Genomic DNA, 72,089 nt, shown 5'->3' with positions numbered 1-72,089 from the left:
TAGCTTTGAAACAGGATAATGGCAATGATCTAGTTTATATTTTTAAATATCACTTTGATTATTTTGTAAAGTAGAAGCAACGGGAAGACTGTTGCCGAGAGACGATAGTGCCTTCTACAGGGTGATAGTAATGGAGGTTGTATTAGTTTTCTATTGCTGCTGTTATGAGTTACCATAAACTCAGTGCCTTAAAACTACACTGATTTATTACCTTACAGTTCCTTAGGTCAGAAGTCCCATACAGTCTCATGATGCTAAAATGAAGGTGTTGGCAGGGTTGCATTCCTCTCTGGAGGCTGTAGGGAAGAACTTACTTCCTGTTCATTCGAGTTGTCAGAATTCATTTCCTTGTGGGTACAGAACCTGAAAGGCCTCTGTTTCCTTTCAGGCTCTAAAATGAGGGCTGTGCCAAGCTTCTAGAAGCTGCTACATTCTTTAGCCCATGGCCTCTTTTCTCCATCTTCAAAGCCAGCAACAGTGGTTGAGTCCTTCTCACATCTTACCTTTCTTACTCACCTTTTGCCTTCTGCTTCCACTTTGAAGGGCTCATGTAACTAGATTGGACCACCAGATAATCTAAAATAATCTCCCATCCAAGGTCTGCAACCTTAATTACATATGCACAGTCCCTCTTGCCATGTAAAGTAACAGTCATAGGTTCTAGAGATTAGAGCATGGACATTTTTGGGGAGCCATTATGCTGTCAACTACAGAAGTGGTGACAATAGATGGATTCCAGATGTATTTGAAGGATATTTCCAAAAAGACAATGGATGAAAGATGTGAAAAGGAGAACCAAAACCAGATGGCCTGACTCCAAGTGACATCACTTACTGACATGGGAAACAGTGGGCTTGGGGAGAAACTTAGCACTGATAGGTAGATTTGAGGTGTCTATTCAACATCTAATTGAGAAGCCAAGTAGTAATTTGGATAACAAGTCTGAAGCTTAGGGGGAAAGTCAAGGACAAATATAAAAATGTGGAACTATCAGCTTACACCTGGTTTTTAAAGCCATGAGACCTATGGAGAGATTATAGATAGAGATTGTAGATAGAGAAGAAAATCAAAGACTCAGTCCAAAATGAACCAACATTTAGTCATGACAAGAAGAGAAGAAGCCTAAACAAACAACAAGAAAAAAACATGGGAAGAGAAGTTAGTTAAGTAGGAGGGGGAGAAGGGAGCCTCATGGAAACCAAATGAGAGATTTTAAGGAGGAAGTGAGCAACTCTACAAAATCTCACCAATGGGTCAAGCAAGATGAATGCCACAATATCCATTGGATTTGATAACATGGTGGTTGTTTGTTACCTTGACCACTGTGATCCTAACGGGAGGATAAAAGCTTGTTGGAATTTGGAGGTGAGACAGTGGACTGTAATTTGGGGCAACTCTTTTGAGGAATTTTGCTATAAAGAACAGCAGGTTGAGTTGGGGACAAGAGTGGGATGAAAAATCAAAGAAGTACAATGTTTTGGTGTGGGAGCTGGTCAGCATGTCTGCTGATGGGGGTGACCCAGGAGAGAAGGAAAAATTGATGGTGCAGGGAAGCCACCTGCAGCCACCAGAAGAGAGAGGATCCAGGGCACTCTGGAGGGTGGGGTTTAGACACAGCAGATCCTTTATCACAAGAGAGAAGGCAGAGGGCACGAGTCAGACAGAGAGTCTTGTTGGGCTGGCAATTGAAATAAAACATGATCATCAATTGGGAGTGATTATCATTCAGCAAATACTTGCTTCCTTCCCCCAACATCTCCATGTTGATGTGGGGTTTGGTCTTATGACTTAGTTTGGCCAGTGGAATGTGAGTGAATGTGAGATGAACAGAGAATTGAAATGACCTTGCCCAGCTGGGCCTGGTCTCTTTACTTCTCCCACTGTCATGAGAAGAATGTTTCTCTGACCTCCAGAATAAGAAGGGACACATGGAACAAGCAAACCTGCTGATCCATAGATCGATAGGCACGATCACAAATTCTCACTGTTGTATGCAAGTACAGGGATTTTTGTACTTGCTTGTTACACAGCAAAAACTGACTGATGCAAAAGGATATTGGCAGTTCCAAGGAGAGAGGAGAAACTGTGAAGTAGTTCTCTCTGGATGTAATAGAAAGAATTGAATGGAGGAAGTGACAGGATAGCTGGGCAGTGCTGAGGAACTACGTGAGGTGATGTAAAGAATTCAAAGTGGGACCAGTCAGCACTGCTGGCAATTGTTTCTAGCACATTCGGTTGCTTGCAAGCAGGTATGAAATAGTCAGAAAATTTACTTCAGCCATGGCTGAAGTTGCCAAGCAAATCTGAGAAGGGCAAAGAGCTGAGGGCATTCACAAGGGAGTGATTATAGGTAAGGACAAGGAACTCTAAACTGTGTTAAAAAAAAAAAAGGAGTAATGCTCAGTGAAAAAGGAGGACCTAACCCTAACCAGTGGTCCCGGTGTAGACTACGCATTGTGGGGACACAGGACTTAAGTACGTAAAGATAAGAAGTGAGGAGTTTGAGATGAATATATTTAGAATTAAAATTATGGAGGTCTAAAGAATGACCAAAAGAGCAAGTGCTTGAGGTGAAACAGAGAAAACCTGTGTGTGAGCAGTGAGGAAAGGAAGGAGCTGAGAAGGAGCTGCATGTAGGTTTGTCATGAATGTTGAATCACTGAGAACCTAGAACAGCGCTGAAGACAATGTGAAGTGTTCAGTATCTATATTTTCTCATATGAAGTTGGAGGTAGATATGAGTCCCCTGAGAAAGAATAAATTAATTTTACTCACTTATCATAATCACACCCCTCCCCATCCCACACTCCAATTCTTGCCCCTGGGGTGATGCAATGAAGGCTACATCAGATGTTCCCCTACACATACTGCAGTTGCAAATGGAAATATGCATCTGAGTAGTTTAATAGGATGGTTGTATCGTAGCCCTCCTCCCCTTAAAAAAGAAAATTAAAACGCATCTCCTATTTAAGAAAAAACAGAGTTGGACAAGAAAGTGGTAAAAAAAAAGATTTTATTCAGAACTATTGCAAAAGGGAAAAAGAGGCCTCAGTATAGACCAGGTTCAACTCCGAGTACAGAGTGGGCAATTGGGAATCACAGCCAAGGAGCAGGGTGGGTACAGTGGAGGTGAAATTACTGAGAGGAAACATCAGGGGTAAGGGAGAGTTCTGGGTAAACTAACCTATCAAGACTCTTGCTAGAGGCAGCACAGAGTTATCAGACATCATCTGGGGGATGGTGGAGGATGAGGAACCTGTTCAGATATCAAGGATGGGGCTTCTGGCTAAACTGACTTAGCAAGAGTCTTGCCAAAACTGGCTTCTAGAAGGAAGTACACAGATGAGTCTAGGAGAATGTGCAGGAGCCCAACTGAAATTGGTCAAGGAAAGGATTTTTGTCACTCCCTTGGGAAAAAAATTCCCCTTGGAAAGGATCTTGGGTTCTTACCATTTGGAATGTAAATAAATTACTCCAAGAAGGAGAGGAAGTGAGTGTCTCCAGCTTGAGAACCCAGGGACATGCAAAGGTGCTGAGTCCCATTCCCACCTTGAAATGTAAACACACACCTCCAGGCAGGTAGATCTCTCAGGAAAGCCTCTCGCTGTCTCACCACCCTTCATCTTCCAAGCCTTGTTCTTTTAGCCCAGGTCCCGAGTTTCAATAAAATTTGCTCAGGAAACCCTAACTGTACAGAAACATAAAAATATCTTCTCTACAGTTGCCCAGATAATAAGAATGAACTAAGTGTTCAAACCTTCAATGAGCAAGGAGAAGTGACCAAAAGATGAGCTGAGGATGGTGACAAGTAAGTGTGGTGTGATGGCTGATTCTATGTGTCAACTTTCCTGGGCCACAGGGCACCCAGACATGTCGTTAAACATCATTCTGAGTGTATCTGCAAGGGTGTTTCTTGGTGAGATTAAAAAAAAAAAAGAATGTACATATATGTATATAACTGAATCAATTTGCTGTACAGCAGAAATTAAAACAACATTGTAAATCAACAATACTCCAATAAAAAAATATAGGACAGGAGAAGTAAAGGTATATGTGAGAAAATGAAAAAATTTTTGAATCAGTAGATGGGAGTAAAGAAGGTTGCCCTTCCAGTATGGGTGGCCTTGTCTAATCTGTTGAGGGTCTGAATAGAACAAAAGGCTGAGTAAGAAAGAATCCTTTCTCTCTGCCTTATTGTCTTTAAGCTGGAACAGTCATCTACTCCTACCTTCAGACTCGGATCCAGATGGGACCTTGCACAAATCAGCTCTGCTGGTTCTCAGGCCTTTGAACTTAGACTAGAACTTTACCATCAGCTCTCCTGGGTCTGCAGCTTGTCAACTGCAGATATTGGAGCTTCTCAGCCTCCATAATGGTGTAAGCCAATTCCTTAGAGTAAATATATATACATATTTTAGAATATATATATAGTAAATTTTAGTGTATATATATAGAGAGAGAAATATATACTATATATTTAAAATAAAACATATAATATATACAAAACATTATATTGTATTATAATAATATATCCTATTATAGGAGATATAAATAGATATAGATATAAATATACAAATATATTCTATTGATTCTGTTTCTCTGGAAAATCCAAGACTAATTCATATGGTAATGGCAATTACCTCAAAAGGCCAGAATCTTCGAGGAAAGCAGGGAGAAAATGGTCAGGGAGAAACCACATGAAGCAGAAAGGATGCTACCCAGCTCCCAACCTGTGTCCCATGGGGAATGGGAGAAGAAACAGCCACCACTCAAAAGGACGGCAGTGTCCCCAGGGGAGAGCAGATCTCATTCTGGGAAAGAAGGGAGCTTTCTGAGAAGAGATTGAAGGTTCAGGGGATTTTGAGGATGACAGAATCGATTGCAGAAGATACACTGGAAGGTTTTGAGTGGTAAGGAAGGGATGGGAGACTGAATCCTATTAAGGGATATAAAGAAATTTATGAGGCACAAATAAGGGTTGAAAAAGACCACTTTAAAGGCTTGGCATTCTGATGGAGACTGACCTAAATGAGATGTACATACAGAGTGATGAGATGATTTCTGATGGCCTTTTAGAAGAAAGTGACTAAGCAGCTCTAATTCCATCCTCAGGCAGGGAGGCTGGGGGAGGGAGGTCCCCTTAAATATTTCAATGACACATGAGCCCCAGAGAGGCAGCTCCTCCTGCAGGAATCACTGGCTGTGCCCTTGGAGGGGGCTGTAGGGACTCTGACCAGGCAGACTCTGCTCAGGTCACCAGTGACTAGCTCTTACTACCAAGAAAACAGGAGGTGAAACTCAGGACTTTGGTTACAGACTGGAAGATGATTTGTGGTCAATGTCATGTGAGGAGACCCTGGCCGTACAAACACTCTCCCTGAGAAGATCTTCAGTAACCCATCCCCCATGAATCATGGAAAACCCAGCCCAAGGGCAGGTCCTTTGTAATGTTTCCCACCTTCTCTGCTCTGGGCTCCACCCTGCTCCTCGTTGGAACCTGCTCCTCCCTAGACCACCTCCCTGCTGCCTGAACATCTCTTGGGCTACACTCGAGCCCACTGGTAATGTTCCTTCCTCTTCTAAGGACTTCTCTCCCCTTGGAGACCTCCCTCCCTCACACCGTGAATCAGTACACAATCCACCACATCACTATCTTTGTACAACTTTTCCTGGGCTTCCTTGCTTCACACACCATCTTCTCTACTCATTCATTCAACATTATTAACAGCCTGCCCTCTGAAAACAACTCTTTCTAAATTGCCTAAAGGATGTGTTCTTCTCCGGAAAACATGTATGATGGACTGCTGACCACAGTCCCATCTCTGGGTCATATTTGGGGTCCCAGTCTCGCTATCCTTAGCATTATCTCTTCCTAAATGTGAAAAGTCCTTGAGATGCATTTTTTCCAAATAACTCACTGCTATATGAAAACAACAGCAAAATCTCCCAGACTCCACTCCCTGAAGTCAACTGTCCTCAATCACAAACTTGCTACTTGGTAATGAGGCTAACAGCTCACTTTTCAAAACATTCATTCAAACATTTACACAGTTGATGGTACATTATCTAGTCTCTTACTTCAGCCGTCTGTTCTATGTTTTAATCCTTTAAGTAGGTATCAATTACATCTTTATATCATGGCATGTCACATTCAGACAGACGTTAAGTATTTTTATCTTAGTGATGAAATAAAAGTCAAGGGTACGTTGATGCTAACCGAACACATGACCAACTGTAGCCAACGCACTCTCACCACGATCTTCCATTGGTTATTGAAGCCTAGAGTCATGCATTTTCCAGAGAACAGATCTAAATTTTGCATTTTTCAGGTTTCCCTTGCGCCTGCCCACATTGGCCCTGAAAAGATGCATGAGTTTAGAGCCGGTTACACTCATTCATTTTTAGGTCTAGTTATTCCCATAGACCATGGAGAGGACGACTTGCATATCAGTGACAAGGGACACATGCTCATCTATACCCCTGGGCTTCTTCATTCATTCATTCCCTTATAATTATCACAATCAAAGAGCAGCTGCAAGCTCTGCACAATTTCTCAGTGGTTTGCCAATAAAGCAGAAAGACTTAGTCTTCAAATCTGGGTACCGAAGTTATATTCATCAAATCTAAGCTTTTTCAAGTCCTCCTCTTCTCCTCCTCCTCTATCTTCTCTTGTTTGATTGTGAAGTCAATCGATCAATAGGAAAAGGAAAAGGGAGATGAGGCTCCCTGAGGCAGATGCTTTCTGGTGCCCTGAGTACCACCTCCTCGACCCACTGTCCACTGATGTGAGGAGTTAGGGGAGCCCTCAGACTCATCTTGCACTTTGCAGCCCCCTTCCACTCCCGACTCAGGCAGCCACCTTTAGTCTTTCCCGTTTGTGCTGCAGGGTCTTCTCAGAAGCTTGAGAGAAAAGGAGAAGGAAATTAATGTCCCCATCAGTTGGGATGGAGCAGCTGACAGGTGCTGCAGCCTATTGTCCTTCAGGGGGTTCTTTCGGGGGACTCCCGTACCCTTCCTCAAGGAGCCCTCACTGGGTCAACAGCATCCCCGCTGGCTTTATAGATGAGACTGGTGACATCCATGCCTGCACATTGGCTCACCCCTTCCCTGCTTCCCTCTCTCACTCCCTAACTCCCGCCTCGTGGAATCACCTTATTTGGCCTGTGGTAGGGGAGGAGACTCACACTAAAACTCTCCCCCTACCCCATCAATTTTGCTATGTGTGTCGTCAAGAAACTGGGTGAGGAGGTAACTGAATTTAGGAGCCAATTTTGTTAAGTGACAGTTTTGGATCATCTGAAAATTTCCCCAATTCCTCAGAAAGTCCTGGCCTGTACATTGGCTGCAAAATAGCCAGTCTTTGAAGAAACACAAAGTAGACAGACCCAAGAAGCAAAGATGTCTCTCTCTCTCAGACAATATTAGCTCATGTGAGAACCCAAACACAAGTCTACAGGGAGACCATGGCAAGCAGCAGCCAGCCTTAAAACAAGACTTTAACAAACAAATGACTTGAAAATTGGATGTGCACTGTATCTTATTCTTTGTGTCCTAAGGAACCTTGGAAAATCAATGAATGTTTATTGACTGACTCTTCAACTGAAGATAGCAAAATAAAGGTTCTGAAGCAAATTTGGCAGGATACATCTGTAGTCCCAGAAGAGCTATGTCCCAGAGCAAATCAAGGGTTTATCTTAAAAGTCAGATCATCCAGCAGTGGTAAATCTCTCCTCAGTTATTCATTTGTAATGTTTATATAACTCTCACTCACAGTGTTTGCTGACTCACATGACAGAAAAATGTTTTATTAAAGTTTTCCTCTATTTTTTAAACGAACACGAATCATGTCATAACAACAAGTATTTAAATAACAGTCTTTATGTATTAACATATAAAAATATACTTTGGAAAAATCTCTATATTAAAAAATATTTATAAGCTTTAGGCATGAATTTCTATAATTCTAGAGTGTTTTGGTTTGGGGGGTGTTTGGGTGTTTTTGGTTTTGTTTTTTGTTTTGCTTATTTGTTCATTTGCTCATGTGTTTGTTTCCTGGTACATGAAAGGGATGATCTAAAAAAAAAGAGAAAATAAATGTCAGAATTAGGGTACCACTTTGTTACTGATAAGCTTAAAGTTACAAAATATACACTTTTGAATTATGGGATATCAGTGTTAGGATCTGACATAGATTTTCAAAAACTATTTAAATGAGAGAAGTGCATTTGAATATCTTAAGTTTACAGATGACAGAAAAGTCCATTCAGAAGGGGTAGGCACAGAGAAGTTTATGTAAACAGCCAGAAGAAAAGCAGCTGACTTTTAATACGGGCATTTATAGATAAGTAATGCATGTGTGGAAATGGGTTGTAATATTCTGCTCAGTCTGCCATGCAATATACCACAGAAGGGATGGCTCCAACTACAGAAATTTTTTTCTCCCAGTTCTAGAGGCTGTAAATCCAAGATCAAAGTGCCAGGAAATTTGATTCCTGGTGATGTTTCCTCCTGGCTTGCAGAAGGCTGTCGTCTCACTGTGTGCTTGTATGACCTTTCCTCTGTGGGCGTTTGCTCAGAGAGAGAGAGAGCTCTCTGGTGTCTCCTCCTCTTCTTATAAGGACACCAACCCCTTTGGATTAGGGCCCCACCCTTATGACCTTGTTTAACCCTATTACTTCCCAAAGGCCCCACCACCAAATACTATCATATTAGGGTTAGGGGCTTCAGCCCATGAATTTAATGGGAGACACAATTTAGCCCATGAGAGGGGTCATGCCCTTTGATGCAATAATGTCTCTTTTTAGAATCTATACTAAGGGATGATTCTAAAATCATCATTTATGCACATGGAAAAACATGTGCATAAAGATTTTTACTTGCAGGAAAAAAATACAGCACTAACTTAAAATGTGCAAAAACAGTAAGGAGCATAAGGATGACAAAACCACATGAAGAAAAATATTATGTAGCCATTAAACATGGTAACTACAAAGATTGTACAGCAACAGGGAAAGAATTTATAATATAATGACAGGTGATTTTTTAAAAGTGTGAGGAATTGAGTAAATCTAGTTAGGATAGAACTGGGTTTCAGTTTTTGTTTGTTTTTTTTTATTGTTACTGTTGTAGATTGAATTGCTCACCCCAAAATCCAGATGTTGAAGTCCTAACCCCCAGTAACTCAGAACATGACTGCATTTGGAGATGGACAGTTAAAGAGGTAATAAATGTTAAATGAAGTCAAAAGAGTGAACTCTGATCCAACCTGACTGATGTCCTTATAAGAAGAGGAAGAGACACCAGGGATGCATGTTCACAGAGGAAAAACCATGTGAGGACACAGTGAGAAGATAGCCATCGTCCACAAGCCAAGGAGAGAGGATTCAGGAGAAACCAACCCTGCTGACACATTGATCTCAGACTTCCAGCCTCCAGAACTGTGAGAAAATGACTTCTGTTGTTCCAAACCCCCAAGTCGGTGGCCCTTTGTTATGGCAGCCCAAGCTGACTGATCCAGTTACCTTCATGGAACCAAAGGCTTGACTTCCCTAAGATGCTCTGTGTTCAGGTGGGGGCTGGAGTGCAGAAAGGTTCTCCTCTGTGTTCATGCCCCATCCTCAGCTTTCACCCAGCCCTGTGCAGCTGCCTCTCTGAGTTTCCTGAGCTTCTGGGGGCTCTCACTCCCTCCCCTGCAGCCTGCTGTTGGCTGCTCAGTACTTGTCAGGCTGGCAGGAGGATGTGCCCGGCATCTCTGTCACCCAGCCCAACATCAGCCTCAGATGGTCCTCTGTGCTTGAGACTTGAGGGTGGAGCTTTTTGGGTATCCCTGAGCCTTCTTCCCATGAAGGTCAAGCTGCTCTGTATCTTCAGGGAGTCCTACACAAGAGCACTCCCTACCCACCTAGTAGCGTGTGTAGGATTCCAGGCCCATGGCTTTCTCTGCCCCTCTCCCGGGTAGAGGGTCTGTCTTCTCCCCTTTCCTCAGCAGCAATGGGTATGTACATGCACCTTGGAGGCTACAGATCCCACTGCCTCTTCTTCCAGAAGCTTAAGGCTTTGAGTGAAGGATCAGGCCTTAGGGTGGGGTTTCCTGACCCTCCCCCCAACCTCTTGCCCACTCTACCCTTGCAATGATACCTAGATTGTCTGCAGGCCTGCATCACCAAGGAGGCTCTTTCCAGCCTCACACCCAATCTACCTGGAGAGTCCCAGGTGGAGCTCCATAGGAGAGAGTCTGGGGGTGAGTGTGAGCTCCATGATGTCTGGGGGTCTCTCTGCTGCCATGCTAGTCCACACTAGGCCTGTAACGACTAGTCAAAATTTTGCTGATTTCTTTGAAACACTTTTATGGCAGAGGTGACTTTCTCTCTGTTCTGATGCAGCACTTGTGTCCTGACTATTCTCAGGGGAGAGACTCTGCCCCCTGGGAATTCAGGCTACTTGATTACCCCTCTGATGGGTTCAGGAAAAGCTATGATTTTGTAGCTTATCTGGCTTCTTCTCATGGACGTCTGGGTGATGTTCTTTCCAGCTTTCTCCATCCTAGGCAGGAGTGGAACCCACATCCAATTTTAAGTGGCACCTTTGCTGCACATAAATGCTGAATTCAGCACCGGCAGAAACACATTTTGCAAAAACACAATGTCAAGCCCAGCACAATAATTACCACGAGGCTCTGATATCACTGATAATTCTCCAGCAGTCAAAAATCTTCCAAGGAATGTGTAAATATCCAGTTAAGAAAAACGACAGATGGGAAGAGACAAAATGAATACCTGAACATACCTAAACAGTTTGGTGGATTCCTCTCTTTTCCCTTTGCCAAACCTCCTTCAGAAGCCACATGTGACTCTGTGGGATGGGGGAAACACAGAGATATTTTAAAGCTAAAAGGACAATCATAAGCAGAGAGTCTAAAGACTCTTACACTTTCAAATGCAATGCCATATGAGTAAAGATTATTTTGCATATGAGTAAAAATTATTTTGCAATGTCTACTTTACTTTTCTGAAATTAAGTTCATAGATAATGTAACTTAACTACATACCTAAATTTCAAAATAAAAAACTCCAACATAATGCCCTGTGTATGATATAAAGGAGGTATACACTAATTATTAGAGAAATGCAAATCAAAACTACAATGAGATACCACCTCACACAGGTCAGAAAGGCCATCATTAAGAAGTCTACAAATAACAAATGCTGGAGAGGTTGTGGAGAAAAGGGAACCCTCCTGCACTGCTAGTGGGAATGTCAATTGGTGCAATCACTATGGAAACCAGTATGGAGGTTCCTCAAAAAGCTAAAAATAGAGTTGCCATATGATCCAGCAATCCCACTCCTGGGCATTTATCCAGACAAAACTATAATTCGAAAAGATACATGCACCCCTATGTTCATAGAATAGCAGCACTATTCACAATAGCCAAAATATGGAAACAACCTAAATGTTCATCAACAGATGAATGGATAAAGAATACGTGGTACTAATAAGAACCTGCTGTTTAAAAAAATAAATTAAATAAAATTTTAAAAAAAGAATATGTGGTACATATATACAATGGAATACTACTCAGCCATAAAGAAAAATGAAATGCCATTTGCAGCAGCATGGATGGACCTAGAGATAATCACACTAAGTGAAGTAAGTCAGAAAGGGAAAGACAAATACCATAGGATATCACTTATCTGTGGAATCTAAAATATGACACAAATGGACCTATCTATGAAACAGAAACAGACGAAGAGAACAGACTTGTGGTTGGGGGGGTTGGTAGGGGAAGGGGTAGGATGGACTGGGAGGTTGGGTCAGCAGATGCCAACTAGTGTATATAGGATGGATAAGCAACAAGGTCCTACTGTAGAGCACAGGGGACTACATTCAACATCTTGTGATAAACCATAATGGAAAAGAATATGAAAAAGAATGTATATATATAGATATAACTGAATCACTTTACTGTACAGCAGAAATTAACACAACATTGTAAATCAACTACCTTTAATAAAATAAATTTTTTAAAAAGTAAAGGAGAGGGCTTCCCTGGTGGCGCAGTGGTTGAGACTCCACCTGCCGATTCAGGGGACACGGATTCGTGCCCCGGTTCGGGAAGATCCCACATGCCGCGGAGCGGCTGGGCCCATGAGCCATGGCCGCTGAGCCTGCTCATCCGGAGCCTGTGCTCCGCAACGGGAGAGGCCACAGCAGTGAGAGGCCCGCGTACCGCAAAAAAAAAAAAAAAAAAAAAAAAAAAGTAAAGGAGATATAAAAGGGAAGTCATTTATAAGACAGCAAAAATAACACCCAGTAGGACAACACCAGAAGACATATGAAGTAGTCAAATCCCTGAATCTACAATAAGAATTACCGGGGACGCAGCAGCTATAAATCCAGATGGATCCCAGTACGCTGTAATAGCAGCTCAGATACTCTAAGTCGCAGTGCTATCGGTGATGCAGTTTTCCAAAATGGCAAACAAGTCTTGAGGAAGCTCCTCCCAAAACCAACTTTAACTTTCCCTTGATTTTCAAGGTAGCTTCATTCATAGAAAATTAGATGTACCTTACACACATGATACATATACTTTATGATTTTTTATTGTGAAATATTTATAGTGAAATATAGACTCAAGTAAACAAAGTTATCACTTATGTAGATGTCCGATGGGACATTTGAAATTTTTCAGGCTTCTCCCAAGTATTGTAGGACATCTAGGAACGCGCCCTCAACTGAAAGTCACCAGGACTGTCAATCACTAAGAAGTTCAAGCATTACACCTACACCAGAAGAAGGGCCACACCTTTGACCAAAGATGCCATGACTCAGAGGAGGTCACAGGGCAAGTTGGCTGCAAGCCCAGTCGCTTCTTTGCAGAGTGTTTCCTCTGCATCATGTTTCTGGGGGCTTCTAAGCTCCAAAAAGGGAAAATCTAACTCTGCAACAACCCCCCCCCAAATGTTTTTAAATCGTGATGATTACCTTAACTGTGAGTCTTTGAGCCTCAGCTTGTGTCCCCTTGGCTGGAGACACTGTGGAACCAGGTGAGCCAAGGAGGGGAGAGTGGCCACTAACGTGTGTTTTGGTCAATGGGTCTTGACAGCCTGGAGGTTCTGAAAATAATGTGAACCACAGCCTAAGAGCAAAACCAATTTCCATGTTCCCTTTCTGGTTCTGGAATAAATCGTTCATTCTGCAAACAGTTATAGACCACGCGGAATGCACCTGCCCCAACACAGCGCCAGGGCCATGGGGGAGCAGGTGGATGAGAAGCCCGCCCACCTTCACGGAATTTAATGCGAAAGTAGGCAGTCAGTAATTAATTACACAATTACGTCACTAATGCAATGAAGGAAACGCCTAAAGTGACATATTAGCAGCATGGAAGCATTAACCCAGCAGGGAGGGAGTCAGAGTTCCATTAGGGAAGCAGAAAGTTCCGAGTGATACAGAGTAAGGGATTAATTATCAGAATTCCACCTCCCACATCACAGGAGATGCCGGGGAAGAAAAGGTCCAGAAGCGGAGGGTTAGATGGTCAGAAAAGAGTCACTAACCAGGGCCTGCGAAGGGAAGCTGAGAAGTCCACCGCAAGCGTGGTCCCTGCAATCAGGCCCCAGTAGAAGAGTGGAGTGTGAAGCAACAGTCAGCAGCCACGCAAACTTGAACCCCGGGAGAAACACGGCCGCCTGCCTTTCTCTCAGCTCACCCACCCCCAGTGACGCAGGCACCCTGCAGAAGCTGGCACCCTTCCCCCAGAGCCACACACACCTGCCAGGACCCAGAGAAGCAAAGGAAAAGGTCACGACAGTGCTGGAGGGGCTGCAGATCCAGCAGGCAGCAGGCCAGCCTCCGCAGGTGTGAGCTCCAAGGGCACGGGGGGAGCGGCACACCACCCTTCCACGTGCATTGCCTCTGGCCCTTCACGGGCCTCTTTCTGTGCGGGCAGCTCCCACCCGGAACCACAGCAGGAAGAGTGGCTAACTGACAGAGTACAGAAGCATCCAGAAGGCTTCAGCAAGGAGAATCTGAAGAATCAGCCAGAGTCGGACAAAGTGAAGGGAGGAGGAGGGAGTGATCCAGGCAGGACCACAGACGCCAGGGGAACCTTCCGCGCTTCGGAGACCACAGTGGGATTTGTACAGAGTGGCGTCTGGCCAGGGAGGGTTGGGGATACACCCAGCTGATCCCTGGAGGCCTTGGCAGGATTTTAGATTTCGTCCTAAGAGTGGTGGAGGTGCGGGGGAGATGTTGCCCTGCACAGGCAGAGCAGCAGCCTAGAAGTCCGAAAGGCCTGGGGTCAGAAGGTGTACGTGTTGCTCTGTGACCACAGCTTATGAGCTCACTTTGTTCATTGGAACCACACAGGACTGAGCGAGGATTAAGGGAAATAACCCATGAAACTGTGAGTGTGCGTGAGGCAGGTGGGCACACTTCTGCAAAGGGCCACATAGTGACTGTCTCAGGCTTTGTGGGCCAAATGGTCTCAATGGTTCAACGCTGCCATCAGGCCTGAAAGTAACCACAGAAAACATGTAAATATCGACTGGGTTCCGAAAAAATCTTACTTGCGGACACTGACGTTTGAATTTAACATAATTTTCACGTGTCATGAAATATTATTCTTCTTTCAAGTTTCTTCAACCACTTAAAAATGTAAAAACCGTTCTGAGTTCACGGGCCTTATAAAACTAAGCAACAGCTGAGTTTGACTCATGGGCTAGAGTTTGTTGGCCCCTGTGGTAGACACAAAACTAGTGTCTCTCCCCTTAACTTTGCTCTTTACACACACATGCACACACACTCATATATATACTACCATATACACCCACACATACATACACATCACACAAACACATGCACAAACACACACACATGCATGCATGTACACCACAGATCTGTGAAGAGGCTGCTGCCATGATATAAGCCTTCGTGCTGACTGCATTTCCTTTAATTCAGTCCAATTTGTACATTCTGAGGAAAACAAACAAAACTAGATCAACTGGAATTTTTAAAATTGGTTTTTGATTTAGACAATAATGTGCTATGATTTGAACGACCACAGACTTTATTAGCCATGAAATTGAAGCAGTTATTACCAAGAGTTCCCAAATTAAGTTACTCTGTGAAACATCCCACATTCTTAAGGTTTCTGTAGAGAGATGTCATCAATACATTCTGTACTACATTTTCCCCATAGACTTTACTGGAATTTTATAAAATTTCTGCTTTGTCAACACAGTATGATTATGAGGCCAAGCATGAACCTCTCATTCTGAAGCCATTGGTTGAGCAATGATTCTCACAAATCTTCCCACCAGCCCGCAGGGTTCTGAATCTCAATGTAGTTTTAGAAATAACGTCTCACTCAACAAAAGAAGGAAGACAGTTGTGGGGTTGTTTCGGCTCAAGACCCAGCCTGCTACCGCAAACTGCATTTTCCAGGCTGAGAAACCAGGGCACCTGCTTCATAAATGTTGGAGTCTCATCCGAGGCCGTGGCCTGTGGCATGATTTACAGGCTGTGCAGGGTGAGAATTAAATATTTACCATCTGCAGGGGAACGCAGCTCCCTCCAAATGCTGCAGGGATGAGGGAGGACTGCACACACTCAGAGCAGGGCAGCCTCGGGCCTAAGAACTGGGCCATGTCAGGTGAAGACAGGGCAGGGCGTGTATGTGTGCATGTGTGTCTGTGTGTGAACATCTCCACGAGGGTAAGCACCAGAAGGGACTTCAGGGGTCCACAATTCAATCCCTTTGTTCTACTGATGTGTCACCAAAGACATGACCTACTCAAGTTCAACGCAGCCAAGTTCCTTTCCCCCCATGTGTGTCCTCTTTTGGTAAATGGATTCATCCCAAGGAGAGGAAAAAGCAGAACCCTACAAGGCAAAACATCTTTCCCCGTGATGTCACGAGCACAAGGCATGTCTCCATGCCTTGATTTGTTTCCTAAATGTTGCCAAACCCTCCTGGCTGGGTGTCTTCTCCCTGCCTCTCCCATCCATTGGCCGCCCTTGCCCTTCTCCATCCCATGTGGATGCCGTCCGTGGGCTCCCTGGACCCCTGGCTCTGGATGGGCTTGGTGAGCAGAAGAGTGGGGAGGTGGCCTCTTTGTCACCTGACTCCCTCCCTGCCAGCTTTCCAGAGCTTGGCTGTGTCCCTCTACCTGTGGCCCAGCAACCGTCAGAGACCCTCTCCATACGGGGCTGGCCACCCCTCCTAGCCTGTCAGCTCTATGGATGGTGACAGCTTCTCAGACATACACATCCTTCACAGGCCTGCTGAACCGCCATCTATCCCATCCTACGTGCCCTTGAACCCTCCCTCCTGTCTTGCCGCTCACCTAGTCCTCTCGTCTCTGAACTCCATGTTCTCAACTGTTCCACAGAGAGGATTTTCCTCCCTCTTTGCACAGGACACGTGTTCTTCCCCAAGGGCATCATACTCACTTAAATGGCAGGCCCAGATGCTGACACAGCATCTCCTGTATCCTCGGCAGCCTCCATTCACCTTGAGGTCATCACCGCCTAGGAACTAGCAACGCAGCTTTAATGCCCCTAATTGTTTTCCAAGAACAGGGCCACATAGAGCAAAGGAAGTGCTTTTATTGGACCTCTCCAATTATCTTCAATGTGTTTACATTACGACTTGAGTCCTACTCGTAAGTAAATGATGAAAGATCCTTGACTCCATAGGGCAGGCTTGGAATCTGACAGCATAACCAGGGTCAAAGACCCTTGGAAGCATGGGCAGGTGTGGTCTCCCTGGGTAGCATTTTATGACTCAAGGCTTTGAGGAACATTTGTTTAAATATATCTGGGCCTTCATCAGCCATTTATTAGCAGAGAGCCGTATCTATCTTTCGGAGAAACACCCTTGGCCATGATATTTTGACTCCTTTCACCCCTTCCCCTTGAGCCTGCTTCAGCTCTCTGCACTGCAGGAGTGAGAGATAAATCTACCACATCAGCAAAATCCCATTATCAGTTGAGAGCTGCCCTGGGGTTTGCAGGATTCCTAAATAGAAACTGGAAAGTACACAGACATAACACTGGGAGAAAACATGGATTGCGTGTTTGTGTAAAAAAGCCCACCCTTGACACATCTAGGTCATTTCCAAGTAGCTAGCTCTAGGTCAGCACTGTCCAGAAAAAACTTTCTGCAACAATGAAGGCTGTAATCTGCGTGTCCAATACAGTAGCCACTAGCCAGATGTGGTATTGGGCACTTGACATGCGGCTAGTAGGATTGAGGAAATAAATCTTATATTTTACTTAATTTCAAATAATTTAAATGCAAATAGCCACATATGTCTATGGTATTGGACAGAGAAACTCTAGATAGTTTTGTTTATAAAATATCCATACCTCTTGCAAAATAAAAACTAGCCAGGGGTCCCTTTGAGAAAACTTACTCATAGAACAAGCTACTATAAGAAAGAACCTGTTTACTTGTGACACAGGAAACCTTCCCGAGCCTGATAAATGAAAAAAATATTATAGACTGATTCACCAAGCACATAGCAAATTGAAGAAATTTCTGTGAAGATCATTCGGCATTGTTCTCCAGAGTCTAAAACTTGAAATTCAACTATATTCTACATGCAACCCCCCACCGACTTCTAAAATAACCACAAGAATATGATTCTTATAGCAGGCAGATGGCAAATATTCATTATACTTCAATATACTGTGTTTCCCAGTATTGACTTGTTTGAGGTCAATATTTACTCAGTGCCTCCAGAATGCTAGGTTCTGTAAAGGTTACAAAAAGTGTAAATGACATGACATTTGTTTTGTCTCGGGATCCGTGTTCTGTGGCAATTTGGAGAGAGTAAACTATGAAGAAAAGAATATGGAATTCACTCACTGAACAGCTCTGCTTAACAGGAGACCAGAAGGTCTCCTGAACCTTCTGGGCTTTATCCTTGACTTGTACCCATTCAAGGATGGTGGCAGGAGACAGGATCACATTGACAGGGAGTAAAGAAGTTATTATAATAAACAAGAGTCTCACTTTTAAGCAGTTGAATTGTCAATTTTTCTCATAAAAAGGACTCTTTGGAAAGTATCAACTGAAAAAAAATGCACAACATGAGAGTTGTGAGTTAAGTTTTATTTGGGGTAAAATGAGGACTATAGCCCGGGAGACAGCATCTCAGAGAGCTCTGAGAAACTGTTCCAAAGAGGTAGGGGGGAAGGTCAGTTTATATGTGGCTTTGGTGAAGGGGGAGTCCATGCCATCAAGTACATATTTTTTGCAGAAGGTTCTGCTAGTCTCGTGAAGGTTACTTCTAGTCACGAGGAGCAGACGTCACCATGAAGGATTTTAGCGCTTTTCTAGATATGCGGAGATACAAGAATTAGGCTCATAAAAATCATCTCCTGAAAATAACTATCTGAAGGCCTGTTCTGCCAGTTTTTTCTAGAGCACAGAGTGCCTCATTCCTGAACTCCTTTCAGAAGATGTTGAAGGTCAGCAGCTGCAGTGGCTCATAAATTAATCCTTGTAAATCTAGATGGCAAGTGCCGATTTGTAGGTGACAAAAGTGACACAGCTATATTCATGGTGTTTCGAAATTTTGCATTTTAGTTCTACTCTAAAGAAAATAGTGACCAATTCCCTCACATTAGGGACACAGTCTTAGAAGAGGTGATCTTTTTCTTAGGATCCTGTAAGTAGCGGGCATATACAAAATATTTGACAACCTATAAAACAGGAACACCACCCAATCAGAGTGGGTAGTGTATGGGCACCACCCAATCAGAGTGGGTAGTGTAGGGGCACCGACCAATCAGAACAGTACAGAACAGCACACAGCCCCACGTTGTACCAGCAAACACCCCTTGAGTTAGTTGTCAATTCATAGGAGGGGGTCCAGGGTAGAGACCAAATGTGATTTATGATGAAGAAATACTTTAAAAATCATGATAGTATGCAGGTACACCTTGTTTTATTACTCTTTGCTTTACTGTGCTATGTAGATATTGCATTATTTACAAATTGAAGGTTTGTGACAACCCAGCGCAAGTCTATCGGCGCCATTTTTCCAAAAGCATTTGCTCACTTCACGTCTCTGAGTCCATTTTGGTAATTCTTGCAATATTTCAAACTTTTTCATTATTATTATACTCGTTATGGTTGTGGATGAAAAACGCTGCCTGCCATATCAGCAAACAAAGGGTGATGCAGCCGTCAAGACCTCAGCCACTGCAGCCCCCCCAGGCGGTGCCCCGGAGGGGACTCAGGATGGGAAAGAAGAGGATGCTGGCCCCAGAGAGCTGAGGTGCACATCGAAGGAATGATTGCAATGAGCCCAGGCTCTTGCATCTTCCCATGCATAGAAAAGCACTAAATTCCTCAGCTTGAGGTGTCTGGTTTTCTTTAATTAACAGTAACTTTTTGATGTTCCAACTACCTGCTCTTTGCTGCAAAACTGCTATATATCCTGGCTCCCCCCCTGCCCTCTTTGGAGTGGTCCCTCAGAGTCCACTGAGAGGCTGCCTTCCAGGCTTGAAGTCCTCAGAAAATCTGCCAGGTAAAACATAATTCTCAACTTTTAGGCTGTGCAGCTTTTTTCAATCGACATGGTGACCTGTGATCAGTGATCTTTGATGCGGCTCTTGCAAAAGGATTGCAACTCACTGAACTCTCAGATGACGGGGAGCATTTTTTAGCAAGAAAATATTTTTTAATTAAGGTCTGTGCGTTGTCTTTTAGACGTAGTGCTAGGGCACATTTAATAGACTACTGTATAGTGTAAATGTCACTTTCACATGCACTGGGAAACCAAAACATTCCTGTTACTTGCTTTATTACTGTGTTCTGGAACCGAACCTGCAACATCTCCAAGGTCTGCCTGTATAACTTCTCTACCACTGGATTAGCACGCAGCGGTGTGGAGTGATAAGAAACATCATCACGATGAATGTGTGTCTTTTACCAGGTAACTTCAAGGAATTCACCACAATCTTAACACTTTTAAAATTTGAATTCCATAAAGACACAGACCTACTAGAGAATGGACTTGAGGACATGGGGAGGGGGAAGGGTAAGCTGGGATGAAGTGAGAGAATGGCATGGACATATATACACTACCAAATGTAAAATAGATAGCTAGTGGGAAGCAGCCGCATAGCACAGGGAGATCAGCTCGGTGCTTTGTGACCACCTAGAGGGGTGGGATAGGGAGGGTGGGAGGGAGATGCAAGAGGGAGGAGATATGAGGATATATGTATAACTGATTCACTTTGTTACAAAGCAGAAACTAACACACCATTGTAAAGCAATTATACTCCAATAAAAATGTTAAAAAAAAAATTTGAATTCCACTTCAGCAATAGCATGGTTGGGCCTTGGGGCCCAGAGCAGTTGCTAATTACTGACCATCATAGCAATCTGTTCCAACCAGTGCAGAGCACAGCCAAATACTAGCCTCTACGTTAAATATGAAGTGATGGGGTGGACAGCGAAATACACTGAAAATCTCTACATGAAAAAAGAAAAAAAAAATTTATAGAGGTCTCTGTTTTGTTTCTTGGAAAATTCTTGGTTCCTAAGCTCTATGATTCTTTAAACTACCCCCTGAATAGTAAAGAGTTAAGAAAAGCAATACAAGTTTTTTGGTGTTTTCCTTTTTATTTATGAAAGAACATATTTCCCATTTCCAGTTTTTTCATGGCTGGAGTATGTCCCCCACAAAACATAATCCACATCTAACTCATCCGAGGACAAGAGAACAAGACTGATGAGGGAGCAGATAAAAATGAATGTCTTCATGTCAATATTCAATAATGAGATATTTCTCAAGGTGCACATTAGCTTTAGAATTTAAAATGACTTATAACCTATAAGTCCTGATTTTCTGGGCAATTTTTATTTTTTGCCACGCCATGCGGCTTGCAGGATCTTAGTTCCCCGACCAGGGATCGAACCCGGGCTATGGCAGTGAAAGCGCCAAGTCCTAACCACTGGACCACCAGGGAGCCCCCCATTCTGGGCAATTTTCGATGTCTGATTGATCCTAATTTTTATCCTCTTTTTTTCACAGATAATATGCAATAATACCCACATAGTAAACATACATAAATATCACTTCATAGGATTTCAGATAATAAAAACTTCTTAAATGTCATGGTGGGATGTAGACTTATCTACCATTTGTTGGGTCAGCAAGCAGGAGTGTTGAGTGATGAGAAGCACGATCATGATGAATTTGCAGCTTTTACTTAGTAACTATGGAATTCACTGAAATCTCAAAACATTTTAAAAGTCAAATTCCACTTTAGAAGCTGGGAAAATGGATTCCTTCCGTCCCTATAAAATATCCATTCCGATGATGCCAGCATCGCTTCTTCTAGGTCATGTTGGCAAAGCTGGAGCCCAGCCATAGGATGATGGAGAGCAATGGCAACACCATTGTGAGCAATGATGACATCATCATGAGCAGGGATGACATCATCATGAGCACTGACGATATCGTCGCGATGTAGGTCATCAGCCAAGTGCCGTGTGGAGCCAAAGGGATGCTGTACTATACCAAAGTCACATTCCTGACCTTCTTAGGACTGGCCACGTTAAAGGAAACCTGTGGGCGACTTGCTGGGCCCAGCTGGTGCTGGTCAGATCCCTGGAGACAGAGAGAAAAGGGTAGATTGAGTTGGTTGAGATCATCATAACGGCACACTTGAGAAGGAAGCTCAACTCGTCAGCTAAGATAAAACGAGGGTGCAGAGAGGAGCACAAATGTTAACACAGGTCCTTCCTCTATGATTTTCAATAACACACACTGCAGATGTTTCCCAAGTACAGGGCCTGAAGAGCGATCCAATTCAAAGAATCCAGTGTTTATATGAAGGCAAATTACAGCAAAGATTCACTGTTTTGTTTTTCAATATTCCTATGGAAATTCTCACCATTGTGTGAAAATGTAAAATATTTCTAACCTTCTTTAAATAGCACACTTTCTTTCTAAAGGAAAGGAGCAAAACTGAAGAACTGACTCCGTGTCAATCACCCACCTGTCTCCTCGGACAGTGTTCCTGGCTCTTACATTCTGAAATGTACTACCAAGCAGACCACTCACTCCTCTGAGGGGCCAATGCCTGTGGAAGAGTGTTGCCCTATTAAAATACATGCAGTGGACTTCCCTGGTGGCACAGTGCCAGTGCAAGGGGACACAGGTTCGAGCCCTGGTCCGGGAAGATCCCACATGCCCCAGAGCAACTAAGCCCGTGTGCCACAACTATTGAATCCCGTGCACCTAGAGCCTGTGCTCCACAACAAGAGAAGCCACCGCAGTGAGAAGCCCACACACCACAACAAAGAGTAGCCCCTGCTCACCTCAACTAGAGAAAGCCCTTGTGTGCAGCAACAAAGACCCAATGCAGCCAAAACGAAATTAATTAATTAATTAAAAGTCATCAGTCCTTTACATAAAAAATAAATAAATAATTAAAATAAAATATAATACATGCAGCGTATTTTCCTGCCACCCTGAGAATGCTGACTCAGACTCCAGGGCACCCGAGCTGCATTTAACATCTTAAATAATGTAACTGGGCACCATAAATAATTTACATCACAATGGAACGTCAGCAAGTCTGGGGGGTGGAATCACGCTGACTCGTGGTTTTAATTCATTGACCCCCCATCACACAAGGATGCAGCCCCACAGGTCTGATGGGGTTACATCGCACCATAAAGGCGGTGCTTCTGCTGTGATGATGCCTGGAATTTTTGCTGTCGTTTGCCTTTTGTCCCCATGACATGGTTGTACCAACCATTGTTGTTTTCTAAGTTTATCAAGAGTTTATTTCTGTTGACCTCCATGGGGAAAAGATTAGCAGGGGAGACATCATCCAGGTTTCAAGTTATTCATAACCTCACCCCCCAAAACTGAAAGAGTCAGGAGGAAAGACACAGAATTGCCTGAAATAACCAGAAAAATGGACTGACAGCGAGTCAAGGAGAGGAAAGGGTGGATCGTTTGATTGAAATATTCATCATGATGCAAAATATTTGCAAACCCTATGACTTCCTATCAAAATAAAAGGTGCTTCCCTTTCTCATTAACTGTAATTTTCAGAAAGAATTTCTGATTTTATTTATCAGTTTTGTGCCAGTGTGTTTCGTGGGCAGTTACACCTGCGTTATCTGTACTTCACCAACAGAAATTCTTGTCTGGAAAATAATGTCGGTGTTATATAATCCTAACTGGAGATGCAGCCCGGATAGACATAATCAGTGTAGAAAAGCGCCATGTTTTGGTTTATGTCAGTTTGTAAAATCAGTCTCTTTTTTTACCTTCTGAGCCTTCTTAAAATTTAGTGCATGCTCTGGGGTCTCTACAGCCCCAAACCCTCTTTCTATCCTTCATATATATTGAATGCGATGTGCCTTAGACCCACCTAAAACATGGGAGATTTAAAAAGCGTTCCTCAGCTATGGTGCCACGTGGTTATGGAATATTCTGGTGCTGAGACGCTTCCATTTGATCTTCATCACAGCCCCACCACAAGCATCTCAGATCCTCCATGCTCTGTGGCAAGGGCCATGCAGTGGGTTTGTGAACACGAATGATTCCAAATGCACAGATGTAAGCAAACCCCCAAAACTCAGAATGACTTTCCCTTAGAAACAATGCAATACGTGTCTGTTTTCACGCTGAGCCACAAAACAATTTCCTTAAAGCAGATTGCCTGGGGAACAAGGTAAAAATGCCCTTTCTTCGGTCGTATCTTCCAGAGATTCTGATCCAGAAATTCTGGAACAGACTCAGGAGTGTGCACTTTAACAAGCCCTCCCCCCGCCCCCACAGGGCTTCTCTGTACTGAGGACCACGGCTCGATGAGCAGGTACCCAGATAAGTGTGTCTCCAGGTGCTGGCTGCACCCCCACGCTCAGTGAGCATTCTTTGGTACCCAGGATACAGGAAACACTTCCCGCATTTCTGCCCATTGGTTATAGGAATGAGGATTCTCCATCTCAGCCTCTGGTAAAGAGCCCCAAGTTCACGGGGCACCCTGGCAAGGCAGCGGGCTGAGAGGTAGGGATGAGCATGGGAGGTGCTCCAGGCGGCTAGCGGGGGCGTCTTCCCACGGTTTACAAGCCAGCAACTCCCAATGGACCTGGCCTACATCAGCCATGGCCCCCTGTGGCCTCTGACCACAGTGGCTGGCCTTCTATGGAGCCAACCTCCAGCCCACAGTCTGTCCCCGATGACACTGTCCCTGATGACACTGTCCCTGAGCTGAGCCCTCACCACTTCTGACGTTTTCAAGGACGGTCAGCACTGAAAGCGTCGGGAGACAACTGGAGATCTGAGAAAAGAGGTTCGCCACGACATCCATGCTGCCCTTCCCCACAGCAGAGTGGGCCTCTGGCGTTCCAGACCTTAACGGGAAGGATGTTGGAGGAGCGAGAGTCGTGGGGGGCTGGTGTCGTGGCGACGGGGTTTCACCCCTTCCTAAAGCATTAAGAATCCAGGCTCCTGTTCTAGTAACTGTTGAGCATAGGATGTAATTTAAATCGTACTTGGCAATGCATGATGAAGACGCAGCGTGTACAGGCTCTCTGCAGCCTGCAGATGTAGACACAGGTGGTGGAACTCTGGGTGGGAGTGACCCCGAAAACCGCCCTCTCCTCAGCAACTGTGCGCAGCTCTGAGCAGACACGGCCACAGACTCCAGGGCCTTCTCTCCTTGTAAGGGAGTCCACATGATGTCAGCAAGAGTACAGGCACCATCAACCCCGGGGAGGGGTCCAGTACAGCCTCTGCCCAGTGTGGTTACCATGAATGCCTTGGGACTCTGAGCAAATCATAAGTACTGGATGGGGTGAAATGACAAAGTAGGCAAGTCCATCTTTGGCAAAGCCGCACTCTTCCCTCCTGCAAGCCCCACTGCCATCTTACTATAAGGCAGCCAATAACACTTCAATCTAGCCACGTGTCAGAGCCCCCTCAGCTGGCTCTAAAAGGCAGAGATGCCCAGGCTGCCTCCCCAGCTCTACTGAGACAGGAAGTCTGCAGGTGGGGGCCAAGAGCTTGGACATCCCAAAGGCCACAGCGTGAGTCCCCTAAGCACCCCAGGCCCTTCGGGTTTCCCCTTTCTTGGATCATGTTTGAACGAGAGAGCCTTGAAGAAAACCCAAAGTGACCAAGATTCCAAAGGAGCCAAATGGCCGTTTGACCTGGAATCATGTATCTTTCTTCAGGGATTCAAAACAAAATGTTGCATCCTCGTCTATGTTTGTCAAATAATATTTTTTGTCATGATTTCACTGTGGTGATCAGTCCGTAGGCATACGGGCTCCTGGTGTCGCCCTGTTGGTGACAGCACAATGCTGGGCTTTGAGAACCTGCTCCACTGGAAGGAATTACTGTGTAAGGAATGCCCAGAATGAATGCTGTGCCAGACTGTGTGTAGCCAATGGCCGTCCACTACGTATGACCTCCTGCGATGCAGAGGGCAAATAAGACACCAGCCGAGCAGAAGAGGAGACAGCGTGGAGAGAACACGCACACGCGGACTTGTGAGTTGTTGTACTTGCCAAAGCCAAGATGGCGCTGCTCTGAGTGAGACCTGTTGACCCAGAGCCGGAGCCTTAGCTGCCGTCATGCACACCCTGTCTCCGCCCACAGGACTTGCATCTGACCCAACCAGCTCCACAGTGATGGAGCCTGGGCTGCGCTTTTGCTGCAGGTTGACTCACAGCTTGAGTTCTCTCGGTTTAACTGACAGGTTTTTCGGGACCTGAGCCTAGCGCAGATTTTCTGCAAAACTGTGTCATCTGTAGTCAACCACCCTGAGCTCTAACAAGCCAGCTTCTCAGGCAGGAGTCTCGCTGGGCACCTGCTCTGGGCCCCTGAGGCCCACGTGGGTGGCCACACCCCACAGCAGCAAGGACGGCAAAGTGGACAAAATGAGTCACACGGAGACAAGTGGAGAGGAAGGCAGGATGAAAGGACAAAGGACGGGGCTCTGAAGAGCTCTCCTGTCCTGGGCCCTCCAGGGAGCAAAGCTCATTGCACATGGAGAAAGTTTATGAGGAAAGAAAGCACAGATTGCACTGTCCTTGCTCTGTGGCCTAAGGGGTTCTGAGGAAAGTCCGCATGAGCCTGCGCAGCAGGGGGCGTGGCCACACAGACCAGGCTGGGCTGCAGGCCCGGCCTTGGCAAGTTCTAAAGGAACCTCTGGCTAAGGGTCGCCTGGACCTGCTTCTACAAGCTATGGCTTGACCACCTGGTGGCTCTTCAGTGGCCAGATGATGACATGCAGGACTACGTCCTCTTTGGAATAAGGACACAGAAGAGACCTACTGAAGGCCCAGCCCTTTCCTCTACTGACCATCTTGTTCCCTCCCTCCTTTTTTTTTTAATTGAAGTACAGTTGATTTACAGTGTCATGTTAGTTTCAGGTGTATAGCAAAGCGATTCAGTTACATATATTGGGTTGGCCAAAAAGTTCGTTCGGGCTCTTCCATAAGATGTTGCAGAAAACCCAAATGAACTTTTTGGCCAGCCCCAATGTATATATATTCAGATTCTTTTCCCTCATAGGTTATTACAAAATATTGAGTAGAGTTCCCTGTGCTATACAGTAGGACCTTGTTGTTTATCTATTTTATATATAGTAGTGTGTACCTGTTAATCCAAAACTCCTAATTTGTCTCTCCTCCCCCTTTCCCCTTTGGGAACCGTAATTTTGTTTTCTGTGTCTGTGGGTCTATTTCTGTTTTGTAAATAAGTTCTTTTGTATCATTTTTTTAAATTCAACACAGAAGTGATATTATATGATATTTGTCTGCTCCCTCCTCCTTTAACTGCCTCACGGGAAGCATAGCTCACAGTACATCTCACGTTAAGGTTCTTCAAATGGGCATCCAGGACACAGTGCCTGGGCCCACACCGGCAAGGCACCCTTTGCTTAATGACCAAAGACAGGCCTCTTCATAAATGTGCTTGTCCAAGTTCCCTCGCTTAGAAAAATCCAGCTATTTAAAAACTCTTTGTCAGTTTCTAGCTCAGGCAAAAACAGTTCATCTTCCTTTCATCCTCTTTGTTTCTTAAGGACCCTGGTGCTCTGGCCAAGATGCCCTGCTTCCCTAGTAGCCTTACAAACACTTCAAGAAACACAGATATGTGTGTTACCAGCCCCCAGGGCCCAGCAGCTCAATGGCCACTGTGCTTTTTCCACCAATAGATTATTTAACCGGTTACATGTCTAAGTAGCAGAAACTTCTTAAATTTCTCTCCCTGTATATTTTCAAAACAACACTTCAAGCTTAAGAGCACCCATTCAGAGCTCCAAACGTCATCCTCCATTCCTGTATCCAAATGCATCCAGACTTCCCCTTTCTCCTCATTTATATCAAGGGGAATCAACTGACATGACCCTCTTCTGTATCTCCTCCCCACCTGCCCCATCCTCCACTGCAGACCTGAGCACTGTGGCTTGTCAGGTGGAAAGACACAGAACAGAAAAAGGTAACCACAGAAAGGCCACGGAAGTAAAGATTGGCTTAAGTGTCTTCTTGGAGTGACCATGCTTGGCGCTGGGGAAGAGAGAGCCACTTCATCAGACCGCATTCCCCACTCAGGTCCAGTCGGGGGGTCTTGACAGGAAACACCCTTCACAGCCCAGCGATTACTCCCTTTCGCCCACCATCTCTTAGTCAAGCCACCAGCCCTTCGAAGGGGAAACGGTTGCATCTCTACAGTCAAGAGATATATGTGCCCAAGAGAGCAGCCTTGATGGGAAGAATTTTATGTCTCTATTTTCCTGCCACCCAGCCTGAGGAAGTAGCTTGAACTCGTACCAGGGGCTCACAATTTGTCACGTAGGCCCATCCGCTTTTGTGAAGACCCCTCATACGTCTTCCTGCCTGGCTACCTTGGTTGCCGCTAATAGCATCATTTCATTCCACCCGATACATGGCTGAGCGTCAATCAAAGCTCCCCTTCCCCCCAAAGGCCTGGGAGGCACACGTCACTGGCAAGCTGTATGTATGGAGCTGAATCCCGACCGCAGAAAGAAATATTACAGCCTGGAGCCGCCTGGAAACTCAAGTGAACATCTACGCCAGGAAGGAAAGATGGGGCTTCGAAGGCACACGCTCGGCAGTAGCTCCTCAGGCCAGTGGCAACTCCAAGGCAGAACAAAGCCAAGGCCACCTGATCCAGCAAACTGCCGGAAGCCCAATCTGTGAGTCTGGCTTTCCCAAAAGCTAAATGGGGAAAACACCCACTGGGGACATTACGGCAGAATCGCATCCCAGTACTTCTCCTTTGAAGATGCACAGGCCAGAAAATGGTCCTGGTTATATGCACATTTGTTTAATATGATTTTTGGATATAAAGAATCATATTTTCTGCATATGAACTCTAATTCATTCATGAGTGACACCAATGCTAACTCAGTGTTGGAAAGTGAACGTACGGTGTCCTCACGGTTCCTAATGGGTGGTTTTCTTTATGTTTAATGTCCCTTGGAAGGAGGTGTCCATCGAAAGTTGCCTAGCAACCAGGAACACCTGCGATCGTGCCTCTGCCTGGAGCCCCAGACTCACACATCCGTCTGCACGCCCCATACCTCTGTGTGGACGTCTAACTGACATATCAAGATTACCAGCCCCCAACTGAACTTCTGGTCTTTCCCAAAAAAACCCACTACAAAGAGATACTACGTGTCCCAGCCCCATTCCTCCATGCTGGCCCGTTGACTTGGAGGTGAGCAAAGGCCACGTTTGTCCATCATGAATGTAATGTAATCACCTACCATAGGGGAAGGGTTTTTAAGTAGCAAAAAAAAAGTCCAAAAGGGAGAAGAATGTCTGAATCACCTGATACGGTTGCCTACTGACACGTTGTTCTGGAACACTGGATTCAGAGGACTTTGCAGGGAGAGAAGCAGTCTCTGCAACAGCAAAATGATTTTAGAGTCACAAGTGACCAAAACCACACTACCTATTCTACCAATTCCAATCCATAAAGAAATACCTTTGCTTTTAAGTAGTACCCCTGGCATCAATAATCTGTAACCACACACGGTTTTTTTTTTTAAGTTTACTTGAGGTTACATATTTTTAGAACTTTATCTTTCTAATGAAATTAAAAACATAGCAAAAGGACTCAAAATCGATTCCTTTCTTGACAGGTTAGTCTCATCCAGAGACAAGATGAATCCATTGCTTTAATGGCTCGTCGAGGGAAATAAACACAGGGGAAAAAAAGGAGCCAGAGAGGTTCAGTTTGGGCCATGATTTTGGTCAAGCTACTTAATTAATCATATAAAATATTAATGAATAAATATTCTATCACAGGAAATTCTGCAAGAGGCTTTGATCAGATTATCAAAGGAAACTGTCTATGCTTTGTGGAATTCTTTTAAATCTGAAGCATACAATTTGGAATGTACCTAGGAGACAGCCACGGAAAAATGGAAATTATGGGGTTGCCAAGAATAGAGTCCCAATCTCAGTGAACAAAAGTTTTCTAGCCTCTCGGTAAGAATCAATTAACCAAAACTCTATCTCTGGAATTTGTTTTGCCGGCAACTTGTGAGGGCCGGTCTCCCTCCCCAACCGCTGAGGGGTAATTTGTACCATCTCTCTTTCTCTCAACTACTTTCAAAAGGATCTTGGTTCAGATGCTACCCTTGTCCCTCACTAGTGACAGTGGTTTCAGAGACACCCCCCCCCCCACCTTATGACTGTCAGATTGAAGAGGAAAAGATTTCTTGCTGAATTTCAGACTTAATTGAAGTTTGGGGGCAGTTACCCTCGATGTATTCAAATGCCTCTTCACACACTTTAAGGTAGAAGCATTTTTTTAAAAAGAGAGAAAACACTGAGAAAAACATTATTTTTAAAAAATTCTTAAGATTTCCACCTCGATTTCTTTTAAACTTTAGACAAATAGGTGGGTTTTGACTGTTATCTTCTCCTAGAATATTTCTAGTTCTGGAATGTCGCTTTCTTCTAAAAATTACTCCCCAAATAATGACCGCCAACCACTAAGGCAGCCGCCTTCAGAAGCCGGTGTTTGATGGGTCAGCCTCTCTCCGGACACTTTCTCTTCCAGATCTTTCCGCTGCACCCACCTGGCCACTGACTTGTGGTCCATGGCTCATCTGAACTGTAGCCATAGTTTTCATTCCCGCTTTTTAACTTTGTCCCAGAAGTGTCTTTGTTTGTCTTCATATTTGCAGATTTCCTAGAATTAGACCATTTGAAAAAGCCAAATGTTAATCAGCAATGGCTGCTCGTGTCTCACGACTCCACCCAGAGCGTTCACACACGATGCACTCACCACAAGGCCGACGCTCGGGCACTGGCCTCTGGAGGGTGGCTAGCAATGGGATGTACCCTCACAGCCACCAGCACGGCCGTGTGGATGCCCTGTGTCTCACACACTCCTCTTATGGGGAGAAATGGAACTTTATCATGATAGGTCCATAGACTCCAGTCCCCTGGTGGTTGGTGCTCAACTCTCAGACACCAGTGACCAGATAAAGCAGGGCTGGCCAGCTATGACCCACAGGCCAAATCCAGCTCCCTGTCTGTTTTTTTAAATAAAGTTTTACTGGAACCCGTCTGCTTCCATATTGTCTATGGCTGCTTTCCTGTTACAGCAGCAGAGTTGAGTAGTTGTAACAGAGAGCACGTGGCCCCCAAAACCCCAAAGTTTCACCACCTGGTCCTTGATAGAAGAAGTATGACTGCCTCTGAAATAAAGCAGAAGTTGGTGCAGCTTCCCAGGGGAAAGAAGTTTGGCAATGGATACCCAAAGATTTTTAAATATTTATGCTTAACCACTAAGAATTGATTATAATAAGCAAGGGAAATACGCAAGGGTATGTGCAAAGATTTATCTGAAAGAATGTTCATTCATGAGCTATTTATACCAGCAAAAGTGCAAACACAGGTGCCCAGCCATAGGTAGGGAACTAGTAAAATAAATGACAATGCATCTCTAAAGTGGAATTCCATGCCACCTGTAAAAGTTATTACAGGTGAGAACTCTCCTACACTGCTGGTAGAAGTGTAAACTGCTACACCTACTTTGAAAATTGTATGGTAACATCATCTAAAGCTGAACACATACCTGTCCTATGACCCAGCTTGCACTAATAGATTATACCCAACAGAATACAAAACAGGAATGAGGACTGGTATACATGTCACCAAAAGACACACACAAGATCGCTTAGTGCAGTAATGTTCGTCACGGTCCCAAATGCCCTTTAAGTGTAAAATGGAAAAATCAACTGCTTATATACCCCTTACTTGGTATTATATAGTAAGAAACCACTGACATCTACATTCAATAATATGATTGATCTCACAGCCTGAAGTTCAAGAAGGCAGACATATCACATGACTTCATTTATATCAAGTTTATACAACTCTAACTTCTGGGGATGTGGGGATAGATGTCAGAACACATGACCTTTGAGGAAGAGGCAGCAGATGATTTCATGGAGGCCTGAGTAGGGGCTGGGGTCCTGGGGGTGTCCTAGTTCTGCGTCAGCAGTCCAGGTCCACATGCTTTATGAAAATTAATCAAGCTACGTACTCACGATTTGTGTACTTTTCTATAGTTATATTTTAATAAAAAACTTTATTAAGCAAATGAAACAAAAACATTGCAGGCAAGTATTTGTCAACAGAAATAATCTTCAGAATAGTGTCAAGTGAGGAGAGAAAGATATTAAATGATGTTTATTATGATCCAAATTTCACAGAACATATACGTGTGTGTATCTTGGTGAACACACATATGTGTAAATATATACGTACTTAGGTAACAGTTACTTCTGGGCAATAGAATTAGGGGTGATTTTAAAACCATTTTTTATAAACTATCTTTACTTAAAAATTTTTTTCTAAAATAAGTATGCATTGATCCTATAGGAAAAATATATATACGAAATATATATATATATATGTTCTTTTAATGCAGTAGAAATCTGTGAGCAGCTAGAGTTAGCACTGTTGACCCAGTGGGAGGGGAAACAGGTACAACACAGGGGCCCCAGTGAGCTGCCCCATTTTTCTTCCCTGGGCCCAATGCACTTGGATCTAAGGGTAAGAGCTGCACACGGACAAGAGCTCAGGCCCTGAGCAAGGTCAGCTGGTTCACATTCAGACCCTTCCATTCTCTGGACAGGAGATACTGAGCACATTACTTAACCTCCCTATACCCCTCAGCTTCTTCATCTACCAAATGGAAAAAGAGTCTCATAAAATCATTGGGAGAATTCAGGAAGATAACCTCCACCAAGTGTAAAATAGCCTGACACGCATGCTAGGCACTCATGCCAGCTCTTACTGTCGCTACTTGTGTCATGATTATTATTGCCATTGTTATTGCTGTTCTCTACCCATTGCCTTGAATAGCTGTTGATCACTGTACCACGTTTTGAAATCACCTAAGATCCCAGAGAATAGAATTGACATTACACAGTCAATAATGACGAACAGAAGAATTCAGACCGCCACCCTGCTGGTGATAGCAGTTGAGAGAAATTCCAGTATAATTACAGAGGTCAGTTTTCCTTCCTCTCCTCTTGTCCCAAGTCAGGCCCCAAAGGAGGTGCATTTTCAGATTTCTGCTTTGTGGCATCCTCAGAGAAAGCGAACCACGTTATCACCAGGGAGTGACTGGGGTCGAGGGAAAATGGATGGTATCTGTTACATGATGATTACATACATCGTCCTTCACCACACGTAGCCAGAAGATATTTTAAATCACAACATTTCACATATTAAAATTATCTAATAAAATACTGAAAAGTAGATGGGGTTTTAACACTCCCAACAAAATCACCACTGTCTAAAAAATCCTTCCCCTGAGTGTATTTATAATTATGTAAATATTGCAGACATTGAAACTGGCTTTAGTAAGTGCTTGACATAGTTACCTTAAAAGTGCTTGCAGTTACTTCTGGACAGCCGTGAGGATGGCAGGAATTTCTCTGTCCCTCCGCCCTGAACAGTGAGCTGTGAACACTCCTAATCTGTCTGCCTGTTCGGTTTCATTGCCTTAGTAACCCAGCTGGTCTCACTGTCTCTACCACCCCAAAAATTCCAGCAGGACCTCTGCCTGGTTCTTTGACATCCTTGAAATGGCCCTCACATCTCTAGCCTTGACTCAAAGCAGGAGGGCCAACAGTCACAGTACAGAGTGTCCTCTTGTGGAAAGAGTTGCGAATGCCAGACACCAACTAAATTCCACTCCACTTTCCTAAGTGAGGAAGTCAAACTTAGGCAGTAGGAACCTACCTATTTTACTCTGCAATTAATGTTGCCCTATGAGTTTGTGATTGGCATATGTGTTTTTCAGAGTTGTCCCTTTTTAGTACCTAATTTTGAGTAACATAATCCTAAAATCCCACAGCTCTGTATGTCTGTGTTGGTTGGTTTTCATTTGTTTTTTATTTTCAGAAAATTGATGTGATCTCAAACTTACCTTATTTCACTTTGATAGCTAGATTCTGCCAAAAAAAAAAAAAAAAGGAAGAAAATCACATTAGCAAAATCAGGATAGTTATTCTGAAAATAAAATCTCATCGATTTTTCTAGGTCCCCTGATTTTAAATACTCACATTACTGAGTGTTTGTGATCCAATAGATATTAAGCTTCCCAACAGTGAACTATCAAATGACTTCCAAGCTTAAGGAAAGCAGAATTCGCTATTCACTATCATAAATATAAGTATTTGTGATACTTGGGTACCTGAAATATAGTAGGTGCCCAGTAAGTACTTAGTGAGTACTGAATCTAATTTCTGAGGTTATAAAGACTCTACTGTTCACCATAAAGAGATGCTCTGTGTTCCCAGTCCGTGCTGTCAGTCATTCAGTACTTACCTGTTCAGGCACCATGCCAGTGCTATGCAAGGTGTTATTTCATCTAATCGTCACAACAACCCGAGAGGTAAGTGTTAGCATCATCATATTTTTAACAAACTAGATACTATTACAAGAGTATAACCATGTCTTTAACAGATAAGGAATTTCATTGCTTCAGCACTATATTTCTTTTGTTCTGAAATACATTTTCAATCAATATGTACCAATGTTATCAATTCATACAGTTGTGTCCACACCCCAAAAGCTCTCATTAAATTGCTAATGTTTTTCATCAATGGATTCTTGGACTGGAGGGACTCTAGCATTTCACAATGGGGAGTAACACACAGCAGCCCCCATCCACCTGGCACTAAAGCCAGTGTGCTTTGCACTTTAGCCATCCCAAGCTTTATCAAGATCAAAAGAATATTCATTTTCCTTATTTTTTGGATAATGTTCTCACTTATTTGCAGTTCTGACAACATCCGCTGATTCACACTTCAAATTGAACCTCAGAAGCAATCTTATTTGAATTGAAGGGGAGAGATTATCTAGTGTCCCTCTGGTAATAGAGGAATGTCACTAGTGTTCCCGTGAAGCTTCGACCCCAAAGCCTCCAGGCCACGCTGAGTGGGGTCCTCAGCCGTCCTCAGTCAGTCTCCAGCAAACCAGGCAGAGTACTGAGAATTCTCCAGGCACCAACAAAGCAGAGCTTTGTTTTAAAATACTATTTAAAACACTTGCTATTTAATATTTGTAAGCATGGAAATAATTATCATGGGACAATCCAAGTGTTCGCTGGATCCTATACATTTATGTCAAGGTGAAGTGTAGCGGCCATTGTGAATCAACTTTTCAAAGTTAAATGAAGGATAAAATCTAGGACAGATCATGATCATACAAACTTTTATTATGTTAATTTACTTAATTCTCATAACCAATCTATAGGATAAGACTTATCCCCATTTTGTAAATGAGGAAGCTAAGAATCAGAGAATCTCCCTGGTGCACATCCTGTGTGGCCACAAACCTTCTTACTAGGCTGGCGTGGGACAGACAAAAGCCTGAGAGATGCAGAAGTCCAAATAAATAGAATGTTCTCCAAATATGCCACAATAGCTAATGTCAGAAATAATAATCTGAAGGCAATGAACAATCCTAGTCAGTTCTAAATTAAAATTTAATTTATTCATAGTTTTCATTAAAATCCAGTGGTTTTCTTTTTTTTTTCTTTTTTTAGTAATGCATCTGTGGCACACAGGGTAACTCCTAGGTAAAAACAAATTCCCATCAAATATGGGTCAACAGGTATTTACTACTTTTCACTTCTGTTTCCTAAAGAATAAAGGTATACCACAGAATTTATTCCCCAAGGACAAACCAAACCCATTCAGGAGCTAAGGCTAGACAATTAGCCTAGTTAAGGCTGGACCATGAACTTCACATGGAATATCTCACTAAGAGAACTATTCTGAGTAAAAGAGTTGGGTAACATGGTGCCTGGCAGACATGCAAAAAGCGCTCATCGAGTGACAGTTAGTCTTAATAAAATTAAAAGTGCAATTAAACTGACATGTAGCTAAACATCAAAACTCTAAAATTAAGAAAATTAATTTAATATTAAAATTTAAATATTTAATTTAAATATTCAGTAGGAGTACGTGGAGGTTTTATGAGAGAAAGAAAGACAAAGATGGACACACACACTCAACACTTGGAAAGTCCTGAGCTGTCCATGTGACAAAGTCCCTGTGGTTTCTGAAATCACAAACTAACTCCAGAATAAGCCCACCCCAATATTGATGAACTCACCCTAATATTAATAGGCTCACCTCTATGTTGGCCTGCTCCCGAAACAAGGCCACTCCTTCATATATCTTGGGGTATCTCAAAAGACTTCATTTAGAAGACATGTGTAACTAGTTTTATTTACTTTATTTGTACTACTTTTGTTAACAGAAGACCATGTTTTTCTTTCTACCATTACACCAATATTCACCTACAAAAGGAGACTCAGAATTCTACAAAATAGAAAATAATCTTTTGATGTGTTCATATAGGTGGGTATTATTCTAGAAAAAACATAGCATCTAAATGACAGATTGGGACAGCCTTATATCCTTGCCAGTAAACACAAAACTCAAATAGTCAGTGTCTTTGATGAGAAAGGCACTGTCTCTTCACCTTCTCAAAGTGTGAAGATCTGTCTTCCTTGGGCGGTTGACTCAGGTCCCAGAGGAATGTCTTCCTTCCTTGAGAAAGTTCTTTCCCTCTCTATGAATGGCATGCATTTCCTTTCAAGGACTCTAAAAGCCAATATATCTTTTGAAAGAGCTGATGAGCTAATGAACTGCAAATGCTTGTACCAAAAGTTCAAAAATATATATAAATCTGTACGAACAACAACAAAAAAGTTACCTTCTTTCTCTCTCCTGGAGACACAGCAGCAGAATATTATAATCAGAACAATGATCAGGATCAAAAGCAATGACAATGATACTGCAAGTAGAACTATGGCCCAGGCAGGCAATGTTGTACCTGGTTTATCAATACTGTCTATAAGGTAGAAAGGAGAAAAATATATATTTTAGTGATGCTTGCCACTGTCAAGGGTATGTAATCACTGATTCTGCCACACTATAAATTAGATTATGTTTTCCAACAATGTTGTAACTATTCAATCTGCTACAGCCAGATGTCAAAGGCCAAGTTCCCTTCGGTGTGCTTAAATATTCAATGCTCTACGGTATTTTTCATTACAGTGTTCGTTGCTGCCAATAAATACCAGCCTAGTAACACAGTCCAAGCATTCTCTGGTTAACTCCTCTAAAATTCCTGAGAGGTGAATAAGCTGGTCTGGGCCATGACTCCCTGAGGTTGGAACAGTGGTTTCCATGCTCTGACATCCTTTACTTATTCAAGAAATGCTTATTGACTGGATATAAGCCCAGGAGTGCGATTGCTGAATCAAAACTCTAATTTGAAAAGATACACGCACGCTTATGTTCATAGCAGCACTATTTACAATAGCCAAGACGTGGAAGCAACCTAAATGTCCATCAACAGATGAATGGATAAAGAAGATGTGGTACATATACACAATGGAATATTACTCAGCCATAAAAAAGAATGAAATAATGCCATTTGCAGCAACAAGGATCGACCTAGAGATTATCATACTAAGTGAAGTAAGTCAGACAGAGAAAGACAAATATCATATGATATCACTTATATGTGGAATCTAAAAGAATGAAACAAATGAACTTATTTACAAAACGGAAACAGGCTCACAGACTTAGAAAACAAACTTATGGTTACCGAAAAGAAAGGGGATGGAGGAGAGATAAACTGGAGTTTGGGATTAGCAGATACAAACCATTACGTACAGAATGGATAAACAACAAGGTCCTACTGTATAGCACAGGGAACTATATATTCAATATCCTGTCATAAACCATAATGGAAAAGAATATAAAAAATAATATATATATATATGTATAACTGAATCACTGTGCTGTACCGCAGAAATTAACACAACATTGTAGATCAACTATACTTCAATAAAATAATTTATTTAAAAAAGAAGTATGTATTGAGCAGCTACTTCTGGACAAGACTGGAAGGATGACCTTGGTTCTCATTTCCATGTCCCCACCCATGGAGAGTCAAAGCCCAGAGGAAATCAGAACAAACTGAGAAAGAGTCACTCCCAAAGGAACCTAGTGCAAGTCTCCACCCCAGTGCTACCCACACCTCACCTGCAATTCGCTTCTCTTCTAGTAATTGCCCCTCACATGGCTCTCTGGGAGCCACCTTCCTTAGTGTCGACTTTGCCTTCTTGTTCTATCCAGTAGTCATGGAGGTGGGAGAGAGGAAGGATCAGGTGGGGCAAGGCAAGCAGAAAAACAAAGGAGCCAGGATATCGCTTGCTGCTTGTTTTGTTCAAATCTGTACAGAGATTAACGGACATATAACTGAAAGTCTCACCTACTCTCACCTGTTTCAAGCTACGGCTCGTCACCAACTTATTTTTAGGAATGGAAACGACTGTGACACTTTTGAAGTTCCTTTCATCTTATTTACACTAACGTGTCTAGTAGTACTTTAACAATGTAAAGGGTTTTTTTCCCCCAGAAAGTAATTGCAATGATGTGTTTTACAAGTTGTTGATAGCAAAGACATTTTCCTTAGAAAGAGTTTTGCCGTACACTACTTTAACTAGGGTGCTGAAATAGTGATTGTGCAAAATACATTGTACTAATTAAGCAAGCTAGAAGTACTAAGAAATTTGTGATTATTATGTTAATTTCTGGACCAAATAAAAAAGTGCAGTCAAAAAAAAAGGGAGAGGGAGAGCTGGGAAGAGAAGGAAAGAGAGAAGAAAAGCCATTTTGATTTTTCATAGCCATGTCCTAGCTGTAACTTTCTACTACACATCATATGGTTGTCTAGATTCAAATTTAATTTAATTTAAATTATATACAATTAAATACTCAGCGCCAGTCAGAGTGGCCACATTTCAAGGGCTCAGTTGCCACAGGTGTAGAACCTCAACTTCATCAGGGAGTCCTGTGGGACCACGCCGCCTAGGCATGGGCTGTGGGAACTGCACGCGTGTTCCAGACAGCCCTCATCCAGCATTTCACTTCTCCTACTGAACCACGTTGAAGTCAAACCACATGTACGTTGGTCAGCTTAAATGTGAATTGCTATTCAAGAAAGTCTGTCACTCTACCCTGAGTGCGTGGGTAGCACCTCAGTGTAAATTTGTGCTATTTTATTAGATGCTAGTCATTAGAAAAGTATTAAAACAGCAGACTTCCTATGAAGGAAGATAGGGTTTGCTTTTAAATCAACGGCATTCCCGCACTTTGGAACTAGAGATATAGCTGGAAAATGTCTCTTGGATGTTCTTACTTAGAGTTTTCTTTGAAATCATAGTTTCAAAGTTAAATTCTCAGAATAAGTTGCAGGAATGGTTAGAGATGATCACTAGTGTTCTGGTGTCGACATCTGGTTGCTGATTCATGGGCGAGCAAGGATCCCACTGCAGAATAATCCACAGGCTTATCTCAAAGCAAGTGCTAAGATCCAGGGAACTCTGTGCTTTGAAGAACTATGTAATATGAAAAGATATTTGTCTTTTGCCCTTTGTGCAAGGTTTGTCTGCATTACCTACAATGGTTTTTACATTTCCTTCTTTTTTTTAACATCTCACATTCGACGCCATCTTAAATGTCTATGAAATTGACCACTCTCAGGTCCATTCTTCTTACACTTCTGCTCCTATGTAAATTAGACTTAGTCCCCACAAGGACTGTGTCTTATTTTCCTTATACTCCAAGCACCTGGCACATATTGGACACCTTGAACAAATGAATTGATAGATGGATGGATAGATGGATGAATGGACAGATAAAAGAGGCTGAATTTCCTTCTGACTCTACATGGAGAAATCTGTACACCAAGCAGTCAGCTGCCTCTGAGCCAGACCTAGGACTCACCTTTTTCCCATATTAAGATGCTGAGACAAGAATTACAGGACTTTAGAAAAGTCAGAACTAATGCCATCTATCTCCGCATCAGTCACCATTTTTCTGAGGTGAGCTGGGACTGATAGAGATAAGAAAAGAGTTACCCTCCAAAAAAAATGAAGGGGGAAGGAACAGGATTATACCCTTCCCATGTCCCATACATGCAACTTTAAAACAAGCCAGTCCCTAAATTGGGAGACTGGGATTAACATATACACACTCCTGTATATAAAATAAAGAACAAGAACTTACTGTATAGCACAGGGAACTATACTCAATATTTTGTAATAATCTACAAGGGAAAAGGATCTGAAAAAGAATATATATATACATATATATGTATATATATAACTGAATCACTTCGCTGTACAACTGAAAGTAACACAACATGGTAAATCAACTCTACTTCAATTTTTAAAAATAAAAATAAAATAAAATATAGTATATGGTCCAAAACCAACAAAACAAGCCAGACCCTTCACATCCAGAGAGGAATATGGCTCATCCCCTCGCTCCACAGAAAACAGAATCCCAAGCATCTCCTGGAATGTCTATTGTGCACACGGATTCAGAGCCCACCTCCCGTGATGCTGAGTCAGGGGTCTGGAATTGGTACCCCAGGGGATTCTGATGCTGGTGGTTGGCGACCCACACTTTGAGGATCCCCAAATGCAGCCAAAATGTAAGCACCGCCCAAGCAACCTGCCACCTTAGAGGGCACCCCTATATTCTCCCTCTCTCTGATGTGATGATAAAATTATTAAGCCCAGAACTGCATTTAGGATATTCACAATCAGACCACTCTATGGAAGCTTCCTGACTGACAGAGCCCTTTGGGCTTTGCGTCAGTGGAACCAATCAAATCTCACGGCCACCGTGTCCCTGTGCGCCCTTCGGCCTTGGGCTCACTCATCGGTAACCATTCTCACCCCACCAGGCTGTTCAGAGACTCGAGAGATGGGGGTCAACGTGCAGAATGCTGTGAAGTCCAGGACACGTGTCCAGGATGGCCGTGGTCATTTTAACTCGGTCTGTTGAACTCTTTTACACACTGAAGTTTGCAAATCATAGGAGCTTTCATAGTAAAAGGGAGCCAGCTGGGGTTAAACATTAAGGTCTGGCTCAAGATCCAAGAGACAGGCTTGAAATTCTTACTGGAAAAAGTCAACACACTGTTGACCTCCTCAGACCCTCTCTGTCAGGGGTGTTTCCTCCCCTGCTGGAGAAAGCGCTCAGCGTGCCAGCTTCTGTCATCTGAGCCTTGGCATAACAACTTTCCTCTGATCTTGCACAGAGGCAGCCAGCGATCCCCAGGGAGGGCCTGTTTAAAGGACGGGAGGCCACCTCTCTGGGGTTGGGGACAGAATCAAGAAAGAGAGCGGGTGATGTTGTGCCCTGCCTGCCTCTCGTGTCCCTTAATTCAACCACCAAGTTCAATGAAGTGATGCCTGCACTCGCCTAAAAGCCCCAGGCTCTCAGCAAAATGGCAGCCATAGGGCTCATTCTTCGCTTCTACGGGGTGGGGGTGGGGGTCAAATTTCCCATGGAGTTTCCTACCTAAGAAAGACTAAAACTCTCTACTCCAGGGGAGCCCAGAGAAAAGTGTGGGGTGTGCACTGTGAAGAGATGTAATTTAGGACTGGAGCTACACAGAAGAACCTTCCTGACTTTAATAATAACTTTTAATTTATCATAGAGTACTTACATATATGTACACACACGCATATATATCATGGGTACTTTTGTTTAGCATGAGGCTAATTTTTAAATGAGCACCTTTACAGTGGGTTGAAAGAAAAAGAAACAATAGTCATATATTGATAAAGCAAAAATCGTGGCGGTGGACAGAAAACAGAATCTTGGAATGATCTCATCCATGACCCAACCCCTTTGTCATGCAGATAAGACACTCAGGATAAGGACTCGATAAAAGGGTCAAGGGCGCTCAGAGCAGGAAAGCCCCAGGGGCTCTCACTCATGTCTTTCTATTCTGCCATGTTGGGTCTCCAATCTGGAAGAATCCTTCTGGGGAAGTTACAGCCCACGTCTTAAAGGAAACAGGGAACCTAGGTGGACACCAAGCCTTACTGAAGGGTGTGGGTGTGATGGTTCAAGGTGAATGGCAGATTTGCAGGCGAGGATAGGTATATTATACCTGAGAACCCACAAATAGTGACTAAGGAAGGTTATCTCCAGGGTCAACACAGCTCGCCTTCCTCCCTACGTTCCTTCACACACTACATGCTCGTAAGGGCTGCATGACTGGATTTACTGTGTGGTTTTAATCTCAGCTCCGAGCTTGTCTTTTTCCCATCTGTGAAGACAAGGAAAATAGTATTTCCCAGATGCTCTCACAGGAATGCTCAGAGTTTTAAAAGGGCGCATAGAATTTCTCAAAACCAACTGGATGACTACAAAGTGTCACCACCAGCATGGGCAAAGCGTGCTCCTGACTAGAAGGGACACAGGAGATCTCTGAATCCATAAAATAAATGATAACCATCGCACACTCTCCTGTCCTGTGGGCTCTGGGACAGGGACTGTCCTAAGTGCTCTCGGTGTTTTAACCCACTTACTTCTCACAATAACAACTACCCTATAAGGTAGGGATTATTACTATCTCAGTTTCCCAGATGAGAAAACTGAGGCACAGAGAGGTTTTCACTTGCGTAAAGTCACACCTCAAGTAAGTAGGCAAGCTGGGGGTTGAGGCCAGGCTGTCTGGTGTCCAAGACTGTGAATAGTAGTACCTGATGAGGCTGGGTCAGGAGGTGGGGCCTTGGAGAGTTTCCATTTCAGTAACCCCTGATCCTGACTGCTCAGTAATTTGGGAGCGTTTCTTTATTTTTTTTTTTATTTTTTTTATTTTATTTTTTTTGTGGTACGCGGGCCTCTCCCTGTTGTGGCCTCTCCCGTTGCAGAGCACAGGCTCCGGACGCGCAGGCTCAGCGGCCATGGCTCACGGGCACAGCCACTCCGCAGCATGTGGGATCTTCCCGGACCAGGTCAGGAACCCATGTCCCCTGCATCGGCAGGTGGACTCTCAACCACTGTGCCACCAGGGAAGCCCTGGGAGCTTTTTTTTTAAATGCCAATTCCCAGACTCCACACAGACCAAGTAAGTCAGAACCTCTGGGGTGGGGCCTGAGAATCAGCAAATGTGTTAAAGCGCCCTTGACAGGCAGCCAAGGAGAGGGAACGTCTGCCCTCTGCTCCTCCCCACCTCGTTTTACGGGCAAGAAAACTGAGCCCCGAAGGCCAGTGACTCGTCCAACATCACACAGCTAGTGCCAGAGTTCCCACCAGGACGGTCACTCCCACCACTCTTGTCTGCTCTCGAAATGACCACATCCCACAAAACTCAGATCATACCAGGAATCACCACAGCCTACAAGGTGCTCACGTGTCCGAAAAATATGACTTCACTTTCACAATTCACGGCCTACACACTTGTAAGTATGTAGAGAAAACAATCCAGACGACCAGACAGAGGACTGAGGGACCTTAGCTCATGGTAGGCATGATGGGGGCCTTCACCTTCTAGCTGTATGTACATCTGGGATGCTTCAAGTCTGTGTTACCTCTATAATGGAGAAAATAGAATTTTCAAAAAAAATTAGCCTGCGACCTTTCAATATGCTTTTCTTTAAAGAATCAGTGTGTGTAATACAACCTTTTGGCTTGAACTCACTAGACTTCCTAAGCTGCCAGTATTATTCTTCTTTCAGGGACTTGAAAGGATTATTCCGGACATGAACACGAATTCCTTGCACTTTCAGGAATGAGTGGCAGGACTGATGCTTTTGTCTGATTCCTGAAGACGCTTGAACAAGCACAGCCTCGTGCATCTTCAGCTCTTTGTAAACGTGGCTTTGCTTCTACAAGCCAGCTCTCCCAGCCAAGGCAGGAACAAGGCTTTCAGATACTAAAACCTGCATAAAACACACAACAGGCAGCCAGCCACCAGCTGCTCTCGATCTTGATGAATAATTTAGAAACAAATTACCCTTCTCCAAAATGAGTCCAATAAAGTCAGACTCATTGCAACACACCCCCAAGGCTCTCCTCTGTGAAACTGTCGTGACTCCAGCTGCCATAATTAAGGCCACTCACTTCACTGGTCCCAGGCTAAGAAGAATTCAGCTGAATCAAACCCCATCACGGGAAACCGAATGTCCCTTGCCCTTCCCCTAAAAAGAGAAGCTTTGCAGGCAAGCTAATAACCAAATCCATTTCTGTGAGGCATCATCATAGACCAGAGCTCTTCGCTGCATTATTACCTTGTTAAGGTGTGTGGTTTAAACAAATCCATTCCATTTGGTGCCAATGGAACTTTTTCAATCTTCCCTTTCAAAGCCTGGACCATACTTTGTCATAGTTAAATTGCTTAAAAGCAAGCTGGGTTGGCTCCTTGGAGAGCTGGCTGATTCCAGGCTGGAACAGGGGAAAGGTGAAGACAGTTCGGAACATCTTACTGAGCCAAGTGGAAGGAGATGTGGGGATATATGTACACATATAGCGGATTCACTTTGTTATACAACAGCAACTAATACACCATTGTAAAGCCATTATGCTCCAATAAAGGTGCTAAAAAAAGAACTAAGAGGGACACATCGGAAGTACAGCAGAGCCAGCTGGAAGGGATTCCCACTGGCCGAATCTGGAGGAATCTGAGCGTCACAATGAGTAACGATGGAAATCAATCATAATGTATTGGACAAAACTGCGTCCATACTAAAACTGTAAAGATTTTTTTGAAAAAATAAGAAAAGGAAGAAAAGAAATGCCTCTTCTTTACAGAACAATGCCAAACTAATAAATATAGAAAAATGATGGAACCAGAAAAATCTCTCTTTTACAACCACTATAGAAATAAGGGATTCAGGCAATGACTTATCCATGAATGCAAATGTTATTATGTGATAGACAGTCAAGAAACAAGATAATCACACAGTACTTGTAGATCGGATATTAATTATAAAGGCCAAAAAGGCACCTTTACAATGGAGAAATCTGGGGGACACCACCTTACCCAAATGATCAAACTTATTACCAATAATAGAGAAAATTGGCATCACATGCCCACATGACATTACCCATGTCTTGCCAAAAATATTTAACCTCAGTCAAAGTATGTTGGGAAAATTCAGACAAATCCATATTGAAGGGTATCTTGCAAAAATGGTCTGGATCCTTCAAAGATGTTTATATTGGGAAAGACAAAAAGTGGGGGAACCGCTGGACGTTAAAGGAGACAGAAGAAGACCTGACAGCCAAAGGCAACGCATGGCCTTTACCTGGATACTGGTTTGGGGGAAAAAAATCTAGAATGGACAGTAGGGGAAATTTGAATATGGACTGAATATTGTATAATAGTATTGTATCAATGTTAAATTTCCTGACTGCCAACTACATTGGGGCTATGTAGAATGGCCTTGTTCTTATGATACACATGCTGGGGTATTTAGGGGTAAAATGTCATAAAATCTCCAACTAAATCTCAAATGATAAAGAAAGGAAGAAAGGAAGGAAGGAAGGAAGGAAGGAAGGGAGGAAGGAAGAAGGAAAGAAAGAAAGAAATTTTAAAAGGAGTGAGGGAAGGATGGAGGAAGGAAGGAAGAAAGGAAGGAAAGAAAGGAGGGAGAGAGGAAGGGAAAGAAAAGCTAAGAGAGAAGCAAACATGAGAAAATGTTAACATCTGTTGTATCTAAGTGAAGATACATTGGTATTCATTGTACTATTCTTGCACCAACTTTTCTAAAGGTTTTTTAATTGTCCAAAATAATAAGAAAGCAAGCTAGGTTTGAATTCTAGCTTCATCTTCATATACAGTCTTGGTAGGAAATCAGCTAAAATCCTTTGAATTTAATAAGCTGAAATAAGTTAACCTCGACTTAAAACCAAAGAAAACACAGATTTCTGTGTCCTTTACCCTCAAAGACACTGATATTCACCAGAACCAGGTCAAAGCTCTGGCAGGCTGAGTCCCCATTCCTAATGGCAACAACCAGCTGGTGCCTGTACAGCTGCTCCGTGTCGATGGGGATGCTGTTTGGTTCCCAGCAGGCCCCTGCACTCTGTCTTCTACCTGACATGTGGATTCACTCATGCTTTAATTTCTGTTGTCTGCCTGGTCTCTGGAGACATCTGAGTTGGAGACAAGGGCCAGACATCAGGAGAGCAAGCTTGTGATGGTACTGCAGTGGGGATCAATCCCTGCAGTGCAAAGCTCAGGATGACTGGCGCTAACCACAGCTTAGGCTCTAAATGGCTTTTTACAGGTTCACAGAGACATCATCTGTTATGCGGTGAATTGTCTGTCCCCAAAATTCATTTGTTAAAATACTAACTCCTAGTGCCTCAGAAGGTGACCTTATTTGGAAACAGGGTTGTTGCAGATGGAATTTAGTTAAGATGAGGTCATAGGGTGGCCCCTGATCCAATATGACTGGGGTTCTTATTAAAAAAAAGGAAATATGGACATGAGCCACCCACACAGGGAGAACATCATGTGAAGATGAAGGCGAAGATCAGGTGATGCAGGGTCTACAAGCCAAGGGACACCAAAGATTGCCAGCCAACCACCAGAAGCTGGGGGAGAAGCTTGGAACAGATGGGTCTTCAGAAGGAACCAACACTGCCCACACCTTGATCTTGGACTCTTAGCCTCCACAGCTGTGAGAGAAACCATGTCTGTTGTTTAAGTCCCCAGTCTGAGGTTACAGCAGCCCCAGGACACTCACAAACCTTCCAGGGCTGCCCCCAGGGGGAGGGCAGAGGGGACGGGTGAGCAGATTCTGGAGACACACTGGCGAGGCCACCTCTGCCATCGACTATCAACGTGGGCAAGTTCCAAACACTGTGTCTCTGTCGCCTCATCTTTACATCAGGAATAACCACCGCATCCACTCATAAGAACGTTGTGTAATTTGGTTAACATTTGAGAACTGCTTAAAACAGTGTCTTTAAAGAGTAGATATATGTACATGTATAACTGGTTCACTAACACAAAATTTTAAATCAAGTATACTCCAATAAAATTTTTTTAAAAAATAAAGTGAAACACTGATTTTGGGGGGAAAAAACACATCTTTACTTAATAAGAGCTATGTAGTACTGTTTTTTATTTTTATTATTGTTATTATCAATCTTGCTATGGCTGTAACTTTATTCCAAACTTTGGAAGATCTAAGTAGAAGTGTTTTCATAGTGGGAAGAGTTTGGGACCAAGGGAGAAGTTCCTCCTGGCTTTGGGATCCCTTTGTGCCATCAGCATAAGACCTGGAATGGAGTGTAGTCCTTCTCTGGGCCTCCCTTCCTTTCCTCTTCTGTAAAATTAAGGCATGAAACTCAGCCCCCGCCCCTGTGCTTTCTAGTTGGCCCAGGTGGCCTTCGAGGTCAAGCAGGTTCAGAGGCCCCATGAAGGTTTGGTCAGTTTGGTGTTTCCCAAGGACCCTGCAACAGATTTTCTTCAGGATCTAAACTTTAAACTTATGTCATTTTGTGAAGTTAAAAAAAAAAAGAAAAAAAACATAGACCTGGTACTTTGAGATACACTGTGGATTTGCTGGGTAAAAAATTGAGCTCTCCTAATCCCACTAAGATTGGAAGGAATCCTTGAGAACGTGCATGACCTCCTCAGATACTGAAAGAGCTCACTTTCTTGGCCCAGGGGATGGGATCAGACAGGAACAATGAGTGAAAGCTAGAGAAAAACATTGAATTCAAGTATTTACATCTGAACTTGATGCTATTTTATAAGTAGTTGTCAAGATTCTCAATGGTTTCCATATGTAAGTAGAAAAGAGAGAAGCACTTGAAGATGGAGTTTTAAAAGTGAAATTACAAGGTCATGAAGCTGACACAAGTCATTTGTCTCCATTACCATCCCCACCTGAGATCAAGATCACCGTGTGATTCTCCTGGGCATCACTGATTAAGCAGCACAACATACAAAATGTAAAGCATGCAATAATAATCCACTTTGTATAAAGCAAAAAGTCTTCACTTACCCAAGGGAGGCTGAACCACAGTAAGATTTACAGTTACAGACTCGTGGACATGCAGCCGCTTCATCTCAGCCACACACGTCACAGTGCCATTGCCCTGCGGCGTCAGAGCCAGAACGCTCACTGCACTTTGAAGGTCCTCAGGCTCCCGGACGGAGTAATAGCTCGAATGGCTCACTGGAACCCCAATCTCCCAGGAAAGACGTGGGAGTGGGGTCCAGCCCAATGCGCGGCAGGTCACATTACAAGGCTTATCCTCCATGACTACTAGACTGCCTTCAGGAATGAACAACCGCCCCATAACTAAAGAAGAAAAGAGAAATGTTTGGAAGGAATGATCATGCTTCTCGGTGATAGATGTCTTTAAAATTTTCCTTCAGATCACATTGCATGAGCACTACCTTCCGAGCACAAGTTGACTGTGTCTGTATCTGGAAACCTTAACTCAGGTTTGATCTGTGTATTTAACTTATACCTGTCAGGTTCACAGAAGAAGGGGAGGTCGCTCACGAGAAAACATAGATTCCAGAGAAAATGAATAAATAAAAATCAGAATCCAAGGGAATATAAATTACATGGGAAAGAGAGGGCGGATGTGCCCACCATGGAGGGCTGCACAACGTCTGCAGTGGAGTTGCAGACTTGCCCTGGGCTGCCCTAGGAGCCAAAGCAAAACGGGAAACAACCTTTACATTCTTTTCATCGTAAGGAGAACACATCTCAAAGTTTCATGGGAAGCAAGTCTCTCCTGGCCTTTGGTCAGTCAGATTCATTTTATTTTTGAGTCACATTTTTAAGGATAATTTCCTATGATAGTGCCTTAAAATATTTTTCTAGGTACAAATTAAATAAAAATCTAATCTAATTATAGAAATAACTACCTTAAATTCTGTATCAGAATATATTACTTAGATCAATTATTTTAAAGTTTTTAGTAAAGACATGCTTGCATATGCCAGGGTTCACACCATAAATGACCCATCTGAAAATAGCACTTGTATTGTTAATATTACTAAAATAACCTGAGGATGGGCCCCGGTAAAAACACAGCGTTAGCGAACTATATAGACAGTGAAACATTCAGATTAAAATACCCTAAAATTCCCTGCCATGTAATATAATGGAAAGAACACTGGACTAAGAATCAAAAGATCTGTTCTCGATATCGGCTTTCCCACAAACTTGCCGTCACCGTGGGTAAGTCACTGAAATGTTCAGGCTCTCTGTTTACTACCTGGTGAACAAGATGATTTAACAAGACCAGTGGTTTTCAAACATTTTGGCTTCAGTAACTTTTATACTCTTAAACACCACTGAGGACTCCAAAGACCTTTGATTTACATGGGTTCTATCAATATTTTCCATATTTGAAATAAGAATTAAATATTTGCTTATTTTTTTCAAACATTTGTTTTAAAATAACATGAATAACCTATTACCTGTTAATATGGATTAACATATTTTTATGAAAACTATCTTTATTTTTAACCCCAAATAAATTAGATGACATGTGTTCTATTCATGCAAATCTCTTTAACATCTGGCTGGACTCTCGTATCTGCTTCTGCCTTCATTCTGTTGCGATATATTGCCTTCTTTGGAGTATATGAAGAAAATCTGACTTCACACGGGTATATGGTTGGAATGGTTAGGAAGCTTTTCAGATAATCATGGATGTTCTTTGATACTACTGATACACCAAAACTTGACAAGCAGTGGTTGCCTAACGGTTAGTTACACTGTGGAAACTGAAACCGTATTAAGGCACTTTCATGCCGTTACATTAGAATCCATTGCTCCAGATGGCATTTTGAATGGAACTTTTACCCTTGCACGATTTTGTATCATTATACATCAGTCATCTGGAAAACGCCGGTCCACTGTGTTATGCAGACCTTCCCAATGTACAGTGGGAAAATCCCTGTACACTCATGACAGTGAGTGAGAAAGGCAACTAAAATCTTAGTATTACCATGGAAACAGTCATGACCACAGAGACCACCCTGAAAGAATCTAGGGGTTGCCTGGAAGTTTCCAGACTAGACTGAGCTGGATCAGCTCTGAAAGCTCTTCTTACTCTGAAATGTTAATTTCCAGTTATTCCTTTCTTGAATAATGTCTTGGAGCAAGTAAAGCACCTTAGCTATTTCAAGGATTACTGTAAACGCAGCAGTGAAAAGGGAACAGATTTGTCCCCTCAGACTACAGGATCTTGTGTTTATTCTTTTTAGTTCATTCATTGTTTCATTGATGGAGAGGTTTAAGATGACAGAAACTGGGGGTAGGGGGCTGGTATTGCTTCAGTTAGTAACAGTTGATCTTGAACTCAAGGCTTAGTGGCCTTCAAAACACAAGAGATCTAGAGTTTGGTGTGTGATTAACTGGTGTATGGGCAAAAATACAGCAATCTGAAGCATTTCCTTTTTCAGTATTTGTGATCCACCTTTCCCACTGGCATTCACAGAGGTCATCCAGTGGCATGACAAGCACTTTACACAGGGTGATGGCTAGAATATTCATGTAGATTTTGGATGACTCAACATGGAGTTATATAAGTTCTCTTTCTTTTTCTTGTGGATATATGAGAAGGAAAAAAACAAACTTTAGAAAATTCACTTTCAAAATAAACTGGATGCTTCCTCTTTTTTCATGGTTCTTTTCCCTTGAAGAGACCCTGTTGCTCAGAGAACTTCTGTTTCTCTAAGAGCGAAGTGCCATTCAGCCCAGTGCAACCAGGGTAAACGGATGGAGTTCTGTCTCGATCTATGGGTTCCTTCCACGTGACCTTGAGGAAGACTTTAACTTCCCTAGATTCTTGTTCTTCCATCTGTGTTAAAACCAAAAGCTACAGTAGTTACCAACATTTAAAAATGTATGTTAGGGGGGCTTCCCTGGTGGCGCAGTGGTTGAGAATCTGCCCGCCAATGCAGGGGACACGGGTTCGAGCCCTGGTCTGGGAAGATCCCACATGCCGCAGAGCAACAAGGCCCGTGAGCCACAACTACTGAGCCTGCGCGTCTGGAGCCTGTGCTCCGCAACAAGAGGGGCCGTGATAGTGAGAGGCCCGCACACCGCGATGAAGAGTGTCCCCTGCTTGCTGCAACTAGAGAAAGCCCTCAGACAGAAACGAGCACCCAACACAGCCCAAAATTAATTAATTAATTATTTTTTTTTAAATGCATGTTAGGGGTATTCAGACAACTTCATAGTTGCATCTTGGGAAAGATGCTATAAAACCACATGGATTTACGAATCTGATATGCCATAAGCATAGCAATAATAAGTCATGCCTTTAACCCTGTTTCCTTGATCCAGGGATGCCCTCCTCCTCTCTTGCTTCCCCACTTTGCCTGTTATCTACAGACCTTCAAGGCACATCTCATATGGCACCTGCTCTGTGGAGTCATCCTAGAAGCCTTCACTAAGTCTCTCATCTCCCTTCCCAATTTGAACCTTACATTGTCTCCCTCTCTTTGCACTTGCCAGCATCTACATCGCACCACTGTTATTCATGCACTTGCATTATCTACTCTTCTTGTAAGATTCTTGAGAGCAGGACTGTGTCTTACTGCATTCACCTTGAGTCCCCCTTAAATGCCTAACACAGTGGCATGCTCCTACTGGGAATGCAACAGATAATAGCAAATGACTTTATGGGCATTGCTATGAACCAGGTGCTGTTCTAAAGGCTTTATATAGACCTACTCATTTGATCCCACAACTGCCTATGATGAGCAAACTAGGACACAAGGTCATTAAGTAACATGTCCAAGGTCACACAGTTAGTCAGTGATAAAGCTGGAACTTGAACCTGGCAGTCAGGTTCCCACCTCTGTGCTATTTACCACTAGACCTCTCTGCCCCACCAGCTTCATTTGCAGTAACTTGAAACAGACAGGGCTTTGGAACCATCCCTAGTCATTGTTCCATCCGATCCTCATAGTAAACCTGTGATGTGGGCAGGGGAGCCTTATCCTCACTTTAAAGATAAAGAAATTGAGCCATTTCAGGAGTCACCAAGGTAGGTAACTGATGAAAACAAAACCAGAACTCATATCTTTGGTTCCTTGTCCTGTGTTCTTTCCTTTATACCACAAATTATTAGAATAATAATTTGGTCATGCAAACTAAGCCAATAATCCAGGTAGCTTCACAGAATCACTTATTTAGAGAATATCATTGTGCCCCTAATGAAACCACACAAAATTAAAGACACATAAAAGTAAAGATACAACAATTTGACTAAATTAAAAAATGCAAGTAGAAATAAGTAGACATGTAACTCCACCGAACATTATCAAATTTGATTTGATAGCAATATGAATATAGACCAAATCATTGGAAATTTCTCCTAAACAAACTAATAAACAGGCATAAGAAAAAATTTCAAAGACACAATGTAATCTGTTAAAAGAAATGCTGCTATAGAAATCAGGAACTCTAAAAGCTCCAATGCATCTACAAATAGTACATAATTACATTTTTAAGGAATGCAAAATGATTAAACTTTGATAAAGATGTTCTGAATCCTTGTATCCTTTTTTTTTCACTAAGTAGCATAATCTTCAGCACCTGAAAATTACCTTTGATCCCACAACAGCCCTATGATGAAAATGAATAAATGATAAAAGGAAAAATAAGTTATCCATTATTATAAATTTTGTTTACTCTTTTATTTTCTCTAAAAGACTTGGTAGGGCTTAGTGAACACACACCTTTTATTATAAGAACCACTGTGGGCAGGAAGAGTAATAGATTAGGAAAATTCAGCTGGAAAGAGGAAAAAGTTAAAACATGATCCAAAGTTGATAAATGATGTCAGGCAAAAAAATAGAGTCAAGTATACGAAAAGCTAGAAAAAGGGCAATGATCGTCAACTCTCTCTCTAAATCAAAGACAAGTGACTGCAACTGGCCCCAGAATTCCGGGATGTACTTCCAGAAAAGTTATTAGTACTGAAATTGGTCAGATGAAAAAGTGATAAAAGCTGCCTTTAATAGTCTTAATAAGAAAAAAAGTAAAGGAAAGGGAAAGGAAGGAAACGGAAGAGGAAAGGGAGAGAAGCAGAAAGAAAGAAAGTAGAAAGACAGTCAGTGAGGATGGGACGAGAGAAATAAACACCTAAAAACAACAAACACTAGTCAGTTCAGAATAGCTCTAAGCATACCAGCTGAAGGCAAGTCCACATGTGAAAGAAGGAAGGAAGGCCAGGAAGAAGGGAGGGGGGAGGGAGCATGGTGATAAGTAACAAAATATCCATCAGTTCAGAATAATTCTAAGCATAGCACCAACTGAAGTTCGACCCTATATGTCCCCATATACGACATGAACTTCAGAAGGTCCCTTCCAGCCCCCCGATATTTAACCCAGTGAACTCCAAATGCTCCCATTGGAGTCACCTGCATACACACCTTGGACAGAAAGAAAGGCAGATCCATCCCGGTCACTGTTCTGGAGGCTGCATTTGATTTGCCCTGCATCACTGAGTTGTACGTCGTGGATTATCATCTCAGAGATGAAGTTACCGCCCTCTTCATAACTCATGGCGGTGAAGCGGTCGTTGGTGATGATGGGCTCCGTGGGTGTGACGCTCAGAACCACCGTGCCTTTCAGAGCCCACATGATGAGCTTCCAGCCCTGCGAGATGGTGCAGTTGAAGCGAGCCTCCGAGCCCTTCAGCGCCGTGACATTCTTGGGACCCTCTATGATTTCATTGCTGGATCCACAAGCTAAAAGACAACCAATTTTTCAAGGTGGTGAGGGGATGACTACAGAAGTTGACTGTACAATGTAGCACTTCTGTGTACCAGTTGTGGCCACTGGGTGACCATCCCGTGGCTCAGATTCCATGTCCTACTGGTCTCAGTACCAGGTCTCCCAGTAGCTCAGGAGCTTCCAGTGGACAGGAAGCCACACCCATGCCCTCCTTTCCATGGCCCTCTCCCCAGTCCACAGTCCACGGAACTCCCAGTGGGATTGGGACTGGAGGGAGCAGTGTCCCTCCTCCACCTCCTGTGGGATGTTACCTTAAGTATCTGACCCCAGCCTGTCCAGAGAGCGACCACTAGCCTAGCTCTGTGACTTCGGGTAAGTTTTTCAGCCTCACCATGAAGTGAGAATTTTCCTCCCAGTGAAGTGGGAAGGACATGTGATTTCCACCTCAGAGGAGATCCCAAGGCTCAAAGGGGGAAGTGGAAAGAAGCTTCTCTTTGCATAGAGGGTGGAGACCCCAGGTTGCCGTGACCATGGTCCACTGCACGCCCCCTGCACCCTTAGGATGGAACTGTCACTAATGCCACACCCCACTTCCTAAGGACGAGAAGAGATACGTGGGGGAGACACAGCGAGGGAAAACACATAGAAGGATGTAGGAGAATGCGACCCCTCAAGGAGAACCCTGTGGGGATGTAAAGGATGCAGGAGAGTGGGATCCTTCAATGACAACACTGGGGGGATGCATTTGGCAGCCTCGTAGAGAGTCTTAGAGCATCTAATGTTGTGTTTAAAACTCCAGCGGGTGGGCAGGTAGTTCTAGAGCATAATACTGTGAACTCCAGAGTCCTGCCTCACTGGGAAAGTTTTCACACTTCTCCTTGACCACTCCCCTCACTGCACAACAGGGACACTAGTACTGAAACCCAGCAGAATGCTACAGGGTCTTCCCAGAGACAGGCCTTCCCCTCCCCTATCCCTCTTGCCTCTTGTTTGTATAAAAACTTTAACCTCTTAGACCTTCCCTGAGTTCCAAATAGCAAATTTAACCAGAGAAGTGAGAAAATGCATTAAAAAAGGAAAACAGTCAAACAAGACAAAATAATAATAGTTTAGCCATAAAACAAAGTCAAGGACACTTAGCTCCTCCTCCAGGGCTACAGATAATATCCTGAGCCATATTCTTGAGCTGTTTTGCAGATACTGAAACCCCCACCAGGTGAAAGAAGTTAAGTGCATGCTGACCACAAGCACATAGACTCCAGACCAGTTGGAACCAGAAGGCTGATGATGTTAACTCCTGAAATACTACCCTGTTATCTCTCCACTAACTAACCAGAAGAATGTCCAAGAGCTGTTCATGAGCCCCATGACCCCCTCCCTCACACTGCCTTTTAAAGCCCTTCCCTGAAAGCTATCAGGGAGTCTGGGTCTTTTGAGCATTAGCTGCCTGTTTTCCTTGTTTGGTGCTTGGAATAAACGCTGCACCTTCCTTCACCACAACCTCATGTCAGTAGACTGGCTTGGCCACGTGTTGCGCAAGTGGACCCAAGGTTGGTTAAAAGTACCACAGCAACTAGTTTTAAGAACCACATGAGACGATCCACATAAAGCCCTTAATATGACCCTCAAGCACTCAGTAAGCAGTCACTACTATGTGACGTACAACACAAACCAAGAAAATCATAGAGGAAAGTAAAATGTTTCCTTCAGACTTCTCACAACGTTCTACCTTTTGCTCACCAGATGCACTCTGACACTGGTTTTAACTGGAATGACAACTCCTAACTGGCCTTCCCCAAGGAGGGCATCAAGACCTCTCCAGCTCATGGGAACTCAGTCAGAAACACTCAAGATGGAGTGTGTTCTGCGCCTGAAGAACTCAAGAAATCTTTCGGCCATTTAGGACTGATTTTCTTATCACCCCAGAAGAGCGACTGGGTGGTCAGAGTTTTCCTAGACTTTCCCATGTTTGTAATAATAATTCAAAGTAGAACTTACAGAGCAATTGATAATCTCCAAGATTTCTCATCTGTTACCTCTTACATTTTAATGCTGAGGAAACCAAGACCAGCAACGCCTCAGGACCTGTGATCACAGTGGTGGGGCTGAGACACAAACTCAGTCCTTCCCACTCTGAATTTTCCCTCTTTCCCACTCTTTGCCCTCTGATCTCACTCAGAGATTATAGTAAAAAGACCCCCCAACAGCCCACACTCTTGGCAGCCACGCCTGCCACCATCAGTAAGACTACATGTTCCAGGGACTTCCCTGGCTGTCCAGTGGTTAAGATTTCACCTTCCAATGCAGGGTGTACAGGTTCAATCCCTGGTCGAGAGCTAAGATCCCACATGCCTCACGGCCGAAAAAACCAAAACATAAAACAGAAGCAATATGGTAACAAATTCAATAAAGACTTTAAAAATGGCCCACATCAAAAAAATCTTAAAAAAAAAATAAAGACTACATGTTTCTATCACCTTCTGGAGCGATATGAACCTGCAGGTCTACCAGGCAGCCCCCATCCACACTGGGTGCCCCCAAATAACTGCAGCCCCTCTTTCCTTCCAATCTTATAAGGTCAAGTTGTAAGGCAGGTTCTAGAAGAATCTAATTACCACCTGAAAGACTTCTGGGAAGGAACCTCCCCACCAGACATGCATTAACACATTGACACTCACCTGAGTACCCAGAACGCACTGCAGGGATGGTGCCCACAGCAGGGCCAGGTCAATGGGAGAGAATGGGGTGTACAGTGTCTCTGAGACCTGTAAGACTGGGTCAACTAGGAGATCCCAGGCTCCAAAGAGGCAGAACTGAGGGAAGGTCAGAATTAACTAGGACTAATCCTGTTTGGGGGTAAACATGATCACTATTCTTTGTTTTGCCTCTGGGCATGATAGAAAGAGAGAGAAAGTATGACCCTTAATAACCACTCAAATTGGGTATTCTCCCTTACCCTTGGGCACATCTTTCTGATCCAAGGATCCCTCTGATCCGAGATTTTTAAAAAAGGGGAAAAAGGCTGAAGAAGGGAAGGCAGAAATGATTCCCCAGGGAAGCCACAGCCTCTGTGCCAACTTGGTTCTTTCCACGAGCCCTGAATTGTATCTTAAAAAAAAAGCTCAAAGGAAAGAAACAGCCAAATCTACACCCCGAGGAAGAAAAGACGAGACGTGTCCTCATACTCCACACTGTAATAACAACATCTTTCCCATCTCGGACTCGGGTCCATGGGAGTAGGTTGAACACAGCCCATGGGTCTGGGTGCCGGGAGCACAGGGACGGTGAGACCAGGGCTTGCCCGGCCAGCTGCTCCGTCCAGGACACTCCAGCAGGATAAGCAAAGCATCTGAAACCCTGGTTCCATCACTTCCTGGTGCCGGGTAGGTTATTCACTCCAAAACACTGTTCACTCCAAGCCAGTCTTTAAATTCCCTGCAGACTGCACATGGGAGCAAGAATGCACCAGGTACAGACCTTACTGTGCAGCTCAGGAGGTGGGAGCTTGGGAGGGACCTGGACCAAATGGAAACGCTTCCACTTTGAACTTGGCCTTTAAATTAAACAGGCGGCATCAAATCCTAATCACTAAACTCCCCTGACGTCGTTGCCTGCGATCCTTGCTGCCACCATGAGTAAACACCCCTCCAGCTCTGCCTCGTGACTCAAGCTCTATCTCCGGTAACGTGAGGCCCCGGAATCTCACTGCTCTCTCACCTGCATCCTATCAGCTGTGGTGTGTGTAACTTGCCCCACACAGGACAAATATGAGAAAATTGTAAATAAGACCTTTCATCAAACAGTCCGCTTTCCCCTTTGCTCTCCCTTTCACTTTGTAGAGCAAAGGGCCAAACCAGGGGCAGGGAACGATGAGTGTCCCCGCACCCACCTCGGCCACCAGCTACGGTGATCACCCAACACCGGGTCCTCCCTTGCAGGAGATGATCAACTTGCAAGATGCTCATTCATGCCAACACCCTCCAATTCCACATCCAGGGCTTCAGCCCCGCCCCCCCTTGCTTTCCTCCTGCCTTGCAAATCCCGCTCCACCAGGCATCTCCGTGTAAATGGCTGGCTGCCACCCAGGACTGAGAAGGTTCTCTTCTACTCATTGTGCCCTAACAGCTGCAAAACTGAAATCACTCACACGGTAGCATGTGGGCCAGCTGCCCGGCCCCTCCCAATCCTCTGCAGATAGATCCTAAACATAAGTACCATTCTTCTACAACTGCTTCTTCTCAGCTCCCTGGAGTAGCAGCCAGGCGTCTCCCTGGCGTGTGGGACACAGAGGGTCTGCACCCACTAACCCCTCTACTCTTCCACTTACTTCTTCTCCAGCTTCCCTCCTGCACCTGTAGACCCCTCACCTTCTCCCATCCCTTACTTAACATTGGAAATGAACAGACAAGCAGACAATTAAAAGCAGAAGGGATAAAGGGAAATAAAGCAGAGGGCAGTAGAAGGGAAGTGCCCAGGTAAGACAGCTCCGATGGAGAAAATGGTAGTCAAAACACATCGGGGGCTGGGAGCATCAGAAGGAAACTGGCAAGTGAGGGAGGGGATCCCGAGGTGTATCAGAGCTGCCCCCCATGTCCCGCTGACCATAGCAGGAGGTGCCACCACCACCACTGTGCCTCTGCCATCACCCAAGACTGCGCTGTCCACGGGGCAGCCAGATGGGTCTTCTCAACATGCCTATGTGACCAGGTACCCTTTCCAACCTCCCACCCCAACACCCCAGACTTCGTTTAAAATATTTCCATCCTTTAGGATACAGACCAGATCACCCTTAACACTACCATACCTTAAGACCCTTCTTAGTCTCACATCAACGTCCTCTCCAACTTCATTTTGCCCCAAACTCCGCCCACCAGACCATCTTCAATTTATCCAACTCACCAACTCTTTCTGGCCCCAGGGCCTTTGCACAGGCAGTGACTGCCTGAAGAACTAGTCTCGCTTACTCCTCAGCTCCCAGCCAAGTCGTCTCCTCCTCAGGAAGCCTTCCCAGACCACCCTGTGCAGGTCAAATTAGCCATAACAGACTTTCGGATGAGTGAAGCAATTGTCATGGTGGTGATTTTGTATTGATTTTTCTATCAATTGATGTCTAAGCTCTTTGTTAGCAGAGACTGTGCCTGGTTTTGCTCATCCCAGTGCCTGCACCTAAGTGGCATGTAAGAAGATCCCAGTGAATATTCACCGAGTGAACAAATAACCCATCACGCTAGGAGCAAGGTGGACAGGCGAGGGCTGGCAGGAGTCCTCTGGGGGCACGTGGAGGTTGTCTTCAGCTATTCAAAGCCATTGGGGGTGTCTCTACCGGACACTTTCCATGATGAAGCATCCTAGGAGTTCAGGCTTTTGCAATGGACCCCATCCCCCAAAGGGCTCTAGGATTACCCATAATCCTCTCCCCTCCTGGAATAGCTATCTCCAGACCTCAACCCAAGCCATCCCTGCCTTCAAAACAGTACTTCAGGAAAAATAGCTCCGAAAAATTGTAGACGCAGAGTTCAGTTTCCCGCTAAGCTGCCGGAAGAGATTTTTACCGCCGTGGCTGGGACAGCCACGTTGGAGCCATATCCCTAAAAGGTGTGCCGAGCCTGGTTTGCTAACCGCATGAGTCCCTACACAAGCAGGGAAAATGTTTTCCTCTCCACCCTGCAAACAAATGCTTATCAAGCACCTACTAAACGCTTAGCACCACGTACTAGAAGGCACGGGCTTCCAGACATCTTTGCCCCTAAATGCATGTTAACACCACAGCCTGGTTCCCTTGTCTTAATGTGTATACACACCCAAAACCAAACTTTGTAAGACAGTCCTGACTGCACATCACACACTCTCATCATTCCTATACTATTTTATTCTGTTTTATTTTTTCAAGCTGTCGTGGATGGAGTTAAAAAAAAGAAAAAAACTATTATCTAGCCATCTGAAACAGAGTTTATAGGTGTGTCAAGTATAAAGCAAGCAAAACTTATCTACGCAACTAAAAGTCAGAATAATGATCACTTTGAGGGAGGGGGAGGGGCTGAAGAAAGCATTTGTGAAGTGTTCTTGGGCTCACCGTTGATACACAAAGGTGCTCAGTTTGTAAAATTTCATCAAGCTGTACCTTTATGACGTGCATTTTTCTGTATGTATATTATTCTTCAATACAGCGCCTTAAAATCCCTGAAGTAAGAATACCCTGAGGACTTTAAAACCTAGCTAGGAAAACAAGACAAACACACCAGACAGAAGCCATGAAATCAAGACAAGACATAGTCAAAAGAAAGCTGGCATACAAACTCCTGTTACCCTAAGCACCCGGGGGTCTGCACACTCCATCTCCTGCAACGCGGAATCTGAGCCAGAGACCCTGGCCTGGGGCACCTGGAATCTATTCCCACTGATACTCTGGGAAAGTTCCAGGATGAGGAGGGACTGTCGGGAGGACTGGGAAGTCTCACAGGCAATGGGCCCCTCACTCTGCCAACAATGGGAGATGTGGGGTTATCACCCAGAAAACTGCAAGGCCAGGAAGGCTTCAGGGAGGAGGTGACGCCCAAGTCAGGTCTTCCTCGAAGACTAGGTAGAAATGGAAGGGGAGAATATCCAGGCGGGGGAATGGGATGCTTCAACAAGAGCAATGAACTTGGGAAGGTACCCAAGCAGGGACCCCTGGAGGAGGACTGGTGGGCTCCTGCACACCTGAAGGACCCTTCCGGAGTGAGGTCGGCGCAGCAGGAAATGGAGGGGGTGGGGTGGAGGGGACCCAACAGGAAGAGCCTAAGGCAGAACCTGCTGGCAGCCACGCGCCCCCGTGGCCTCCTCCGAGCCCCTCCCGCCCACTCCGGGTGGATGCCCGGGAGCGTGTCAGCCAGCTCCGCGGTCCCTACCTGCCAGCCCAGCCAGGACGACCAGCGCGGCCAGGATGCCTCGGCAGCGGCCTGCATCTCGCATGTTCCTCCACACCTGGGAAAGCAAAGCGGGCAGGTCACAGCCTGTCTCCATCCAGAGGCGCATGGGGACCCTCCCAGCTCGTGTGTTTCCCTGGAGAGATAAGTCAGCCTGGCCAGTGGCACCAGCCTCATCTTGGAACTTGTTAGAAAAGCAAATTCTCGGGCCCACCCCAGACCTGTTGGATTAGAAGCTTTGGGGGGAAGCTCAGAAATCTGCCTGAAGTTAAACATTGTACAGATTCCTGTAGTTGCTCCCATGTGAGAATCAGTATATTCAACGATCTTCCTCCCAAGCCCATGTATAAGTCGTGGGAAGCACGTGCTGTACCACGACCACAGAATCACTAACCAAAAGGTCTAAGCGTGGGCATACTGCTACTCACTTCAATCGGGATGCTTTAATCATTGAGAAAAAAAAATCCTACTCACAACAAGTGTACATTAGCAAAAGGGAAGACAGACAGCAAAAGGAGGGACTAGATCACAAGCTTATTAAGTGGTAAGAGGTATGGAGACAAATAGAAGAGAGCAGTGTGTGTGAGGGGATGTGTGTTTGGTGGGCTGGCTGGTGCTTCAAATGCAGAGGTCAAAGAAAGGCCCCCAGGAAGGTGCCCAGTGAACAGGGAAGGCGGTGAGGCGACCGGCACACGGGTATGTACAGAAGAGCTTCCCAGGCAAAACAGCAGGTGCAAAGACCCTGGGGTGGGACCGTGCCTGGCACGTTTGGGGAACCGTAGAGGGGGCTCTGGGGCTGGGACAGGAGAGAGGTCAGGGTAGACCAAGTAAGGCCTTCCTGGCCCCTTGGTAGCACCCAGGGATCCTGTCATGTTCATCTCTCGACCCTTCCTTTGTTCTTTGATAACCCTCTGGCTCGCTCTCCATCCCTGCATTTTTTTTCCTTCTCCTTGAGACAGGCCTATCCAGGGAGGCCACCAGCGCTGCTTAGAGCACGTAAGTTAAATCTCCCACTGAACATATCATGAACTGTCTACAAAAACACCGGCTCCTCCACCCAGGAAGGGGTTTCTTTATTTCACACATCCTTAGCACAGAGACCCGAGCTGCGGGGAGTTTTCACTTTGGCTTTGGCCTCCACGTGGATTTCACAGCTCCCCCCAAATCAGGGGGCAGCGGGTTCCCTAAGCGAGCCCGCGCAGGATTCTGCGATGAGCTGCCACACACCCCCGGGCTCCATATTGCCATCTCTAACAGGACATAGGCCACCACAACCCACAAGCTGAAATACAATAACTGAAATAGACACAGGTAAGAGCTGCCTCGCCTGCTCCCTCAGAGAGCACCTCATACAAGCTGCTGAATCAAATAGAGTGGGGGTGAGGGAGCGGGGATGCCCGGCCCGTGACCCCACTTTACATGTAAGTGCAGCACGGGGTGCTCACAGCTCACAAGCAGGAACGTGGGGTTTCCATCCCCGTTTTCTGATGTCTTTGGAAAGCAAAATTCAGCCTGTATAGTAAACCATAACTGCTCGTGTGTGTAATATAAGGGTCCCAGCATCTGTGCTGCAGGACCTTCCCACCAAGCAACTCAGCTCCTGACATCATCTAAAAAAGACTCAGTAAATCCCTACAAATACGCCTTGATACCAAGCTGTCCAGCAGCTGAACACAAACCAAACTGAAATCATGGCCTTCCCAGATGGATCCAAGATCCCAAATTACCAAGCACCAAATAAACCATTTACTAATTTTCAAGGTTCGATGAACACAAGTGGACCAGTCAGTCGCTCTACGAGTCACCTAGAAATCTAGGCTCAAGAGGAGGATGGAGGAGAGATTGAGCTGCCGAGTTATAAAAATCACACATTTTCCTGAAAGCAATAAATGTGAAGTGCGGACCCAGCATTACTGAAACTGCAGCATAAGCTCAAGGTCCACTAGGAAAGGCTTCTAGTCACTGATTGTCTAGTGAGCCAGGCTGCAGACTAGCACCAGATGACTTAACTCGCTTATTCTCTGTGTGACAGAACGAGTCCATTTCTAAGAGCCCAGCAGAACCCCCCGGGCGGGGGCACGTAGGAACACCCTGAGTGCTACAGGAACCCAGACGTGGATCTTGAGGGGACAGTATTTTTTGAAGGGTATGTACAGGAAGGAACTGTCACCAAATTGATTCTAAGTTGTAATTGAACTCCGACAGTTTGCTTTAATTAAAGGAAGGCTTTGCCAGGTAATTTGCAAGTTCATATCTCTATGGAGTAGTTTGAGACTTTACTTCTCATTCATTTTGTTACAGAAGACTTGGATTATCTACTTTTAGTTGAAAAACTGCAAAGTCTTTCAAAAATCTTAAATCTTACTAAATTGCATTGAAGCAGAAACAGAGTTACAGATGTAGAAAATAAACGTATGGCTACCTGGGGGGAGGGATAAATTGGGAGATTGGGATAGACATATACACACTACCATATATAAAATAGATAACTAATAGGGACCTACTGTATAGCTCAGGGAGCTCTACTCAATACTCTGTAATGACCTATACGGGAAAAGAATCTTAAAAAGAGTGGATATCTGTATATGTATAACAGATTCACTTTGCTGTACACCTGAAACTAACACAACATATCAAAATATTTTTGAAAATTGCATCAAGACAGGATTTAAATCACAACCACTTCCTACTGCCCAGGCAAGGCAGAAACACTCAGGAGACCCGTCTGCACCCACCAAGCCGGTTATCTCAGGAAGAAAGTTGCCAGATGAGATCATTTCACTTATTTACCCCCACACGCAAACCCTTATGTCTGCGTTTTTGGAAAAAGCTTGAAATCATAAAATCCAGAGGCTGCAGACATCCTGTTTTTAGGCATCAGCATAAACCCTAAACCCCAAAACAGGTAGGACAGGAGGGAATTTAAATGCACACAAGGGGCTCTCCACAAACCTCTATGTGCACATACAAAGGCACCAGGGTCCCTCCTCCACCCCAGTACCCCAGCTCTGGGCGCCCCCGTATTTGGAGGCGCCTTGGCCCTGCCTGCCAGGCGTGGGGAGTCTTAGAACTTCCAGAGGTTTAGAGCAATTTCCTTTCCGTCAGGCCTCTCATTGGGGAAGAATAAATGGCATTTAAAGTCTGTCCAGTCAATAACGGGAGTGCCAGGAATTTCCCAGCCTTTGAATCCAGACCTTCCAAATTCCAGCGAGTCTCGGCTTTCAACACATTCGGAGAACAGCTCCCTGTGAAGCTTGATTAGAAACCATCTCAAATTCCTAAGCTCGCAGAGCAGCCCGATCTTTCAATTTTTAACTCTGTGGAATTTGGGAAACAGATACGTGTTGGATTGTCCAGCACTTCCCCCTCCACCCCCACCCCAGACCAGCAAGCGGCCTGCCAGGGGCTGAGTACCGGCTCCCCAGGAGGAAGCGGATACCTGCGGGGAGTCCTTTGGCCACACACCAGGCCCACGCGGTGTCTCACCTGTGACAGGGTGATCTGCCCGTTGGGGCTTCAGCGAAGGTACTGCGGTCCCCAAAGGCCCCTCTCCTGCCTCTCAGCTCTCCCCACAGAAAAGCAGGAACAAATCTCTCGGCCACGGAGAATCCGGACCGCTCTCACCTGTAACCAGGAAGTCGCTCACGTCACAGGCCGGGCTGTGCACCAGGGCCCTGGAGCTGCAGACTCCCCATTAATCATCAGCCAGCCCCGGGTCCGGCCAGGCTGATCACGTCCTGCCTCAGGGCCAAGGCTGCCCTCGCACTTGGCCTCCACCCCCTGTTCCTGCCCCAAGCCTTTCTTGTGTCCTGCAGGAGGCCAGTGGGAGGCTGGCGGCCCCCTCCTGCCCTTGGACGTGGACGTGGCCGGCCACCGGCCAACCTTGCTCCTTGAGCTCCGGGACAGGCCCGGAGCTGGCAAAGCGGGTTTCTTCTCGCAGCCCAGCCCCTCCACATCCACAAGAACAGGTTCTTTTGTGAAAGAAAAAAAAAAAAGTCCTGAGAGTGACGTCCTCTGGAACGGGGCCAGCTTTAGAAGTCAAGTCCAGTTTCCTGTGGAGCATTTGCAGGAGAACTGCTAAGAGGTTTTCTGCAGACATCCCAGACCCCACTCCCAGCCCCTGGCAAGCGAACTGAGGAACTTGGCTTTTCAGAGCATTGAGAATTCCTGGGAAAAACCATCCCTCCAAATCCCGAAGCAGCAGTATACTGAATTGTCTGCTCTCTTACAGTTGTTTTTGAGTATCTGGTTGGTCTCCCCCATCACATTCTAATCCTGTCGTGGGACTCAGGGTCAAGGGCATCTGCACAGAAGAGGTGACAACAGAAGGTATGGGTCATATACTTAGAGTAAGACCCTGAAGCGAATAGATAGGGGAAATGCTGTGTCTTCCAGTTGAAGGGGATCAGAACATGCCACCCCAAGACATGTCACTTTGGCATAAAGATTATTTTTAAGCTGAAGACATTTGAGAGTCAACAGATGCAAAAAAAGAAAAAAGGAAATAAAGAAAAAAAGCTTTCTCAGAGCTTCCCTTTTCTGACTAAAAGCAGGACCTCCTGGGAAATAAGGCTGCCGTAAATTCTTCCCCTAAAATACCTTTCTCACCCCCTCCCTTTCTCCTACTAAATTAGCTACGTCAGTCTTTAACCATTCAATGAGCCAGTTACTTCCTTTGTTGGCTCCCATATGCACACAATAAACCTTTTTCTCCTAGTCACCTTTCTTTTGTCAGTTTAATTCACAGGTCTCAGTAAAGGAACATAAGAGGGTAGAGGAAAAGGTTTTTTCCCCTCCCTACCAGGCTCTGGTGCTAGGAGCTGGTCAGAAAAATGGTGAACAAGCAGATAGACTTAGAGAGTCGATATGTTTGTCAAATAATCTCACAAATATACACAGGGTTATAGCATCTTATTTAGGCGCTGTGTCCCGAAGGCCTAACATACTTGAAAACTCAAATAATTCCAGGGCAGTGAGTCACAGGAATAAAAATTGAAGGCCAGGGTCACTCATGTTTGCCCTAATGTGCTTTTTAAATATTTTTTGGCTCCATTCCTTCCTGACATTTAGAATTTCATTCACCAGTTCTGCGAACTGGCCTTCGGAGCACAGTACAAGCCAAGGTTTCCGGCCCTACCCTCAGCCTCAGCAGTACTGCTGGAGAATATCATTAGAGCTTCTAGAAAAATTTAAGGTATAATAACAAAGGGGAGGGGAAAAACAAGCTTTACCCTCCTCAGTCTGTGGCTGGGACGCTGGAAATTAAACTGACAAAGACAGATTAACAAGAGGAAAGCAAGAATTTATTAACACATGCAGTACAAATACAGGCAGAGGAAACTCATTGCCGGGTAGCTCAAAGGGGCGGTTAGGACTTGGGCTTACCTAGTGTCTAACAAGAAAATAAATTTTAGAGAAGTGACAAGGAAAGGAAAAGGAGTTGAGGCTTTTGGGGCGGCCACCTGTGGGAAGGTGAGTACATGGGTGAGGCTAATGGAAGGTAAGTGTTGTGTTGATAAGCTTTGTTTGTGTTGATTCTGATAAAAGTCTCCAGTATTAAGATCCCTTTGCCCTTCATGGTACAAAAGAGTGGAGGGTGGAGAGTTTGGTGTCTGCTGTTTCTCACTCATCTTCAACTTAAAAGAATGCATATGCCAAAGTGGAATATTTTGGGGTGGTATGTTCTGATTCCCCACAAGTGCCGAAAGCACTGTCAGCAATTCCACCGAAGATGCGCGGTCTCCTCGGCGTATTCCTATCTACCAGTTACTGAGAGGTTCCCCCAGGACAAGAGTGGAAACACTACTGACAGGTCACTGGAAATGCAGCTCAAACTGTGTGGTCCTGACGGATTATTTTTTTTCTTTTTTTTTTTTTAATTTGGGACATTTGCATTATTTCAAAGTTTGAACATAAAGAGAGATTTTACTAATATTTTTAGCCTGTGCTATTTTAAAACTGTAAACTTCAAATTTACATAAAACATATTCACCCTGTAATTCCTATTGCAGTAAAATCTCTGAAGGAACTCTGATGAAGGTTGGGGTGAGGAGGGAGTTTCCCTGAGGAAACTGGGTTTGAGCTCAGATTGGAGTGAGAGGATGTCAGTAGTGAATTGGGCAGGAAGGTGGAGGGCGCAGAGGACCACTCCTGGAGCAGAGGGAACAATGTGCATCTGGGCAGCAGGATGGATGGCAGGAGACTTGGTACCCTGAGGATGTTAAAGAGGCTCATGGGACCTGAATGCAGTTAGCTGGGGGGCCAGGGGGGCCTCGGATGAGCCCAGAGGGGAGGCAGGGTCCAGACCAAGGGTTCAGACAAGAGGTTGGTCTTGATCTTCTAATATAGAAAGAAACATCAGGAAAACTGATGAAAACTTTGAAATGGGCAAAAAAGATTCTGGGGTTATCTGATTTAATAGGACCTGAGCTGCCTTTGAGGTGTTGAAAACTCTCTTAAGTTTGGGATGGTAGATTTTATGTGTCAACTTGACAGGCCATGGAGCACCCAGATAGCTGGTTAAACATTATTTCTGGGTGTGTTTATGAAAACATCTCCAGAAGAGGTTGGCATTTGAATCAGTAGACTGAGTAAAGCAGATTCCTTGCCAATGTGAGTGGGCCTTATCTAATCTACTGAGTGTCTGAAAAGAACAGAAAGTGGAGGAACGGTGAATTTGCTCTCTGCCTGACTGTTCAGCTGGGACATTGGTCATCTCCTGCCCTCAGACACTGGCATTCCTGGTTCTCAGATCTTTGGAGTCAAACTGGAACTTAGGCCATCGGTCCTTCAGTTCTCAGGGCTTCAGACTTGGACTGAACTACACCACCAGCTCTCCTGGGCCTCCGCCCTGCAGACAGAGGATCATGGGATTCTTCAGCCTCCATAACCACATGGGCCAATTTCTCATAATTAATTAACAAATAAATAAATAAATAACCTATTGGTTCTGTTTCTGCCTAACACTGACTAATACAAAGTTGTAAGAAACTGACAGTAATATAAATGATTCTAGTCCGTAGAAATGTCGATGACCTTTGGCAAAAATGCAGTTGATTTTTGCCCTACAGATATTGACTAGTTTTGCATCTATTTGTAAATTTTTTAACATTCTTGATGGTACATAGATATGTGTCCCTTGAATTGTCCATTCAGTCTGTTGTAACGTCTTGCTGGTTCCCTCATTAATTAGTGAGTTAAATAAAATCTGGGACACATGTTTCTTTTAGATTTGTATGAGAGCCGTGATTTTAGAGCTTTTAAAAGGAGCCCTCTGCAGAATTTAAGTGAATGAGTGGCATGATCTCTATAGAATATTTTTTAAATATTAAAAGTAATAGGTTGAATCATGAAAGTGTTACCAAGTCCAGGCTCATACCACTCACCACACAACAGGCCAATAAATCAAGGGATGAGGTGTTGGGGCAAGAATAGCAACTTTATTCAGAAAGGCAGCAGACTGAGATGAAGGTGGACTAGCGTCCTAAAGAACCATCTTCCCCGAGTTAGAACTCAGGCTGCTTTTGTACTAAAAGGGGGTGGGAGGTGGGGATGGTTGCTGCAGACTTCTTGAGAATCCTTTGTTCTTGCAGCTGTCCACATGGGTCTGGTCACAATGTTCCTATAAAGCTCCCACAAGACAAATGCTATTCTCTGTTCTGCAATTTTTATCTCTATATGAATGCGAAAGGGTTATACCTTTAAAGGTCAGAGCCTTGAGAATGGACTACCCTATATATTTCAGGCTATAGGCAACATTCTTTTAGTGATTAACTTGTAACAAAAGCAATAGAATACAAAGGTTAAAGAAACATATCCAATACGCAGTCAGATACATTCTTCCCTGTTAGAAAAGTGCCCACATTAAACTGTTTTTCACTTACATAGACAGCAATTTCATATTAGGCTCAATCTACTATAAAGAAGAAAATAAAACCCATGTGAAAGTATCACCCCTAGATAAGCATTATGAATTTTTAATGCATAGCTTCTGTTGTTTTCCTCATTATAAGTGATACATATTAACTATGGAAAAATTAGAAGATTCAGGTAAGCAGAAAAGGAGGAAAATTTTAAAAGATTTCTCTTAAGCCCAACATGCAAAGACAAGCAGTTAGTAGCATGGCATATATCTGTTTAAAAAATATTCTTATATGATCTACTGTTTAGGAACCAGATTTTATTTACTTAATATATTGTAAGCCTCTGCCCCCAGTCAGTAAACACTCACATTATTTTTAATGGCTAAGCAAAATTCCATCAAAGGAAGGTGCATCACTTATCTAAGCATATTCCTGCTGTTGGGTGTCACATGACTGGCACATTTTATCACAGTGGTGAACATCGTCATGGCTGGATCAGAGCATAAACACCTAGTGATTTCCCTAGGATCAGGTCTGAAAAATGCAATTTTTACTACGGAGACAGTAAAAAGTTCAGTGACTGCTAGGGGTGGGAGGATAAATAGGCAGAGAAGAGAGTATATTTAGGGCAGTGAAAATACTATGCATGATACTGTTAGGGGAAATGCATGTCATTATACGTTTGCCAAAACCCATAGAATGTACAACACCAAGAGTGAACTCTAAAGTCAGCTATGGACTCTGAATGGTTGTGATGTTTCAATGCAGATTCACCAATTGCAACAAATGTTCCCCTCTGGTGAGGGATTGATAGCGGGGAGGCTCTACACAGAGGCTGGGGAGAGCTGCTGGGCAGGGGATATACCCTCTGAATCTGCTGCTTAAGTCTGCTCTGAACCCAAAACTGCTCTAAAAGATAAAGTGGGTTTTTTTCTCTCTTTTTTTTTTTTTTAATGCAATCCCTGGGTCAGAAGACATGCATATCTCAGGAAGTCTGAAACATTCCGGATTAGCAAGAGGCTCTCCAAGATAATTATATTGTCCCTAGCAGCTAATGTCCAATGCAATCAACATTATCAGCTATTTTAATTTTTGTCAATTTGAATGGCAAAAAAAATACTTAAATAATTGTTGTTTTAATTACAAAAACAACAAAAGACCTCTTTATTACTTTGTTTATTTTGTGTATTCTCCCAGCCAGGACCTGTTGGCTGATCTTACTTGGATATCTACTCTCTCCATTTGTTGTATTCTTCCCATTCCATGGACCACATTGGCTGTGTCTACCTGCTAGCAAAACTTTACCTTTGTGGTCTCCCTCTTCTGGATTTAGGAACCACGATGTGTTCACCTTTCTGTTCCCAGCAAGGCTTGATACAGTGCCAAGCCCAAAGGGTGCCCCACGCACAGCTACTGGCAAGGCCCAACATCCACGGCAGAGAGAGTAGGTAGAAGGAATCTGAGCCCTCGGGGACTCTGAAGAGCCGGACTGCCTCATACGTAGAGAAATAAATGTCTACCATGTTGAAACCACTGCTATTTTGGTCTCTATAGCAGCCAGACTTATACACCAACTAATACAAGAGGATTCATAGATAAAAGCTAGAGACCATAAGGAAAATTCAAGATTTACTGGCCAAGGTTTTGGTCCTAGATGGTTAGAAAGACCAATGATTTGCGGTCATAAATGGTGCAAGTTACTTAACCTTACCAGACTCAGTTTTTCTTCTGTAAAATAGTGATACTAATATCTAGCACATGGGCTTGCATTGGATTAAATTTGATATGTCTGTAAAGTGCCAGGCACATAATAGATGGCCAGCAATGGGCAAGTATCATTATAACTAAATATTTCAAAAAAAAAAGGAAAAAAGGAGTTTATGCATAAACTTAACTCTATTAGACACTAGTGTAACCTTCTTTACACAGCATAGGGATTTCTTGGCCTGGGTTTCTAAAAAAGAAGATCCTGAGAAAAAAAGCATTTGTGAGCAGGTAGTTTATTTGGAAGGTGATTCCAGGGCAAGAGAGAGGAAATGAAAAGAACCAGTGTGTTAGTTTTCTAGGGCTGCTGTAACCACACACTGGGGGCTTGGAACAGTGGAAATCTATTCTCTCCCAGTTCTGGAGCCGGAAGTCTGAGATCAAGTTGTCGGCAGGGCGGTGCAACCACTGAAACCCGTAGAAGAGACTCTTGATTCTTCCTCCTGGTTTCTGGTGTTTGCTGTCAATCCTTGGTGCTCCTGTGCTTGTGGCGGCATCACTCCAATCCCTGCCTCTGTTGTCACATGGACTTCTCGCCCCACATCTTCATCTTCTGATAAAGACACCAGACATGTTAGGTTGGACCCACCCCAATCTAGTATGACTTGTCTTAACTTGATTACATCTGCAAAGACCCTATTTACAAATAAAGCCACATTCACAGGTACCATAGGTTGAGCCTTAAGCATTCTTTTTGATGGGGACACAATTCCACAATTCAACCTACAACAGTGAGATGGAGAAGGAGGAAGCCACAGTCTTTTCTTTTAACATCTTTATTGGAGTATAATTGCTTTACAATGGTGTGTTAGTTTCTGCTTTATAACAAAGTGAATCAGCTATACATATACATATATCCACATATCTCCTCCCTCTTGCATCTCCCTCCCACCCTCCCTATCCCACCCATCAGTGTGGTCACAAAGCACTGAGCTGATCTCCCTGTGCTATGGGGCTGCTTCCCACTAGCTATTTTACATTTGGTGGTATATATGTCCATGCCACTCCCTCATTCCATCCCAGCTTACCCTTCCCCCTCCCCGTGTCCAAAGTTCACTCTCTACATTTCCGTCTTTATTCCTGTCCTGCCCCTAGGTTCTTCAGAACAGTTTTTCTTTTGTTTTTTTTTTTTGTTTTTTATTTTAGATTCCATATATATGTGTTAACATACAGTATTTGTTTTTCTCTTTCTGACTTACTTAACTCTGTATGACAGTCTCTATGTCCATCCACCTCACTACAAATAACTCAATTTCGTTTCTTTTTATGGCTGAGTAATATTCCATTGTATATATGTGCGAAATCTCCTTTATCCATTCATCTTTTGATGGACACTTAGGTTGCTTCCCTGTCCTAGCTATTGTAAATAGAGCTGCAGTGAACATTGTGGTACATGACTATTTTTGCGTTATGGTTTTCTCAGGGTATATGTCCAGTAGTGGGATTCCTGGGTTATATGATAGTTCTATTTTTAGTTTTTTAAGGAACCTCCATACTGCTCTCCATATTGGCTGCATCAATTTACATTCCCACCAACAGTACGAGAGGGTTCCCTTTTCTCCATACCCTCTCCAGCATTAATTGTAGATTTTTTGATGATGGCCATTCTGACTGGTGTGAGATGATACGTCATTGTAGTTTTGATTTGCATTTCTCTAATGATTAGTGATGTTGAACATCCTTTCATGTGTTTGTTGGCAGTCTCTATATCTTTTTTGGAGAAATGTCTATTTAGGTCTTCTGCCCATTTTTGGATTGGCTTCTTTGTTTTTTTGATATTGAGCTGCATAAGCTGCTTGTAAATTTTGGAGATTAATCCTTTGTCAGTTGCTTCATTTGCAAATATGTTCTCCCATTCTGAGGGCTGTCTTTTCATCTTGTTTATGGTTTCCTTTGCTGTGCAAAAGCTTTGAAGTTTCATTAGGTCCCATTTGTTAATTTTTGTTTCTATTTCCATTTCTCTAGGAGGTGAGTCAAAAAGGATCTTGCTGTGATTTATGTCATAGAATATTCTGCCTAAGTTTTCCTCTAAGAGTTTTATATTGTCTGGCCTTACGTTTAGGTCTTTAATCCACTTTGAGTTTATATTTGTGTATGGAGTTAGGGAGTGTTCTAATTTCATTCTTTCACATGTAGCTGTCCAGTTTTCCCAGCACCACTTGTGGAAGAGGCTGTCTTTTCTCAATTGTATATTCTTGCCTCCTTTATCAAAGATAAGGTGACCATATGTGTGTGGGTTTATCTCTGGGCTTTCTATCCTGTTCCATTGATCTATCTTTCTGTTTTTGTGACAGTACCATACTGTCTTGATTACTGTAGCTTTGTAGTATAGTCTGAAGTCTGGGAGCCTGATTCCTCCAGCTCTGTTTTTCTTTCTCAAGTTTGCTTTGGCTATTCGGGGTCTTTTGTGTTTCCATACAAATTGTGAATTATTTTTGTTC

General features: G+C 43.9%; 1 protein-coding gene across 8 annotated transcripts; it reads right to left on the bottom strand.

Annotated features, from left to right (window-relative positions):
- Nucleotides 1-20,633: 20,633 nt before the first annotated feature.
- On the bottom strand, nucleotides 20,634-63,991 carry IGSF5 (immunoglobulin superfamily member 5). Of its 8 annotated transcripts, none has more exons than XM_019923281.3 (9): nucleotides 63,647-63,991; nucleotides 60,005-60,080; nucleotides 52,814-53,131; nucleotides 47,406-47,705; nucleotides 36,278-36,415; nucleotides 33,477-33,501; nucleotides 30,106-30,218; nucleotides 28,847-28,920; nucleotides 20,634-21,632 (listed from the first exon to the last, which is right to left on the bottom strand). In XM_019923281.3, the coding sequence occupies exons 2-9, from the start codon at nucleotides 60,066-60,068 to the stop codon at nucleotides 21,537-21,539; spliced, it is 1,128 nt and encodes a 375-aa protein (XP_019778840.2). In that variant the 5' UTR covers nucleotides 60,069-60,080; nucleotides 63,647-63,991; the 3' UTR covers nucleotides 20,634-21,536. The 8 variants fall into 8 exon arrangements, with proteins under 8 accessions (XP_019778840.2, XP_019778839.2, XP_073660624.1 ...); XM_019923280.3 differs by lacking the exon at nucleotides 63,647-63,991 and adding an exon at nucleotides 63,509-63,640; XM_073804523.1 differs by lacking the exon at nucleotides 60,005-60,080.
- Nucleotides 63,992-72,089: the final 8,098 nt, after the last annotated feature.

Source organism: Tursiops truncatus, chromosome 4 (assembly GCF_011762595.2).
Source record: "Tursiops truncatus isolate mTurTru1 chromosome 4, mTurTru1.mat.Y, whole genome shotgun sequence".
NCBI classification, from domain to species: domain Eukaryota; kingdom Metazoa; phylum Chordata; class Mammalia; order Artiodactyla; family Delphinidae; genus Tursiops; species Tursiops truncatus.
This window is presented reverse-complemented; position numbering and strand designations above follow the sequence as displayed.

What these genes read in the sequence shown, in the direction of transcription:
- IGSF5 (XM_019923281.3), bottom strand. Translation starts at nt 60,068, where the DNA reads ATGCGAGATGCAGGCCGCTGCCGAGGCATCCTGGCCGCGCTGGTCGTC. An exon ending in TGTGGTTCAGCCTCCCTTGG is followed by an intron (nt 36,416 to 47,405) that starts GTAAGTGAAGAC and finishes TCTACCTTATAG; the next exon opens with ACAGTATTGATAAACCAGGT. An exon ending in CTCCAGGAGAGAGAAAGAAG is followed by an intron (nt 33,502 to 36,277) that starts GTAACTTTTTTG and finishes TTTTTTTGGCAG; the next exon opens with AATCTAGCTATCAAAGTGAA.